The sequence below is a fragment of the Carassius auratus genome, chromosome 42, assembly GCF_003368295.1.
Source record: "Carassius auratus strain Wakin chromosome 42, ASM336829v1, whole genome shotgun sequence".
Classification (NCBI taxonomy): domain Eukaryota; kingdom Metazoa; phylum Chordata; class Actinopteri; order Cypriniformes; family Cyprinidae; genus Carassius; species Carassius auratus.
In genome coordinates, this window is record NC_039284.1 from 5,799,277 (window position 1) to 5,871,365 (window position 72,089).

At 37.1% G+C, this 72,089-nt stretch overlaps 1 pseudogene; it reads right to left on the reverse strand.

Moving 5' to 3' along the window:
* Window positions 1-23,019: 23,019 nt before the first annotated feature.
* LOC113060284 (pleckstrin homology domain-containing family H member 1-like) lies at window positions 23,020-52,771 on the reverse strand (annotated as a pseudogene).
* Between the last annotated feature and the right edge of the window lie 19,318 nt (window positions 52,772-72,089).

A 72,089-nucleotide genomic window follows, 5' to 3' on the forward strand; every position in this document is an offset into this window, starting at 1 on the left:
TCGTTCATCCGAACACACTCACTTCCTTCTTCTGACCTCCCCCATCCAGACCATAACCTACAACCTAACATCTATAAGCAGCTTTAAAGCTAGCAGAAATATGCCCCACAAACTTGATAAATGGATTATATCATAATGTGACTTTGAGTCATTAACCAGAGTATCTAGCAAGGTCATACATAAACTACTCAGGCTGAAAGCATTTGTGCTTGCTGAAAAAAAATGGTCATGGTTTGGTTATTATAACAATATTTGTTGTACAGTTCTGGAGAGTTTTGTAGAATTAGTATCAACACATGTTAGTAAGAGTAGTAGGACTAGCTTTCATGAAGATTGAATGAATCACAAAGATGGACATGAAACACAAGCAAGCACTCTATGAATGGTGTGAGAGCGCTAACATGGGGAAGGATAAAAGGACAAATGAAGGAGGTTGCTAACTGCAAGATAACTTTTATTTGTTTATTTTACAATTTACATTTATTCATGTAGCAGACACCTTTATCCAAAGCAACTTACAATTGAGGAATACAACAAGCGATTCATCACAGGAAGAGTTCATAATTCAAAGAACTAGACAAGTTTTCAGCTGTTGCTTTAAAATTTTCTGGGATTCAGTATCTCGGATATGGGTGGGAAGATCATTCCACCAGCCAGGAATGGTGAAATAAAATGTCCTGGAAAGTGATTTTGTGCCTCTCTGTGATGCTACCATGAGGCGTCGCTCACTGGTAGATATCAATCTGGAGGGGATGTAGATTCGTAAGAGTGAGTGGAATTATGAGGGTGCTGAGCCTGTGGCTGTTCTATATGCAAGCATCAATATCTTGAACTTGATGCAAGCCGCAACCAGTAGCAAGTGCAGGGAGATAAAGAGAGGAATGATGTGGGCCCTTTTGGGCTCGTTGAAGATCAGCTGTGCTTCAGCATTCCGAATCATTTGAAGAGGTGTGATTGCGCTGGATGGAAGTCCAGCCAGAAGAGCAATGTAGTAGTCCAGCCTAGAAATGACAAGGGCAAATGACAGGGATCTCTGTGATGCCCAGTGATGATAGGGTGGATAGGAGGATCTGATGATTCACAGTGTCAAAAGTAGCAGACAGATCCAGCAGAATGAGAACTGATGATTTGGAATCAGCGTTCGCAATCCATGAGGCGTCAGTGACTTATTTTAATGCAGTCTCAGTTGAATGGCCATTTCTGAAACCTGACTGGTTACTGTCCAGTTGGTTTTGGTACCTGGTTGAAAACAACTTGCTCAAGTGTTGGAATGGAAGGAGAGAGACAGGTCTGTAGCTATCTAGAAGTGAAGTGTTTGAGCAACTGAAAGTACTTAATGTACTTTTCGTTGTACTATTCCTCAGATTTAAATCTCAAATGACTTGTGTGGTGCAAAAAAACGGAGAGTGTCCTGAGTTTCCCTAAAAGAAACTGAATGTGTCCCTTGATTTCTTTTATGGAGCTTGGCAACCCTAGTACAATCAAACTGGCATTGCACACAAGGGAATATCAATGTGTAAGAGTGTATTTTTTTTTTTTTTTTTTTTAGATTTGAGAGACCTCACATATATCAAGAAGTTGTCTTACATTCTTAAACATAATCAGCCTACTGCAGCACTGTTGAAAGGACATTGTTTGTTTAGCTCATGAATAGAGACAATGCTAAACCATTCTGTGCTAGCTAGGGGCTATTTAAGTAATGGTCATCCAGAACAATTCAAGTGTACCTCTCTGAAGTCGAACCCAACAGCATGCTCTGCTCTCTGTCATAAGCCAAGTCATCCCCTCCTCCCTGTCATAATGCTGTTGTTTGCAGATGACATTGCCGTATGATGAATGTACGTGTTTGAGGTTAATAGCAAACACATGTGTTTCTACACAAACATTTGTGGGGGCACTGTAAACAATGCTTTCTCCGTCTTTCTCTGGGCGATCGGGCTTAGAAGGTCAAGGGTGTTGACTGGTGCCAGGTTCTGTCCATTTGCAACATAACTCAGAGCTGACGTGAGGCGGGGGGTGCTGAGTGTGGTCCTCACATGTCTTCGCTTAGCATAATGTTACAGTAAGGCAGAAGTGACCCTATACCACCCTTACACTGAGAGGTACGCCAGTCGGAATCAAGTTCATTAGCATGGCTGTCAGGAGGGCACGTGTGGATGGGGTGGGTGATTGGGGGAATTGGCCCACTGGGTCGTGGTCCACAGGTCTACAGATTTGAAAAAGTCATTTCCTCACCTTCCTGCTTCAGGAAAAAGGGCATACAAAGGAAAATAAATGCAGGGGGAAAGGGGAGAAAACAAATTAAGGTGAACATTGAGAAGGTGCCACTGGCAATGTATGGGTGGAATTAAGGAATAGTACATATGAAGGGATAGGTAGAAGAACAGAGAAAGTCGAAGTGGTACAGATGAAGTGATACAGTGTCTTACATTACATGCCAAAAAAGTGAGAAATTTAAGGCATCATAGAAACACTCCCATCACAAAAAGATATTGCCTTGTCTTCACCTAGTTTTCACCAAGTTCTATGGCAAACTTCAATGTATCCTTTCAAAGAGATTGCAGTCCTAAAAAGCTACGCGACAAGCTCAATGAAAAAGACAAAATGGTGGATGAACCAGAAGAAATAGCCATTAAGAAAAAATATACTTTCTGTATAATTCATTTAATACTAAAAAAAGTTAAAACAACTGAATTTAGATCATTTATCCATGTGGCATGTAGAGTTCGAAATAGCTTGCCTACTGTAGGTTCCATCTCTGTTAGGATGCTGCCATACAAGTAAGTTGGTTATGCAGGAAGCAGACTTGGTGTCCGTCAGTAAAAATCGAAAAGATAATGCTTCAAAACAAGTCCCTGTGGCATGCTTCATCACTGTCTCTCATGCCCAGCCAGTCTGTCCCCCGCCACCCCCCCCCCCGGCCCCCCCAGTCCTTAGTCCCTTGGACTCCGACTTCCTGTTCCTGCCTCTCGCTACAGTGATGAATGGCTGCAAGCTCCATTCAATTATGCCTTGACTGCGAAGAGACAGGAACAATGGGAGCTGGCCTGTGCAGTGTGGCGCAGGCCCGATGCATTCTTAGCAACAATTTAGCCTAATTAGCATCAACTCCTGCCCCATCCATCATGCTCCTCAAGAAACATAAACAAACTGTCAGTTCTAGCGTAACAAACAGATCGCCCAGCTACTTAACACAAATTATTCTTACATGAAACACAGCTTCTCAGGCAACCTTCCCCCCTCCAGGCCATATGGGGGAATGAAGAGCTATTAAAATTGAAGACACATGTTCCAGTCAAGTTCAACTCCCCAGACTGTTGCGGCTGATGCGGTGACAGTTTGCCCAGGGTTATGGGGGAGTTGGGTGAGGATGGAGCAGTTTGTTGCAGGAGGGAAGGTTTAGGATAACAATATGATCAGGTTAAGCACTGGTGTGATGGATGTCAATCATGCTTTATGGAGGCTTGAACTGCCATTTCAAATTGTACATTTCTCTGGTTGACATTTTTGAAAGTGCTGAGGAGGCTGAGAAATAAAGCACTGCTATTTTTTCTCGTAACATTTGGGAGTCATCATTAAATGGATATGGATGCCTACCAACCTATAAAAGTAAGGCATGAAATAAAGGGATCAGTATTTATTTTTTAACATTCTGTTTTATAGGACAGATCTTGTTAATTTTTCAGAAAGAAGCAAAGAACTTTGGATGGAGGCGTTCTAATACAGACAATAATACAATATGAATATACTAGTTCTCACCTAATTTAAAAAAGAGTGCAAATGAATAGACTAATTAACACTTAAATAATCAGAAACTGTTGTTTAGCCAGAACAACTGAATTTAACATTAAACAAACACAATCTGGTCTGATCTTGTGTAAAAAATAAATAAATAAATAAATGTGTCTTTCTGTGCAGACTTCATTCCATGGGTTCATTAAACTTCATTTTGACATTTCTATTATTTTTGTCTCAGCTTTCACAGTCAACAGGGGAAGAGCTCATAAACAAAATTAATACTAATTAAGGCTAATGAATTTGAAATAAATATTTTATTTGGAGAAAAAAATGATCTGAAATGTTCTGAGTATTATAACAAACAAACAAACAAACAAACAAACCGAGCAGTGTAGAACCTGTTAAAAAAACAGGTAACAGGACAGCTTGGGAAATGTCAAGCTCGGGCTGACTCTCAAACCCTGCCAAACTCTCCAAATTTGTTACTTTTCCATTTTCTTTTTTGATGTTATGCAGCATGTGAAATGCTTCGCTAATTAACTAGGAAGCTTGGCAGGAGTTCCTTGTTGTTTTTAGGAGAGCGAAAGCTCACTCGTCTGGGCCAAAACGACTGCGCTGACTCAAGAGTGACAAAAACACCATTGCTCCTCCCCTAAACATAAGAAAACTAAACAAAAATGCAAGAGAACCAAACAAAATGACAAGAGTGCTGTTCATTTTTCACACCCTTCTTAAAGTACCTCTACTCCACTTTAAACATACCACTCTAACTAGGAAAAAAAAAATATGCAAAAGTGAGATTCCTTGCCAAGGTGTCAGAGGAGGGTTATTCTAAACAAGTGAATTCTCTGACATCAGAATGATGTCATTTGCTCTTTTGTTCCTGGGTCGGAGCCAAAATTAATTTTCATTCATCTGTGAGGTCAATTATGAGCCTTGTTCTTCCTCTCATTCTTCTCGTCTTTTCAAACTATGCTCAGATTAGTGCAAAGTGAAATAGTGAAGTTAAGGAAAATAATATGGTCCTCTAGCGTGATTAATGAATGGACTGTGTCTTCCATTTAGGCAGCTCAGTGCCTCAGACAGAATGACGTTTGATTTACCCACATGCAAAATGCTCATTAGACTCTCATTTTTCCCACACCACTCTGCTTTTTCCATTTTCAAAGGCAGGTCTTTCAGCTCTGCCCCTTGTGATGATGGATATCACTTATGAGCTGCTCAGCTTCTGGTTTATAAAGCGTAGACATATACAGACTGCTAAAACTGGCCCGTTTTATATCAGGTGTGTGACCTAACAGGGGGTTGGGATACAACAAATTACATTTTTGCCTGCTTTCTGTCTGACCAGTGACATTTTCCAACTCTTGAGAGGGATTCCACCCCGATGAATTATACCTACGGTTTACTGCAAAAACACTCTTTTCATGAGATCTTCAGCATCGCTAATTTAATTCATTTATCACACTTTCCACTCTTACATTTACACAGTATCATCATTATAAAGCAATAAACACTTTAGGCTGTGGTTTACAGTGATTTTGCACAAAATTACAAAATTACTGCATTTTATGATCTCAGAAAATTATATAGTATCGCAATTACTAATAATTAATCAAATTAAATTAATTTATTTCACTATTGTGAGACTATGGGGGTTATGATGGTGGCCTCCCCTGGATGAAAATGTGCTTTTAAAACAAAGCAATTTTCTCAGTCCGCATCACATTCACACTGGTGTTTTTAGGAAGCCAAATTAATAAATTATAGTAATAATACTTTATATTATAATTTATACTATTGTCATCATCCCTAAGGAAGCTATTACTATTGTAATACAACTGCACTATAAAATAAATGTGAAAAATGTATATTTCATAAGTATATTCATTATTTAATGAATATACTTATTTAATATTGTCTTAATTTCTTCACTTGCAAAAGAAAACTGCAGTTTCTGTGAAAACAGAAATATTTTAGGTTTGTTGCTAAATATTCTTGTATATAAACATATAGTATTTTGAGAACATAGGAAGACTGACTCTTTTATGTCGTTTATATTTCTTTGTACAAATAAGGCAGGCACTAAAGAATTATTTTGTCCTAATCAGCTTGTTGCAATTTTCTGATTGGTGGAGATTTTTTTTGCAGAATCATATACAATATATATATATATATATATATATATATATATATATATATATATATATATATATATATATATATATATATATATACATATAGTAAGTTCAAATAACAATAAAACTTCAACAAAAGCATACACCAACAATTAGCAACCTCAGATCCCACAGTAGGTTTGTCCTTAAAGGTTTAAAAAAGTTATCTTTTAAAATCAATTCACCTCTAGAGAATATGAATAGTTTTTATTAACAGAACCCACCTGTTGCACCAAATGATGCCTTAAATGTGGCTTATTCAGATTTTAGAGCCAGAACTATGTTGTATAATGTTATTTTATTTTTACCATAGAATAATTTGGGGGATTCAGATTAAAATGATAGTTTTCCCATTATTTATTGTTTTGGTCACATGACGATGGAAGAGAAAAGAAGGAGAGAAGGGCTCTGAATTTCAGGTGCTGCTCATCTGGCAGAGTTCTCAGAGAAAGAAAACAAACCCTGATCCACTTCCCCAAAAACAGCTTCCCTGCAAGCTGGCCGAATTCTGCAGCTCAGCACCAGGATGTTTGGCTAAGAAAATTACTTTGCCGCTCCCGCAGCCATTCTACCTAATTGCCCCCAGGGCAATTATTGTAGCCCTCTGTCCAGTAATTTTGGAGAAAATATGTAAAGTCATAATGTTACTGTGCATTACGTTACATATTTTTCATTAGTTTTTACTCAGTATTGTCAGTACGTGCGTAATGAACAGGTTTCTTCAAGCACACTTAAAGTACATATCATAAATGTAATTAACTCTGGGTGTGGGTGGGAGTGGGTGGGTTGAAAAAAAAACAAAAAAACAAACAAAACATTTCCCTAAGCAATCAAAACACAAACAGACCCACAAAAACTGCAGCGACCTGCACATAATCATAGTGAGACATTTCCTCTACGCCAGGCATTGCTATTCACTCACTGCCATTTCTAAACATTGAGAGGGACAAACAGGGAAAGCGCAGGCAACGACAGGCCGTATCGGTCTGGATATGAGCTGATAAATTGGTGGCTGTGGAAAAAGTGCCCCTTGGGCTCCATCTATTCAGCCGACTGAGGCGGAAAGGGCCATTTTCAAAAGCACCCCAGAGCCTGGCTATGCATGACAGAGCCTGACACCAGAGCCATACTAGATTCCTTTCTACATGGGCGGCAATGGGCTCCTGGGAAGGAACAAGTGCTTACGGAGGAGATATATCTCCAATCTCATCAGCTCTGCTTCTACCCTCAGACCAACACACACCTGCTGAGCCATCAGATTGTGATTATTACATGGCACAAAACCACAATGAGAGCATAATACGCTGCTCATGCAATTAAGTCGACTGAAGAATAAAATTGCAACTGTACGTTCAAAACTTTGCATCTCATTATACATCAGCCCCATAATGTACTTGGGTACTGTAGTATTGCATGCTACACCTTTACTCAAACTTGTCAATTTTTTAACACCAATGACCAGACACTTATTTTTATCTTTCTATAATAATAATAATAATAATAATAATAATAATATTTTTGTGTGTGTGTGTGTGTTTGTGTGTATTTTTTGCTGTATTCAGTGTGGTATAATATTTTGTGAAATGAATGTCATATTTAAGTGTGATGTGTCCAGACACTTGGACACCACTGTATATACAAATAAATGACCATGAGCATACAGAATAGAACAACAAAAATATAAACAAAATATATTTTTCATAATTGTTTTTAATATGCATATATGATTCTAATCCGCAACCTTCCGAGTCTCATCTGCAGAGAAAACGAAGAAGATGTTGTGTCATTCCGGAAAATGTTATCTGGAGAAAGCATCTGTCATCTTTCATCAGAGGCTCCTGCCGCCCCAACGCTGCCACAGTCGGCAGACGGATAGCTTAACCTTTCCACCATACTGCACTTCAAAACGAGCAGAGAGCCCCTAGGATCCCTCAGAATGTGTGGTCTTCTCTCTGCACCACTGATTTCTGCATGCACATCTCATTCGGTACGAGACACCGCTTGAGGATAAAGATGCCTTTCCCCTTTGCTTCTGATCTCACTTATTCCTAAACCAAACATCTAGAGATCTAGACGTTGGTACGAACATGTTCTCAAGACTTCAGCGCCTGGAATAGAATGTGCTGGCCAACTATGTCGGACTGCGGTAAGGATGAGCAGTACCACCTGCCATAGTGTTGCCCGAGCGTTAGACAGTGATGGGAAAATGACAGATTGGAGTGTTTTTAGAAATGGTAGCAATCCACTGGCTAGTAGCCATTGCTCTTGTGGGAAAAGAAATCAGTGCTATTCGATCGTGTCATATTATGGCTAAAATCCTCAGCAGGAGAACAGGAAGTCGTGTTTCATTTTTGTGAGGTGACGGACAATTCATAAGAGTGCAAGGAATCAGTGCATTGGATTGGGAAGAAAAAAATAACCTATGTGGATTTTTCCTTCATCATATACAATGCAGACAGCTTCTAGATCAAAAGTTTTACCATCATCTGTTCCATACGATTCTCCTACATAATTATTACTGAATAAATCTTCTCTGTTACTATGCAAAGCTTTCAATTTTCAGCTTCAAACTCCACACTGAACGTCATCGCTTGGTGAAAGATTTATAAAGACTGGATGGAAAGAAAGCGAGTGAAACTTCAAAATAGCTCTCTGCTGCCACCCATCAAAGAGTGTGGCAACTGCAAGCGAAACAGCTGACTGAAACAAACCCATAAAGACAAAACAGGGGAAGTCAACTCAGAAGAGGGAAGTGATTATTATAAAATTATGACAGCTTTAGATTCAGAGGCTGACCGAAACATTTTTGTGGACATTTCATTCGGCTAGGATGCAGCCTTTTTCTCAAAAAAAATAAAAAATAATAATAATAATTTCCAAAGTCAAAGTTAGGATATAATCATGGATCAGATCAATCTGAAACAACTCACAGTTTTTATTTTTATTTTCATGATTCAGTCTTTAAAGGTTTCTCCGGCCAGATCCTCTGCTGAATTAAGAATCTGTCAATCATTAATTTATACACCATTCAGCATCAAATTGTGCATTAATCCCCTCCCACCTTCCTGCCAGCGCCCGTCCTGTGCCACTCGGTAACATCATCAAACCGGAATTCAAGACGTAAATCTAGAGCACTTTTCCATTATCCAACATCATTCTTTATATCTTTATTCCATTGTATAATTGCCCTTATTTCAAACATAATAATGGAAACTGCTTCATGTCTCCCCCAATCTCTTCTTATTGCCTCCTGATTGTGACATCTGTGTCTGTCTTGATTTTATTGGATGAGGTGCTCCTTTTGAAAGGATAATAAATGTGTAAACAAATTCAAAACAAGCCTTTCTCCTAAGCTCATTATAAAATTGGGCGGCTGCCCTTGCCAATGTCCCCCTTCTAGGCAATGTCATCCTTTTACAACTCAAGATCAACTATAATCAAAAGTGTCTATATATTTGAGCTTCTCTAATTAAGGTCTCCTCACAAAGCGCCCAAGTGGGCGACTGGGCAGGCTCAACAAATCACATTATGATTTCAGCTCTTGCTCATCTTGAGTAGTTTAACCCAGCTGAAGAAGCCGTCTCAGTGTGGCAGACCTGTGCTCTGTCTCTCTAGAAAAGCCTGCAGTTGTTGAGATCTCTAAACATGCCGAGGTAGAAGAAACACATATATGTAAAGTCAGTGTTGTCCACAAGCTTTCATGTTTATGATCGGGTCCTCAAAAAATATTTAGACATTTTTGGACACTTACACCACACTGTAATGTAATGTTCAATGCATCATGTTAAAAATATTAACCAAAATGGCATCTGCAAACAAACTTTCGAGACTTTTAGTCAGAATTAGCTTTACTTTGCTTAGTAATTTCTGCATTTTATTAATGTTTTTGAAAGAAGTGATTTGAGCTCAACAATGCTGCATTATTTGATCAAATATATGATAAACACAGTAATACTGTGAAATATATGTACAAGTCACACTTCGACAGTCTCAATCAAGAAATCTCTTCTTACAGCATTTTTGCCTGTTGTTTTGACAGTAGGCCTACTTATTTAACTTAATTTTATTTATTTATAATATACTGAAAAAAAAATGACTAGGTTTGTAATTCTCTACAATTAAGCATCTCAAATTAGATTCAGTTAAAAGATGTGTACATTACTTTTTGACTTCAATTCATCTGTGACGTTAGTATTTGACCAAAAGTCCTCGGAGATGTTTGCTGCTTCCTTCACATGAGAAACCAGGCTGACAGCCGCACCGTAACTCAGGACAGAGATTCACCCAAAGTTTCCAGACAATATAAAACCAAAACGGAGCAAAAAACACAAGTTTTCCACCACAGTTAAGTCATTGCAAATTACAGCATGGTGGATAGAGAATTTAAAGAGCTAAAAGATAGCTCCTTAGAAGGTTATTTTTAGTCAGAGCTTTATGGGAATACGTACGTGTCTTTATGGTCAATGCAATGTTGTGATAACGCCATCAATAGCTCTTCTCCAGCTAAAAGACATATCAGCATTCTGGGCTAATTACAAGGTCAGACAACAGCCAACTGGACAGCAGTCCAAGAAAAAGCAAATACATGCACACACAGTATATCATCTACCGTGCAGTTTCATTTTTCCTAGAGGGTCATTCAAACTATGGCCCTTGACTACTTAGACGAAGTGCTCAATTAAGCATAGCTTGTTAGCTGGTTTCCTTTCCAGATAGATTATTGCTGCCATGTGCTGTATTACAGTACTTAATGCAATACAGCGTTTTCGGCCAGTATGACTGCAGACCCCAGTCCTTTGGAATCTCTAGTGACTATTTTTTTCCTTCACCCAAATTTTGTGTTTTCATGTTATGTCAGAACACTTGCTTTATTCTTATTTACGGGACTGTGTAAAAGGTCTCAAGAATTTAGCAAAGAAAAAAAAAAATTGACATCCAATTGACACAGCAAATTCAATTAAAAGTGGGCATTACGTACCAAAACAGAACTGGACACACATTTGCACTGGATTGTAGAGAACCATTCCCTTCCTCAAACACAGGAATTTATTTGACCACAGACATGAAGGCTGAAGATCAAGTTCACACTTGAGACTAGATGTGTCCAAATGGAAACACTTATTTTCTTATCATTATTTTCAATTATTGCTGTAAACTTTCTAATACTTACAGACTTAATTGACTAATGGCAAGATTTTAAAAAGGCTGCATTATTTACAACATTAATCTTAAACGATGTCTGAATAGCTTTATTACGGATTAATAAAAGTTCCAACGTGACATCATCGGAAAGAAAGGTTGTTTCAGTCAAAAAGTTGCCTATTTAAATGAAAAACGACGGGCAAAAACCTTTTTCTTCACAAATCAAGTAAACTGGGTTGATTTTGATTTCATGACGACTTTAAAGCCAAAGTTTACTCTCACGCCAAGATTTCATCAGAGATTCACTTCAGAACATTTAAAGGCATGCCGAAATGAGCTAATTTGCTTGACACGCATTTTCAACAATGGTATAAACGTCATTCAAACACTGAGAGTATGTTTTATAAAAAATATATGTGGTTAACATTAGCATCGTTGATTAGATCACCATCGTGATCAGGCGATAGAGCATATTGTATTTATTGTTGCCAGTTTCTTTCAGTCCGCTCCAAAGGCCAAGATTTTTATAATTTCCCCTGAAAAATAAGCGTGAGCACTAGCCCAGACACAGCCTCCTATATCGAACAATCATAATCAAGCTACTCTTACCATAACACCACAATTATATTCATTGCTTACAGCAAAAACAGCATGCGTGATGGATGAGTGTGTGCATGTTTATGTGTGTGTTTGCGTCCCCATCTGTCGCAGCTCCTCCGCTCAGTTCAGCGTGCGACCTCCATAAATCATATCATTAAGATAACGTCAGCGGCCCCTGGCTGGCTCGTACATTACCCAGGCAGACTAAACTCCATCCGGCTCTCTGACAAACAGCTGACACAATGGCGACACTCCACATCCGGCTCAAGCAAACAGTAGTTCGACAGTAGTTCTTGTATGCATATGGGACTCAGGAGTGATGTTTTCCTGCCAGAAGAAAAGAATCCATTTGTGACATAAACAATATTGCATATTGCACCCATTTGAGGTGTTTGCTCTTTTAGGAGTTGCTCCCATCTGCTGCAGGTACCTGTGGGAGGTATATGATCTGTTTGGAGAGTCTAAGCTTCTTGCTGCCTATGTTACCATTTTACTTCATGCCTGGTTGCAGTCAACTGATTTCTTGTGGCATTATGATCCTGCACATTTCCTCCAGCGGTAATTAGTCGTAGCAGTCAATAAATCTCCTCTGTTTGTTTTTGTAGAGTTTATTATGGTTAAATTTAGATTTTGCCCCACTTTAAGAACGGTTTTCTACACATCGAGGAGGGCACGACAAACTCACTCAAGTTTCCTCATCTGATACTGAATGATAAATTACATAAATCTCATTAGAACTCCGAATACATCATTTGTTCATAGAATCACTATTTCGTCCAGGGACAAAAAGACAGAAGTCTGAAAATGACACAGAAGTGGGTAAGAGAAGAACCTCCAAAAGAACCCTCCAAAGTCAACATGACTTCAAACATGAGCTCATCTAAACATCTGTCCACAACATGTCCAATCATTGCTCTGCTGAGGCATGTACAATTGTTTCTGGAAATAAATATTAGGCCTAATTCGGCTCTGATTGTCATGGCCCGGAGAGGAAATGGTCTTTGAGGCAGAAGTCTTATGTACATATTTCTCCCAGGGTCCCTCTTTTAATCGTCTTTATTTATTTGATCTCGTTTCTTCTTCTCGGTTGAGGTTTTGTGAATTTATTTGTCTGATGCTCCCAAACTTCATTTCACACTTGTGCACCAGTTAAAACAGGAGAGGTCTGACTGTGTTTTAAGTGAGGGTCTGCTGTGGAGGGGAGGACTGAGTTCAATTATACTTAGGCTGTCTGTCTTTTCCCGTCACACTCCATTTGCGGTCAGCGGATACGTTTACACAGAAACTAATCATAACTAAAACATTTCTGTGTAAATCTTACCAAATTACTCTCTATAACAGGGGCAGGGAGAGGAAATCAATACCAAAAACACTTAAGGTAACATCTGACCGTTCTTCCGGACCTTCTGGATAAAACTAAGATAAATGAGGAAAAGAAAACAGGTTCCCATTAAGAACAATCTCATGAATGAAATTTTTTTTACATAATTGGGCAAATATGGAGTTCGCAATATCCGGCTGAACTAACACAGGCCTATTTTTCACAATTAATGCTGGATTGCACTGTGCACTGTATATCATCTTATGAATCACCTACAAGTTCCATATAGATGGAATATTTCCTAAATAAAAAGCATGTCAATAAATATTAGTGAGCTTATAAAGCAGTCATATACTCCCAGAAACTAGGCCTGAATTAGTACAGTACAGACCTGATTAAATAATTACTTAATTTACTCCTGAAAGAGGCCTTGATTGAAGGATAGAGTGAAAAAAATAAAATAAAAAAGTGTCACAGGATGATAGTCACATATGTTACATTTCCATAGGCAATGAAAAAGACAACAAATGATGCTCAAAAGTGTGAAAAAAAAATATGCTCTGTGACTACCACCACTGCGAAGTACGTGCTTCCCCCTTGTGGTAGTTTTAAAAACTCAACCTCTTTTGATTTACTGGGTTATTATTCAGTAGAGCTTAAACTTTCCCCAGTTTCAGGCTTTAACACATGCCACTTTTCTTTGTATATCCCTAAATGGAAATGCTGTGAAACGATTCATGGTAGGATATACAAAATGCACAGCAGTGACATTAACTCTTGTGTTCTTCAGAGAAAACAGTCCAAACCTGAGAGAAGCCAAGCACAGACCTAATCCAATCCCTGTGACCAGGTCACACACAAATGACCTTTTCACTTTACCCAGCCCAGTTAACAGGCTGCAGGAGGAATGACATGTGCAGGGGGTGCAAGCTAATAGCACTGGGTTATAGAAAGAAAGAAAGAAAGAAAGAAAGAAAGAAAGAGAAAGAAAGAAAGAAAGAAAGAAAGAAAGAAAGAAAGAAAGAACATAATCCTAAATTATTGCTAAATATGATGCAAAGGCCAAAAGTGGGATGTTAAAATTGAACACCATATGAAAAGGATGCTTTTTTATTTCTTAATGTGAAACCTGGTACCTAAAATCCCAAGTCCTTCAATGTCACTCTTAAAATAGCCTTTTATGAAAGGTAGACAGCCTAAGCATTAGAAACTCAAAAACAAAAGTGATTATGATCAACACAGACTGTCTGTAATGGCACAGCAAATAAAGTAAAGCACCACTACACTGGTTCCTTCCAGTTAATGAACTCTTCATGAGTTGATTTTCCGATTTCTGGGCCAATATATTTTGACGAGCTCAAAATGCATAATGCAACCTTTTGCAAAGCATTTGGCGTCATTGCTTATTAAAAATGTGCAGACATCCATTCCGTCTGCTGTATATATTACTTAAAACGCTTAATAAAACAATTGTTGGTCTATGCATATATGACGCATCACATGGGTTTCTGGGATGTTGGTTCGCATCTTGTCGGTGCATCCTGGGAAAATGGCAGACCAACACATTTGTGACCCTGGACCACAAAACCAGTAATAAGTATCACGGGTATATTTATAGCAAGAGCCAAACATACACTGTGTGGGTCAAAATGACCTATTTTTCTTTTATGCCAAAAATCATTAGGGTATTTAATCATCATTTAATCAATCAGGGTAAGTTAATCTTGTTCCATGAAGATATTTTGTAAATTTCCTGCCGTAAATATATCAAAAATGTATTATCATTAGTAATATGCATTAATAAGGACTTCATTTGGACAACTTTAAAGGTGACTTTCTCAACATTTAGACTTTTTCATTTTCTCCAGATTTTCAAATAGTTGTATCTCGGCCAAATATTGTCCTATCCAATCAAACCATAGGCTACATCAATGGAAAGGTTATTTATTCAGCTTTCAGATGAATCTCATTTTCAGAAAATTGGCCCTTTTGACTGGTTTTCTGGTCCAGGCTCACATTTAAAGTCTGTGTGAACCGGAAGTTGCAAACAACTTTTCTCCAGTGTTGTGACGTATTTTCAGAGAGAAACGGAATACTAAATGAAGAAAAATAGTGGGCGTGGCTAGAATAGAATACTGGGTATTTTCCAACTGATTGAATCTATAAAAGTAGGTGTTTAATGACAGATATCTCACAAACCACATTTCGTGTTCTGTCAAATTTTTGTAGCATTCGCGCGTCAAGTGTTTCGAGCAAATCCGTGACCTCTCTGTTATCCCTCCTTCCCTGAAATTAAAAAATTCTGCGATCTGCACCATAACGAGGGAATTTTAGGGAATGTGAAAAGTGTTTTGTGAGTACCATAACCAAAAATGCACCTCCTTGCCATCTCTCCTTACACGAGCTGCCAATGCTCACAAAACACACACAGCCTGTCTACTGTAAGGAGGAGAAGCTCGCAGACAATCTTTTACTGTTTATGAGGCAATCAGGGGAACGTGGAGACATTAAAAGTCAAGGGAGATAATTAATCAGAATACTTCCCAAAATTTGCTCCTGTTCACGCTCGCCTTCTCTGCAAGATTCGGTGGGTGATTCAGATTTCTCTTGGCACAGCAGTTGTTACAGGTTGCTCACGTAACATCTATGTCATCAAGCTCAGTTTGAGTCTGCGCAGTACGCCCAACCCCCAGGAATAGTGTGCTTCTAATTGAATTCACTTGTCTCCGTTGAATCCAATGGGGTCGCTGTGTCCATTTCTTTTACTGTCTATGGTAAGAGGTCGAATGCGAACTAATTAAGTGCTGTAGTAGAAATAATAAGCTAATAATACAGTGTTGCTTAGGAGGGAACGGAGACGCCACATCGGTGACCGACGAATATGGGATATCGCTTTGATAGACCAATCTACTTCGAGTGTAAACTAAACGAGCTAATGCACATTGGCATGCAATTATTGCATCCAGCAGCCGCTGATCACTGCGTGAGTATAAGAGTGCAGCAGGTGCAATGCATTCCAGTTTTTCGCTGTGGAGCCGAGCCGGGGACCCGGCAGCTCAGTGGCGGTACAGCAACCATGGCGACGGGACGTGTCGTCTCCGTTCCCTCCTTCAGGGAATGAGGGTTACCATACGTAACCGAGACATTCCCTTTCAGTCGGTCATTCTCGACGCCACGTCAGTGACCGATGAACAGTGTTGGGGCTAGTTACTCAAAAAAGTAATATATTACATATTACATATTACTCTCAAAAATAGTAATGCCTTACTTTACTTTATTACTACCTGGAGAAAGTAACTAGTTATATTACTAGTTATATTACTAGTTACATCTTTTTTTCTTAATTACTCTATGATTGCCTGAGATGCATCAGATGGAGGGAGAACATACAAAGGAGGAGTGTTCTTTAGGGTCTTTATCAGTGGCGGCTCCTGCCAATTCTCTCAGGGGGGGCAAATGTTTGCTCTATTAATGAGGATAGGTCACCCATTCAATTGATAAATTAACGGGTAGTTAAAGATGTAAAGGGAACCGAACTACTGTAGTATTAATTAAAAATAAACTGACATTAGGAATCAATCTCTTGCACTCCTTATTTTTCTATATCCGTGTTAACACTATTCAGCAGCATATGAAGACTAACACCAGGATGTGGTTTTTCCAAAAAATACTTTTTACTTTTCGATTTCAGTTTAATAAGAAATAATTGAAGTCACATAAATCACTGTTTACACAACTCACTTATATTACTGCTCGTCAGTACACCTGTTCTCTAATCAGCGGTTAATTCCATCAGGTGCGTGATTTCACATAGAGCAGCTGTTACTACACAGAGCCGTTATTAACTGAGAAGATGCGCAAATCCACGTTCATTTTCAGCGTTTATTGGCACGGTTGTATGAACATATGGTTCACGCACCTGATGGAATAAACCGCTGATTAGAGAACCGGCTTTACTGAGATGCGCATTAACGAGCGGCCGATCGTGATCGGAGCACTCCTACAAAATAATTACTGAATCTCCACCCGTCGAAACTAGCTTTCTGTTGCTGGGAACCTTCCTCTGAAAAAGAGCTTGCCGTTTTTGACGCTTCCATTTTTCCCCATCTGTCTGAGCGTGCCGCTCTGCTGCCGGCTGTCGACCAATCAGTGATGGTAAATGATACCTCGTGCCAAACCCAGACCAATCACTGTTCCATTCACGCCCTCCTTCCCTTCCCTTCTGTTCTCTGTGTTGTGTGCCTTGTGTGTGATGAAGGTGCTACTGGCAAATGTAACGCAAGTAACTAGCTTGGGAAAACTGTAATAATATTACCATTTTCAGACGAGTAATGCCTTACACTACTAGTTACTGAAAAAAGTAATATTATTACAGTAACGCGTTACTTTGTAACGCGTTACACCCAACACTGCCGATGAATAAGGGATCCCTATCAAAGCGCCATGGGTGCTGCCCCTTCCATTGCTCTGTGCGAGCCGCCTGCACCCCTATTAGGTGTAGGCCGGGGCTCAGAACAAGTAGCTCCACTCACCATTGTCAAAGCACTACCTCACTGGGTGAGATTGGATAACACTGGGAAAACATACCCGCTCCGCTTGGAGCCGGGACGCTGCGGAAGCCCCATCCTTCCCGAAGGAGGTCTCGGAGGCAAATACACATATAGCATCCGTCTAGGAGTATACAGAGAAATTTGAGGTGATTAAAAACCCTCTTGGGGAGGCATAAGTCTGCCGGGGAAACACAGGCTCTAACGCTGCCTTCACACTGGCAGTTGAAATCCGCTCCGTAATACGCAATACTCCCCCAGTGGACGTCGTACTACACCGCTGAAAAGCTTTGGAAGCAAGTAGAACAAAAATGGCGGAGAGATTAGAATGATTGATATTGTCTGTATCTGAATGTGCATGTCAGGTCAGCTAAATGTGATATAGTGGTATATAGGGCTGCGACAACCCTGCACTCGAGCGAGAGAGACCGAGTGTGTCCGAGAGCGGGGGCACGATATTTATTTATTCATTTTAATTGTATTAACTGCCCTTATAATGTTAGAAAATCATGAAAATAAAAAAATTATATGACAACTTGTCGTAATAAAATCATTATTTATTTTATTAAAAGTTATGAATTCAGGTTTGTTTATCAGTACCATAGCAACGCTAACTTCCGCTGGAATTGTCGGATAGGAACTGTCCGTAGCCTTTCGCAAGAGTTAAATTTTTTGAACGCATCCGGATGACCAACGGACACGATTTTTTTCGCACAGCACTCGTTCGGACCCGGTTCGTAGCCATTCACATGAATCTGCGAATCTCCATAGGAAATGAATGACTTCCGGTCGTTTCGTTGCCGTATAGGAGCTGATTTCAACTGCCAGTGTGAAGGTTGCATAAGGCTATACCGTGGACAATACACATATGAGTACCGCTTAGGTCTCAATATGGAACCCACCCATCCATGGTTCTCACGGATTCATCATGAAGGTCTGGCGCCAGACGTTTCCGCCGCATCCAGCTGCTTAGGGTGATGGAGGATCTCAACAGGGTCTACAGTAAGGACACACTGGAGCGTTTTAAGCAAGCCAACACTAACCGGGGCCTCTCAGTGCCACTACCCGTTTGAGGTGAGAACACAGGAGGATACCGGCTCTACACGAAGGCTATAGAACCTGGCGAACGTGTTAGGGGTCGCCCAGCCAGCAGCTCTACAAATATCTGTCAGTGAGGCGCCACGAGGCAGCACCCAGGAGGATGCAACACTTCTAGTTGAGTGAGCTCACAACCTGAACGGGCAGGGCACATCCTGAGCCTGATAAGCCAGGGTTATGTCATCCACAATCCAGTGGGCCATCCTCTGCTTAGAGACGACACTCCCCTTCTGCCGGCCTCGGTAACAAACAAAGAGCTGGTCTGAGGTCCTGAAGCTTTGTGTCCGGTCTACGTAGCACCTTAATGCTCGGATGGGACAAAGCAAATCCAGGGCTGGGTCTGCCTCCTATGCTGAGATCGACATCTGGTCGGGGGGAGTCCCACTGGATACTACTGGTGCGCTCCTTGCAGAGGGCCCAGTGCGTTCCGTGGGTTGCTCCACTGGATCGGAGGTGCAAGAGGAGTGGTGGTGCCCAGAGGGTTGGTCCCCTGCGGGGTTTGCCACCACTGTGACCCTGAAACCACCCGCGCTACTGCCGGAAGTGGTTCTCGTCTGTCGGCCGCCAGAACGAGCCCAAGGTAGCGGAGGTGGCGGAGCTTGGTTCGCAGCTCCGAGATGGTCATATTCCCGCAGTGAGAACATGACTCATCCACGAAAGCCACCTCAGCGTGCTCGACGCCCAGACACGTGAGGCAGCGATCGTGACCATCACCCGTTGCCAGGTAATGACCGCACCCAGAAACGCACGGGTGAAACGGCATCCTTATAAGGACGATCCGTCATCTTTACAAAGACGCACCCGTGAAGCTCTTTTAGAGAGACTTGCTCTTTAGGAAATGCTCTTTTAGTGCTGAAGCACACAAGGGAATTGGCCGCTTGCAACACGACAGGGGTAGTGCAGCCTGAAGTGTCTATCCACTCGACACAACCGCCGCTGAAGCGCCGTCTCGCCAACACACGAAGCTTCCAAGAGCGTGCTGAACTCGTAGTTCACAGCAGACACAGTTGAGCAGAGCGATACTAACGCTCGGCTCCAAAGCAAAAAGCTGGTATGCATTGCACCTGCTGCACTCTTATACTCACGCAGTGATCAGCGGCAGCTGGATGCAATAATTGCATGCCAATGTGCATTGGCTCATTTAGTTTACACTCGAAGTAGATTGGTCTATCGAAGCGATATCCCATATATCACCGACGTGGCGTCGAGAGTGACCGACTGAAAGGTATATTTTTATACATATTTTTATGTAATGCTATTCATGCATTTTAATTTTTTAACTGCGACTTGTGTCTTTTACTTAAATAATTATTTAAAATAATTTAAAAATACTTAAGTCATTATACATAGTTTTAGGTTGATCTTAGTCTTCAAGCTAAATGTACCATAATTTCACAAATTAAAGGCAAAATAACTTATAAATGAAAGTATTAATGTAGCTACAGTGACTTGTTGATGTCCAAGTAACTAGATTGGCCTTCTCTTCAATGTTGAATGTTTAAATCCAACATTAAATTCCAGTCCTGTACAGAGAACATTTCAGAGAGCTTTTCAGAGATAGCAAATATTTGGAAGTTTCTCCGTGATGACTCCCTCTGATTGGTCTTTAAAAATGGCCGACATTAATTTAGTGATAAAATTGTAGTTTTGGAAATGTGATAATATTTTGTAATTATCAATTCAATCTGATTAATTTTAAAACTGTTTGTCATAAACTAACATCTCAGGAAAATGTTATGGGGTTTCAAACCAAAATATGACTTCCTGTTATGAAACAGGATATTGATTTCACTGTAGAGGACATCATGAGTAAAACATTGTTTATACATTTTGGGAGATACAACAAATGAATAGGAAAATAAATTATATATCAATATTTTTATGAAATATATATTATTATGAAAATCTGGCCAATTATTACTTCCATTATTTCACTTCTTTTTTCAACATGCTGTCCCAACAGCACATTAATATGCAAATGTATTAATATGCAATACAGTGTTTAACATTGTGTTTAATGGAAAACCAGTTTATAGCATAAAGTAGAATGCAACTAATAACATTCAAGTGAAAGATATAACACCAATATGTCAGAAGAAAAAGAAAAAGAAAAAAACACAATCACTGAGTTGAAATGACTTATAAATTCAATCAGGTGTAGCGAATCACCTTCTCAATGGCACACAATTCCAACTGACTTTCAACTGTGATCTTTATATGTATATATATATATATATATATATATAGAGAGAGAGAGAGAGAGAGAGAGAGAGAGAGAGAGAGAATATCGAAAATGTTCAAGAATTGACTGTTAGTTCCTAGAAGTAAAGAAAATAAAATGAATGACAAATCTGTATTAACAATTAAATATGTAATTGAGTTTTAAAACAGAACTTGGAGGTTAAAATAATTTACCTAACGTCTCAAACTAAAAGCTGTCATTGAAAATGTGTCTTGGAATCCTTTAAATCCTGTAGTGACCCACAGCGTTTTTTTTTGTTTTTTTTTTTTTGTTTTTTTTTCTGTGCAGAAGGCAACAATAAAAAGCAAAGTTTTGCCTAATTCAGTGTTACAACTTGCTGACGATTCTTGGCCGAGTAATAAGCATATTACTGTAAAGCTTAGAACATGCACATTTTTTCCCTGCTTAATTTTCAAATTGTGAATTTATAGCTGGCTATTGGCAGGGAAATGCCATTAGCACTTTGACCTGCCTGGAGTGAGAGAGCAGACAAAACCCCACCCAGTCTATAAACCTACACGGTGGCCAGCAAATCTGTGAACTTATTCATCTTTTTTTCTGCAATATAAGAACATATCTAAACAAACTGTTCTGTAAATTTATCAAAGACTTTACTATGATTGCTAAGGGCACACAGAAAGCCTAAATGAAAAAGATTTCATGATAATATAATTGAATATTGACAAGTATTTTAATTTAACAATAGTCATACTGTGCATAAAGGTAATATAGCATTGTCAACAAACTGAGCTTATCCTTAAAATGCAAGATTTAAAAATCAAAAAGGAAACACTAGAACAATTCATCTTTTATTTGCAAAAACCTCTCCACGCACATAAAATGTGAACACTTCAAGGTTTCTAGAAAAGAACTAAGTCTGACAATAGAAAACAAGTTGGTAAGACAAAAAAAACAATGTTTAAAAAACCATTTTGACAAAATAAATATTCAACATACAGAGAGAGTGGTGTGATTCAATAATTCAAGTCATTATAACAGCTCTTTATCAAAACTCTTACTTTTCAAAATCTGCCATATTAAGGGTACATTGTGTTTTTACCTACTTTGTCAATTATCAGTTTCTGAAACACTCATGATAACTATTACAGTTTATATTGTAACAGTTAACACACACACAAAAAAAATAATAATAATCTGTCGTTGAAAACATGTACTTTATGGTAAATATGTCAAGCCAATTTCTTTTGTAAAATCTAATAAAAAAGTATGATAATATCAATATAACTATGACCATTCTCAAGTTACAAACTTCAAGAAAACATATGGTCCTGCACATATTAATGTGATGTTGAGAAATGTATGTGTTCTTTTCTCTTTATACAAGAGGCAACGCTATGGCTAGCGAGCAAATATGAAGTTAATGTGTTACATCTACTGTATAACCTAAAATTTTAAATGAAAAATGAACAGTTTGGCTCAGATTAAGCATAATGTTTGCCAGTTGAACTTCACATGGTGCTGATGACATTTTCATGTCCTTTCCTGCTTGGACAGATGAGAAGAATTCATCAACTGTTACACTACCACTAGACACATAAGACTGTCCTGTGTATACTGATTAGCTGGTTTCTGCTGAATATGTTGATGTATTAGAGACGATCTGTGTAATGTTTCTACACATCCTGATATTCACCGTCCAAACTTCAAATGACTGATGGTACCATTAATTAATGTACCGTTAAACAGTGGAAATGTCCTGAACCAATATAAACAAAAACTTGAACAAAGAAAGAAATAAAATAAAATCATGTTATGCACAGATGAAAAAGTCAAACTGCGCCTTTAACTGGACCTCCAGTTTAAAAGCTTGAATTCCTTAAAAACGAGCGCCAAACTTTTGCATTCAAGAATAAAATAGTCTTGGATCTGCTCTGACTTTGTGGGTGATCTTCACCAGTAAAAAAACACTTTGTGATGTGTTTATTTCTTGTATTTGGACTACGAACAGTTGCAAGTAGTGACCGTTTCACACAATAAATAATTTTTGCAGTTTATGGTTTGAGACTTTAAACATTAAATTGTTTGATTGTAATTTATCCCAAAATAAATGATCTAAATATTTAGCAGAATGTGTTTTTATTTGTTTGCAGACCATGTGATAGGTTGCCGACCCAGACACTTGGAGACTGAGGTTTAAAGGAGAGTGGGGACTTTGGTAGTTTATGTCATTAAGGGGAAGTGGTGGCTGTTGATGTCCCAGAGCTTCCTGTCTCCATGAGGCTCACTGCTGAGACTTGATTCTGGTTTCTAGCCCCTGGCAAGCTGGAGGTCCAGTAGTTGATATAACAAGCCATGAGGAGCGTCAGTTCCAGGATCTACAGCAGTGAGAGGGAGAGGCACAGTGAACCAGGAAGTCTTTAGTAGACAAGTATTTCAACATTTAACTTGCTTTTACTGTATCAGGCCAAAAAGACACAACAAACCACAGATTTGTGAGTAAATCTCATGCTCAGACAAACACGGTAGAGCTCATCAGCACTTCCTACAGCATGCAATACTGTATGAGTGAAACTCTCATTGAAAAACCTGTTTTTATCATCTTTCAGATAGTGGTTTCAGAGGGGGGTGTAGAAGTTTAACTGAGCCGTTTTAAAGTTCTGATTTTCCCTCACACACTTCAGATCAGATTTTTAAGATAGGTAATAAAACTGAATGTTAAAAGCACAACATATATCAGAATTTAGTTTTTACTGACCGCATTGGGAAATGTGTTGTAATGTACTGTACCTTTCGTGAATTAGCATGTCTTACCTTTGGTTTAGTCATTGCATATAAAAGATTATCCCCAGTCTTGTTTAATTTTTTATCTAATTTAAAATAACTGCTGACCAAGCTGACCCTCAGTTAGCACGAGAGGAATAAGATTTTAATTGCTTGGGAAATAAAATATAATTTTGACCTGTTTTCAACAATTCAAAAGTATAAGATAATGGATGCCTCTTATCATTCACAATGATGTAAGTCTTATTCAACAGTCTTTCTTTATATATACTCTGTATTCACTGTAACTTTATCCCTACTAATTTACTTGCTGTTGTTACTACCTTCCCCAGTGACCTCCTCTGAGCCTCAGAAGCATCCCCATACCGATAAATCACACAAAATGTCAAAATGCTTTCAATAAAAGCCCTATAAAACATCAAAAGCAGTCTGCTATTGATATTAAAAGAAAGTAGTTTCTTTAAGAAATACATTCTCTGTTGAAGCTTCTTGCTTACAAAATCAGTCCATGCATCCCAAGTTTATTGTCCAGCATTATACCAAGGTATACACTAATTGTTACTAATTGTATTTGCTCACCCATTAATTAATGTAGGATGGGTACATTTTGCTCTCTCTCTATAATATCATCCAGCACATACGTTTTCAGTCTCTTACAACTCTACAAAAACAAATATAAACACAACCGTTTTAAAGTTTGTCATTAGATTTTTTACTTTTTTTATGTGATGCATCCTTGCTTTTATTTAGATTGAATTGATCCAGTAAAAGTGACAGTAAATACTATATATATATATATATATATATATTTCAATAAACTACTGGAGAAAAAAAGTTATCATGGTTTCCACAAAAATGTTGTTGGAATCAGCTATGAACCTTACAGTTACATCACATCTTGTTACTGTTGCATTATCAAAACTGTGTTATAGTTTTATATTTGTGGTTCTGCACACTTGACTTGTAGGCTTTTATTAAAAGGCTTTAGTGTAAGCATGTTTTTCATTTGTTTTTACAACCTCAGGGAGTCTAAATTCTTTTCTGTGGCAATCAACAGCACTCTTAAGAGCTTAAGTCATAAATGACCCGTAATATTCCTTTAATGCAGTCTTACTTTCTGAAAGTATAACTAGCATCCGCATTCACTCACCATTGTATAGTCCAGAACATTCAGCCCATCCTCATTAACAGCCAGCCACTCTCCAGTTTGCTCCAGTGAAGAGGGAGGCAATGGCTGCGCACCAACAGAGTGGGAGTAAAAGGAGATATTCTGCCATGTTTTAACAGCCCTCTTGTGAAAAGGTACATCTGGAAATCTTTTTAAGTGGTCAAGGTTGTGTAGAAAATAGCATTCAATTTTGCCCATGGCTAAGGATACTGATGCCTTATCTACTGTATATCTGAAGTAACCTTGGCACTGAACAGCTTGGCCCCAAACAGAGGCCAATTGCGGGCCACAGTCAGGTAGACTCTTACACACTCGGAGGCTGTGCATCCATGAAGGACAGACCACTTTGTGGCCAAACGCTCAGAGAGTTCCCTGTGGGACAAAGTTGTGATTAAATGAAATAATTGTTTGTGCAAAAATCAACATGGTAAACATTTTAGCTTTCATTTACTTAAAAAAAAAAAAGAAGAAGAAGAAGAAGAAAATTATTGTATAACTTGGTAAAATTGGGCATTGGTAAATAGTAAATCAGGCATTCTATGAGAAAACATTATTACAAATTAAAGCTAAATAACAGTATATTTTATATATATATATATATATATATATATATATATATATATATATATATATATATATATATATATATATATATATATATATATAAATTATAATTATACTAAGTCTATACAGTAATTAAATGTTAAAAGTTAATTATAAAATAACTGTTAAAATTATTATTATTTTGATATGCCAGCAGGAGGCGCTCTCGCTCAGTCTCCCCCTTAGCCTGAGCTCTGAAACACAGCCTACAAGGAAGATTGACTGCTTTTAAAAACCTGACACATGAAAAACATTGATACTGTGCATATGAGACAGTTTTTCAAACATACCTGCTTTTAAAAGTGAGGCAGACAATCCGTGTTCCTTCATATTTTCCAGGATGAAGTTCTTTCAGTGCCTGTTCCCACTTTGAGATCACATCACAAATCTGCACCAGAAGATTAAAAAACATTCCTTTAATTTTCTTGCATCAAAAAACATACGGACTAAACTGATATTTCATGTTCATATTATACTTTATTGCTGGGCTGCAGGCAGTGCTCCAGATCCTTTCCAGAGGGGTCATCAGTGAAGAGTGCGAAGCCTGAAATCTGTGGTTTCCTCATGCCTGCCCTCTGGTTGACTGTGTTGAGGAACTCCTCCACTGTGGTGGCACCATCAGAACCTACGACCTGTAGAGATGGAGAAAGTTAAGAGGCAGCAGCGTTCTGAAAGCCTGTCCTGCTTAGCATTCCATGTCATACATCAAAGACCCAGTTTACACCTAGCATCCATTTTTTCTGAGACTGGATCATGAGTGGTCAATGCCCAATACATGTGTAAATTGGGTCTAAAAGAAGCTGTGATCAAATCACTGAAAACACATATGGACACATTGAAAAATGATTGTGACAACACTGTATGTGTAGTGTAAACATCCACCCATATCCTGCATGCATCTTAATACCAAGTGTAAACAGGGCAAAAGTAATTATTGAAATGGAGCAGTGAATTGAACCTTAATGTTATTAAAAATGCTATTGCATTTTTGTTGACTATCATATTTGATACATCAGGCTTTTATGGTTCATACTGTATAGTATGATATATGAGAATATAAATTTCATAATCAAGTAGGTCGAAAAAAAAAAAAAAAACACGTCGGTCGGTATTATTCAAATTCATTCAGGTTTTTTTTTTTTTTTTTTGGCCAAACAGTTCTTGGTAGCTTGTAATGGGAATCAATGTGGTTTTTACAACAATAAAAATACTGCTTCAATAAAATGCATTTAAATATGACTCTATCTCCTAATACAAGGTGATTATAAATGCTTAGATTTATTATCAAATATCTGTAGTTTTAATTGTGGGGGACAAAACATACAATGCAATGCAATACAAAAATGCAAAAATAATAATAATAATAAAAATGAAAAGATTTATGGATAGTCAAGTAAACCTAAGACGCTTCATTCCAGTAAATGTTCATCTTGAAATATTACTAACAATAAAGTTATGCTTACTTTATAACAAACAGTAAAGATGTGTACCACGACCTGAAGAAGGACTTTTACAATTGCATTAACAGAACCTTTACTTGCTAAAAAGTTTTACCTATTAATCAGAGGCAGAAGGCATGCAGGAGATAGCTTTCTCAGCTGATGTATTGAATGTAAGAGCCAGATCGATGGGAACAGAAAGTGTGTGTGTGTGTACCTCATAAGTGTTGTTCATGAAGTGAACAGGTATGCTGCAAGGTAGCGAGTGATGGTAAGGGTTTCTCAGCAGAATAGAAAGAATTTCCATTCGTGAAGGCTTCGCCTCTCTCTCTCCATTCTGTGAGGTTCTCTCTACTGAGCGCTGGCAGTACACAAGCATACTTCCCCACTTCAGTCCTGTGGGCGTACACACATAAACACAGGCTTTCACATTCAATTACATGAGGCGTCTAGGCAAAAACTCTTATTCATATCTGTATCTAAGCCTAAATGCAGTAAACGTATCAAAACCCTTAATTAATTTTTTTTCTTAGTTTTGTAGAAGTCTTTTTTTGACTGTGTTTTTAATATAATTCATTAAGTAAGACTGTACATGATATAATTAAATTATAGAATGGCAAACATGAAATATTTATGTAAAATCTGAATGTATATTTGTAAATCCAAATGTATTCAGTGCTGTCAAACGAATAATCATATCCAAAATAAAAGTGTTTGCATACATAATATGTGTGTGTGTGTGTATGGTGTAAATGTATTGTTTATATATAAATACACAAACATACATGTGTGTATATATACACACACACACACACACACACACACAAACACACTTGTATAATAAATGCTATTCGTTCAATAAATTATGCTATTCAAAAAATGCTTTTTAAATTAGAATGATCTGATGTTTATTAGAATGATTCTGAAGAAGGAAGTGTAGTAGGAAAATAAATACCACCAACTGTTTGATTACCAGCAATCTTCAAAATATCTTCTTTTATGTTCAACATAAGAAAGCAACTTTTTTGCAGGTTTAGAGCGACATGAGGGTGAGTAAATGATGACAGAATTTTCATTTTGGGGTGAACTATCCCTTTAACATGTACAACACACTGTACTTCATGGAGTGAGCGTGTGGTCAGTAACCTGGGATCTGCGTTCTGCTGCAGGTACTGTCTCAGGTACCACAGGAAATGGTGCTGAGGCAGGAAGAGAGCTACACACAATGACAACAGCTGCCAGCACTAAGAAAGAAAGAGAAGAGCAGAGAGATATAGAGATATAACATACTTCATATGATGATACAGTGTAGTTTGGGTGTGTGTGTATGAACAAATATGACACTGACCTGCGTGAGGGCATAGTTGTGAGGAGTGCGGCAGTTGGTCTGTTTGGTCAGCTGACAGTACATCTCATTCTGCAGCTCTGGATGTGTTAGGCACACCTGCAGTGCATTCTGGGCCAGCGAGGTGTGGTAGTCGATGGAGGGAGACTCCACCAGCACATTGATGAACAACTGGCATGAATCTTATGTACAGTATGTGTGTGGTTCAATGACACAACACTCAGTTGTTTGTCCTTTTAATTAATTTATACAAAAATACATTTAAAAAAATGCAATTCATAAAAATACTCCATAACTAAATGAGTTTAGGTTGTGAAATATAATGTGGTGTAATTTAAATAAGTAAACTTTAGATTTCTAATAAATGTAATAACAATTTTTAATTTTTTTTTTTTTTTAATTTTATTCTATTTTACTTTACATACTTTGATTTATTTAAATTTAGATGTGTTCTCTCACATGTATCCACATTTTTACTTGGTAGTTACACCACAGGACAATTTACTAACCATTAAAATTTTTCTTTGAAATTGCTTCTTTATACCATATTAGCAGACAGAAAAGTGTTGGGAGAGAAAGACCAAATGAGATTGAGATATATTGCACTTCTGTCTGTGATGAGAATAGACCAACCAGCAGATGGCGAACCGCTCACAAACATTAACGCACACAGCTGGTTCTGTGGCTGTACAGACAGCATGCAACAACATGCTTTACTGTCTTATTAACATACCGTTTCTGTTCTTACAGGAATTATAATGCAAATTAAATCAAGTCAGGATGTAGCTGTCAACCCCCCATTCATTACTTCAGAGTGGGAGGCCTTTTCATTCAGTATCAAATGACTACCTAAAAAGCCCCTCTGATCTTGAAAGTGCACTGAGGGCTGTGCATGATGCTAGCTCTCGTGGACACGCCATTGAACAGTCAATAGGGCGTAATATCTGTAAACCTCTGGAGAACAGGTTTCTTAGTTCAAAACAGGAGCCTGAGGAGAAACTACGAGCGACTGGAATGAGACCATCACAGCCTTTGATCCTGCTGTGAAGGAGACAAAGTAGCTCTCTCACACACAGGGACAGGACGGCACCATAAGATGGGGAGAGGAAGAGGAAGATGAGGACATCTTAGAAGGGTTTTGAGAGATGGAGTTGAAAGAAGACAGACGAGAGCGTTCACCTTAAAGAGTTTGAAAGCCTCTGTTTGAAGCGCCACAGAGGGCAGCGTGTTGAGAGGGTACCGCAGTCCCGCTTTACTGAAACACAACACTTCACGTTTCCACAGAGCAGAGTCTGCACACATGAACACACAACAGATTGAAAAACAAACAGACAGCTGCCATCAGCCCATAAGAGCTGGTCGTAAACACTGTCTGGGGTCTAGATAGAGTCATTAAATCTGTCTGTCTCAGTTTAAAACCATCCATCGAGTTATTTGAGTAGAAGTGTGCAATTGGTAGATATTTCAAGAGGGTCTGGTTGCAGACTTGCACTCTCAGACTTGAATTCTCAGAATTGCACTCTTAGACACTTGTGCTTCCGCTAGTGACATCACTTGCAGTCTTTATTTTTTATTTTGTTGAATTTTTTGATTACTTTTTTTTTGAATTTCCCAACATTTTATAACAGTAGCCAGGTGGCGAAGACAAGAAAAAAGAAACTAAATGTCAATGTCACTTGCAATCGCTACTTGCACTCTCTGCTACCTATGACACTTGCATTCGACACAAATCGTGCATGTTGCCAATGGAGACAAGACGCTGTGGTGGTGATTAAACGATTAAACCTAATTTAGTACTATAACGTACAGGGTCCTGCAAGAAAAAGACAAGACCGGCAAATCCGTGGCCAGAACACCAGAATATGAACGCTTAAGCAAAGTCTCTAGCTAAGCATTTTCCTCCCCTAGAAAATATATATTTGAATATATATTTTTATTTAAACATTTAAAATACACGTGAACTTAAATGGAAATTTTGCAGAGCTACTGAATCACTCCGAATTGAAAGAATCTGAAGATATCCACCTTGTCGTCCTGGTTCCGTTAGTAGAAGACTTTCCCAATCAAAGCACACCACAAAAGCTTTGAATGACCATGTTTCACCTGTAGTAGAATTAAAGACATCGTCAGAAATATTGAGAGAGAAAGAAAAAGCAAAACAGGTGAAAACAGACTCAATATATTAAAGGGGTGGCCGATCAGCTTTTTTCCAAAGCTTGATTGTGTTTATGGGGTGCAGTGTAATAAGAGTTCATGCTTCATTTCGCAAAACGCATTAGTTCCTGGTTTTGTGAAACCCCTCCATCAGAAATAAACAGTGGGCTCTGATTGATTAGCAGGCTCAGTGTGTTTGTGATCCATTAACAGACTAGTGCACATTGTCCAGAAACCTAACACTCCCTTACCATTATGTGTAGTTGTGTGTTTCAGGGGGGCGGGGTTGATGTAAACATCAGGGTTAGTGATGTCACAAACCCAGGAAGAAGCTCGTAGTCCCTACCAGACGTTTTTTTGTTTTTGTTTGTTTTTTTGTAATCCTTAATCAGCAGAGTGTCATAACTTTGCAGATGTTGTTTATGCTCTAACAGCAACAATACACAGTAGCTAAAGTTCAAAAGGTGAAATCATAATCAACCATCCCTTCAAATATGTGGTTCATATTGATCCCAGTTTATGCGTCAAATTGGAAATGGACAGTCAAATCAAATTAATTCAAATAGGAAAATCATGCCAGTATGAACACACCCACTTGACTAGACACTAGACATATTGGAGGGAAACAATACACAAGCACAGCCACATACAGAAAAAAAAACATTAATTATATCCTGACCTGTCAATCAAAACCCGTCTGATGTGGTGAAGTCACCCCCCCCCCCCCCCTCCAAACACACACATACAAAGCCTGTGATCAAGGACTCCCTATTAGATACATTCCAGGCCTGATGACCTCAGCTCTGTCCCAGCGTGAACCAACCATCCAGCAATCTAACCATGCAATCCTTTAGTGTCACCTGCTCATTCCTTCTTTAATCCTCATCATCACTTCATTGTTTTATACGTCAAAACTCTTGCTGTTTTGATATGAAAATCGATGAATTGCCATGCTAGACTAGATGTAAATCCACTGTTCGAGGCCTGCACTGTACTGTAGATTTGACTAGATAAATTATAAAACTTTTTTGTGTTCGTTTGCGGCTAACGTCAGAAGCCAATACCCATTTACTGTAAGAGTAAAACTAAAAACCAAACTGAATATCCCTCGGGCTAAGTGAGGCTGGATCTTTCCTGTGAGCTCTTACTTTAGTTAGCCAGCCTTGCACCGTGGGCTTAGCTTCTTTATCCATGGAAACTGGCCCACTGGCCTGGACCTGGAGAACATTCTGGAGAACTTTGATCCAGTCCTCCAGGATATCTGGGGAGTCTGCAGCCAAGTATAAGGTCTTCTTCTCTGTTATTAACTAGAAACAAAACACAAATGAGAAAAACATGGACAGATATTTAACCAAAAAAACTGGTTAATCATACTATGACTTGGATGGCAGTTATATAAAAATACACAGATAAATATTTTCATGTTATGGCCGATGGTAAACAATAAATTGTAGATATTAATATCTAAACATTGAGTTTTTTTTTTTTTTTTTGTCTAAATAAATATATACATATATACATACATGAATGAATAAAGAGGCTCATAACTGCTCATATGCTCTTAAATCTTAATACACCAAAAAAAAAAAAAAAAAAGAATAATAAATAATTTCTACCATAATAGAATGCCAAGTAGAATATATTCCAAGCCAATTAAAAAAAAAAAGTAAAACAGATGGCCCATAATAAATTCAACAACACTTTTTATGATCATTATATTAAATAAAATAAATAAATAAATAAATAGGTCTGTCTGTCTGTCTATATCTATGTATTCTAAATATTTGACTACTAAGTGAACAGAAATTTTCACATAATGTATAAAAAATTATAAATCAATTTGGCTATGATGGAACGTATTGCAAAATTTCTTCCAAGTTGTGGACACAGTAAAACACATCCAGTTCTGCAAGACATTTTATGATTATGATATTCAATTCCTCCCGAACTGTGATTGCACTGATTCAAGAATGATCAAATTATACATAATTCCCCATTATTATTATTATTATGCCTTTGAAAACCCAATAATGACAGCACTTAAAAGCTGAACATCCCTTCAATTTGTTAAAGGCTGTTAAGGTGTATCAGTGTGTGTCTCTCACCTGGAATGTCTGAGCTCCTTCTCTGCGGGCTATATGACACAAATAACACTCCATTTGGCCCTGAGGTCTCTGGATCACGTCACACTGAGAACAGAACAAAGGTAGATATCATCAGTGCTGTAACTTTAAACTTCCTAACCTCACACCGTCTCTCAGATACCACCACAGAGTTGTGGATACGTCTACCCACCGGCGATTTATAGTACAAGATCTCCCCGTTCCTCAGAATGAACCAGCGCCTCTTCCAAGCTTTCACATGACTGCCCATTTTCAGCAAGTAACCCGTTTTCTTAGTTTTCTTATTTCTAATATGCTGGTTTCTTGTTAATATTAATTATCAAACATTTACAGAAATCTTGCTAAATTTTTAAATGCCTTCACTGTTTATTTTAATTAATTTAATGCATCCTTGTTATAATTAATTTCATTAATTAAAAAAAACTAAAGAATCTTACTGACCCTTACTGAATTGCAATCCAAATTCATTTTCAGATATTGTCTTGTTGATAACAATTACTTAAGAATCTTTTAATAAAAATTGCACTAACTAAAGCAATTTTTAGTGCTGAGCATAACTAGAAAAATGTAAAGAATTTTTTTCCAGACCTGAAAATGGCCATTTTAAAATTCCCTGACATTTCCAGTTTTCCCACGACTATAGGAACCCTTATAGCTCTAAATAAGTTAAGAACCAACAAATCTGAACATTTAAATATTCCAGAGTGCAATTCCATATGGCAATATGTACAAATGTGTGTCACTTTTATTCAGAGCACTAAATCAAGTTTTTTATTAGTATACTGGCAAATTGTGACAGTGGTCAGTCTCTGTTCACCATAGTTCCACCTATCAGCCCTTCTGTTTAGGCAAAACCCATGCATTATGGCCCAGAGAGGACATGCAGTTTTAAAAGCAGCAGTTAAGAAAAAATAGTGCCTGTCAATGGTGGTTAGTTAAACATTTCTGGTCTCTAATATTATTTTGTTCAAAAACACCATATGTGGTCAAAGTGACCCAGTTTTTACTTTAACACAGGTTCTGCAACCCAACCTTTCAGCCTGTCCAACCACTCAATTTTTACTGGCATGAAAGGGTTAAATGTGGCTGCCACTTCCAAACCTCTGCAGCGGGTATGTATCAAATTAAATGCATGATCAGACTTGCATGAAAGGGTTAAATGTGGCTGCCACTTCCAAATCTCTGCAGCGAGTATGTATCAAATTAAATGCATGATCAGACTTGCATGAAAGGGTTAAATGTGGCTGCCACTTCCAAATCTCTGCAGCGAGTATGTATCAAATTAAATGCATGATCAGACTTGCATGAAAGGGTTAAATGTGGCTGCCACTTCCAAACCTCTGCAGTGAGTATGTATCAAATTAAATGCATGATCAGACTTGCATGAAAGGGTTAAATGTGGCTGCTACTTCCAAACCTCTGCAGTGAGTTTGTATCAAATTAAATGTATGATCAGACTTGTGTTTCACTGCACCATAGAGCACAGTTTTTTGAGAGAAAGCCTCTTAGGAGCTTGAATGAATGGAGATCACACCTGCACTGACTTCTAATTGACAGATCCAAGAGCATCTGTCTGTATAGCATTATAACAGTAAGTTGCAAGAACCCCCAGCAATACTTAGTGATCCGTGATTGTTACTGATTGGTTGACTGACCTCTTCCAATAGTCTTAGCTCCAAGACAGGCCTCTTAGACTCACATTCCTGACTTAGCTACTGCATGAAGCCGGCTCTCCTGAAAAACACACACAGAAACAGGATAACAGTGATGTTGATTTATCATACAAAATTTGCCGGTATAGTGCTAGGGTGTTGTGGGTGGTTGCCAGGGTGTTGCATCGTGGTTGCTAAATAAATATTTTGAATGGTTTTCTAAGAGCTATTTTATGTGTTGCTACGCTATCAGGTGGTTGCTTGCTGACCCAAATCAAAAGAGCCTCATAAGCTCACCTAAAACATTCTGGGAAGGGCTGCACTACTGCTGAGTGATTACTTAAAAGGGGGGGTTAAATGCTATTTCATTCATACTGAGTTTTTTACACTGTTAAAGAGTTGGATTCCCATGCTAAACATGGACAAAGTTTAAAAAATTAAGTTGTACGTTTGAAGGAGTATTTCTGTTCCCAAAATACTCCTTCCGGTTTGTCACAAGTTTCAGAAAGTTTTTTTCGAGTATGGCTCTGTGTGACGTTAGATGGAGTGGAATTTCCTTATATGGGTCCTAAGGGCACGTCTGCCGGAAGAGCGCGCGCTCCCGTATAGCAGAGCACTGTGAGGCTGAGCACAGACAATCACTGATCAAAGCGAGAGCGTCGCGAAATGTCACAAAAGAAGTGTGTTTTTGGTTGCCAGGGCAAGACAACCCTGCACTGATTACCAAAAAAAACAACAGCATTAAGGGACCAGTGGATGGAGTTTATTTTTACAGAGCATCAACGGAATTGTGCAAGTGTTTGTTCCCTGCATTTTGAAGATGCTTGTTTTACAAACAAGGCCCAGTTTGACGACGGATTTGCACATTGTTTATTTCTGAAGGATGATGCAATCCCAACATAAAAGGGTCACGATCGTGTGTTGGAACTGCAGGCGGTGAGTAAAACTGCTTCAAATATCTCTGCCTCCTTGTTAGTGCGTCCGCCTCACATGCCGGAGACCTGGGTTCGAGCCCCGCTCGGAGCGATTTGTTGCTGCTGCTGCTCTCGTTCATTTTCAGCCTCTGGATCTGATTCTGGATCATAAATAAATGGCTGAATCTGACTGTTAGCCATGATTTGTTTTGGATGTGTTTTTCTCCTCACAGTAATGTCACAGCTTCCAGACGCTCTCAACGCAAAAGCCTACTGGCGCTCGTGATTCTTTAGCTCCGCCCACACGTCACGCCTCCAGCCGGTCGTTTTTCCCGGAAAATTGGTACAGACTATCTTTCTCTTATGAATATAATAAAACTAAAGACTTTTTGGAGTTATGAAGGATGCAGTACTACTCTATAGGTACTCAAGATTAACAGGATATTGAGTGAAAACGAGCATTTCACCCCCAACCCTTAATGGTATTTGATTTGATCGCATCATTAGTTCATCACTTATAAAGTAATAGTGTATATAAGTAATAAGTTGACACTTATTTAATCAAGATACAAGTAATATTGAGTAATACTATATAAGTAATAACTAATTCTGTGAAATATAATTAAATTACTGTTTTCCATTTAAAGGGGTTATATGATGCGATTAAAATTTGTCCTTTCTCTTTGGAGTGTTACAAGCTCTTGGTACAAAATGAAGATCTGTAAAGTTGTATAGACTAAAGTCTCAAGTCCAAAGAGATATTTTTTTAACAAAAGTTAAGACTCTGCCACACCCTCCTAAAAAGGCTTGTTTAAACACGCCCCCACATGTCTACATCACTATGTGTAAATATTTGCGTAATGCTGCCAAATGTTCACACAACAGAACAGCAACGCATTTTATGGACGACCGTTTCATGAATCTAGGAGAGGAGGTAATTCTGACTTTGCTACAACAATCTGGTGCTTCTGAATCAGTTACAGTAAGTATGTTGTTAAAGTATTTGCTATTAAATGTTCAAATGCAGAGTTTTGCGCATCGTGTGAGTGTGTGGGCGTGTGTGTGAGAGAGAGAGGGAGATGGTCACTCAGTGGAGTCAGCTGTCTTAACCATCCGTGGCTTGTGTACTGCAAACACAAACAAGCTTCATCACCGTGTCTGTCACATGAATCTGTTCCCCTTTCAGGCTTGAACTGATGGTAAAACTAAGGACATTATTAACTGTCTTTACATTTATTTTAAAAGATGAAGCTCAAGATTATGGAGAGAGGTATTACATTTCTGACGAGTGCTTGTGGTGTTCGGCCAATAACAATGCACTGGGTCAGTTGACCAAGAGCAGACTGTGCTTGTCGGAAGGAGAGACTTTGTAATAAACGACGCATTTGAGAGAGACAGGGCATAGAGGACCTACAATAATGTGTTTTGGGAACATTAAAGCATGTCAACATATCCCGTTAAACTAAATACACAAAATAATGATCTTTAAAAAAAACATCATATAATCCCAGGGATCGTTAAGGGGAATACTGATAAATCAGTGTAATACCTCTTAAAGTCACAAGGGGGCACTAATGGCCCTTTACTTAGCTGGCCTTTTCCACACACACACAATGATTTAATTGTACAGCTATAAGTTTTCACAAAAATGTAAGGAAGATCCCCTGTAGAGGCAATAATAGGTACTGAAGTCACAATCATTGACAGAGAGAGAGAGAGAGAGAGAGAGAGACAGCGCTGGTGTATTTTGGATGGATGGGGTAGCGAAGTGATGCCTTTAGTAGACACACAGATGGAACAAGCTCCAAGAGAGGAGACAAAAAAATAAATAAACACACACACACACACAAAAACACAAATTTTTAGGCGCAGAGGGGCAAAAAAAATAAGCCTGGCCTTTGTGCGTGTGTAACAGTTCAGCTGACCTCATAAATGTCTAAACGTGGCAGAAACACTTTGCTTGTTCAGAGACTTTAGCATGAGAAACACGGCCTTAAACTTTTTCTCATAGTGGATACTTCTGACTGCTGATTTTTTTTTTTTTTTTTTTTATAATTATTATTATTTCATTATTATACTCTCACCTTTGTGCAGCTTTTTGTGCTTTAGAAAACATAATTTGAAAAAAGCCATACAGAGAGGAAAAAAGGAAAGAATTGTGTAAAGAAGTGTGATATGAAACAACATTATGAGGGCATGCTGTGTGTGTGGCTTTTTGTGACTAATGCTTGACCTGGCTGATGTAACTTTACATCAAGGATAAGACCAAACATACTGTGAAACTACCAAAGAAAGCAGGATTTTCATTTAGAGCGCTTTTGTGTTGTGTATCACTAGAGGTTCACCAAGAGGTTCAGTCACTGTAAAGGAAATTTTTCAAGATATGCTGCCCTCTGCTGTTCAATGTAAAAATCCAGTTAATCTAAATCCTAATCAAGTGTGTTTCCAAAAACATCCACAACGTGGAGCTAAAGCTGTCTAGGATCTGTCTGCTATTGTGTTGTGCAGGATTTTTGTCAAATTATGCAAAAAAAGTGTGTTATTGTCACCACACAAGATTATCAAACATAATACATAATTTAACATAGTGTGGAAATGACACTTATAATCCATTTGTGCAGCCATCATAGAGTGGGGGAAATATTATGGCAAGTCACAGAGCTGGTCATAATTTACATTTATTGGTGATTTAAGCATGTTTTCATCCAACGTCACTCCAGATAGACTTCCCAACTAATGTAAATCTCAGTAGTAAATACCACATCATTCCCACATGTCCCAAATTGTCCTGCAAAATCTGTTCTGCATCAGAGCAATAACAAAGTGGTCACCCTAAATTACAGAGGTGTATTTAATTTGACATGAAGCAGAAGTTGTGATCATGCTGTTTCTCGATTGTGACATGTATCAGTGTGAAATAGCTTCTCGAACAAGACAAAATGTAGGGTGAAACTTGATTTTGTCCACTGGGAATTGATTGGCTCATTGGATCATCGCTGTTTTTGACAGGTTGTCCTGCTCTTGTGCCAGTATACACATCACCAGAGAATAGAAGAAATTTTGTTGCCAAGACATCAAGACTACATTACTAAAAATTGAATAATGCTTATTATTATTATTATTAAAAAATTGTAAGATTACATATATATATATATATATATATATATATATATATATATATATATATATATATATATATATATATATATATATATATATATATATACATATATGTATACACACACACACACACACACACATTTCTGTATTAAAAAAAAAAAAATATATATATATATATATATATATATACAGACACACACATTTCTGTATTTTTAATTTAAAGACAAAATTTGCATATATTCCATTCAAAAAAATCTAAATTGTCTATTTGGATTTCATGGTAACTTTAAGCCCTTGTGTTTTCTGTTGTCTGTTTTCTTTCTTTCTTTCTTTTTTCTTTCCCCACCCCCGAGTTTAGTTCTCCCATCGCCTGATGTAATATGATGCAGATTAAATAAACATATACATATATAGAGAATAGATCTTTTAAATATTTATTTTGTCAGTATATTAGAAATGTATATTACATATTCATAAATCATTTAACCATTTGTCACTCATTCATTTATCTTATAATAATAATTTATTATTTTGACTATATTGTTATATGTTTGCATCCTTATGTTCATTTGTTCTACAGTTAACCTAGTTGTCCACGGTCTGAGCCTGTTACAGTAAGTGTGAGACTTTGTCCTTCAGTAGGTTCACTCTTCGTTTTACTATATTACATGTTCTTGTAAGACTTAAGAGGAAGCCAAGCACAGATTCTTGAGGTCCGCTTCAGCAGAGATCATAAGACGTGTCAAAACCACATGTCAGGGCAGGGCAGGTTATCACAAATGGTTCAAAGTATTTTATATAATTTATTAATTAAAATTAAATTCATATTAAAGTTATTTGTGTGTTTAGTACCACCATCAATGGAAAAAAAATAAAATAAGCATAATTACATATTTGTGCCAGATTCTACCAACTTCAATTTAAATTGATTTGTTTTCTGAAAAGTTTCTATATTGTTATAGAAACCTGATCATATTTTCATTACCAAATAAATCTGTGTTTAAATATCTTCCTTCCCTCTGCCGTGTATCTTCTATGAATGACTTAGGCCAAACCAGCTGTGCTTCATCCTTTCATTCATCACAAAGTCTGTTATTTACCATATTTACTGTATGGAAAAACATGATAGTTGTATCTATATTTGTGGCTCTGCTTTTTCCCATTTTATGCTCTCAATGTACCATCAAAACTTCTGTTGTTCTCATTTAAATGCGTGTGCTGTTGGTACAGAAATCATTTGTATTTTTTTCCTTCGAAAGGATAACAAAGTTATATTAAATGTATTTACTGAGCACAAACTCAAGTATGTGCCCTGTAGTCTATTTATATAAAGGAGAATGTTTGACATGGAAAGGAAAAGAAGTATGAACAGACTGACATGTTTACCGAGAATCAAAAACAGTCTCTCTGTCCTGTCTCTTGTGTCCTTTCTTTTGTCAGCTGTGGTCAGCCTTAAAAAAAAAGCACTCGCCCTTTTTTATTCTTCCTCTTTTGTAGTGCACAGTATTCACTCTTGAATGCTACTTCCTACTATGACTCAAATTAAATAAAAAGACCCTCCTCATCCCACAGCCCTCCTCCACCCAGCTCTAAACAAGAAAAGAAACAAATTCACTAGTCTTTCTTCCAGGAAAAACAGTTCCAGAGAATGGATTCAAACGGCCATTGTTTTATTGATAAAGGAGCTACATGTTGCACAGCGGGGCCGGGGCCATGACCCTAGCATCAACTGGCCCTGTTCAACTGTGTCAAAGAATGGGAAGAGAAAAAGAGCACTCTAGCTTTCTTCAGACATGCTACCCCCTTTCCAGTGTCGCTTCATATTGGGTAACGGACACTTTGATCAAAGACTAATTATGGTTTCCTGCTTCACGCTCTATTGTTCATTGATTTGTAGTGTAGAGGACACATATGCATGTTCTTGTCTTTATAACGATGGAGAAACGTACATGTCCGATGCTTGTTTTGGTCTGTTCGTAGTGTTCCTGTGGCTCACTGGTAGTGCTTTGTGTTAGCAGTGCAAAAGGTTGTGGGTTCAATTCCCAGGGAACACACATACTGGTAAAACAAAATGTATAGCCTGAATGGACTGTAAGTAGCTTTGGATAAAAGTTACTGTATAAGTCATTGTCTGTGCTTTCTAAAACAGGCATTGCTATTATTACTACTCATACTTACAGTACTAGTAAAATATTAATAACATTTTAACTAGCCTTTCCTTGTGAAAACAAATGTGTTTAACTGTACTGAATGTGTACTTCAAGTGTACTTAAAATATTGTTTATGAAAAAAAACATAATTGCAGGAAAAATAATAGTATTAAAATAAAAGGCAACTTAAAGCTGCAGTAGGGAACTTTTGACACTAATAAACAGAACTGCTTGCGTCTTGCGGAAGAACATCGTAGCCGGAACTACTTCTCTCTGTTTATGTCTATGAAGAATCACAAAGGTACTGGGTTACTCCGCCGCGGTACCCCCGAAGCAATCTAAAATAGTCCGAATATAAACACTTATTATAGGTGCACCCTAGTGATTCAGGACAAGCTAAAAACATGGTTTGGAAAATGGATTCATGGTGTACTCGCTTATTATATAAATTTTTCTACATTTTGAACACAAACAAAGTTACGGACCGCAGCTCTGATTGGTTATTTTTTACCGGGAGCGATGGAGTTTCTGCAAATGGGCAATAGGAGCACTGGGAGGAGCCAGAGGAGCTTTGATTTTTTCACAGATTATCTTTCTCATATTCTACTGTCAGGACATAATGACAGGTTAAACAAATATGTAAAAAATATTTTTTTACAAAAGTTCCCTACAGCACCTTTAAGTGTAATTTAAGAGAGTATGCTTTACTGACTGTGTTTCTTAATGCACTTTTAAAAGTGCACTTTCTAAAAACTTAAAATAAAATATTTTACTGTATGGATGCAATGATTTAAAGAAAATAAAATTGATTGTTTTAAAAATCGCTAGTGCATAGTAAATCGCTTGATTTTAATTTTAACTAGTATGTATAACCATATCATTACAAATGTGTAATTAAAAATATATTTAAATAATGACACAAGTTTCAACATAAATTACATGTTTTTTAGTACTTTTGGCAGTAAACATCCATATTTCAAAGACAATAGATGTAAGCATGAAATTACTTAAGTCCTAATTAAGTTGGTCAAAAAGCACTCTAAAGTGGAAGTTGGTGGAAACAGATGATGAAATGTGTAAAAATCACACATTTCAGTAGAATCTGAGTCATATCTGGGAACTAGCATATCATAGAAGTTAGCGGTGGGCTCTTTTGCCTAAGTAAGAAACCCACAGCAATGTTTTTGGACACACAACCCTAGCAGTGACTTTTGTGTGGGCATGCATTTCTTACTTTTCTTTATCAAATGTGAAAGTCTAATGTGAAACCTGCCCACGAATGCAGCATGCTCAAACTGCATTCACATGCATTAGCGGTTACCCCAGCAGGCGTAAGTAAAGTAGAAGCCTACAGTAGATGGCAGATTCTGGGACCTCATTTCTGCTTCTCATGGAAATCTAACTCTCCAAAATGCACCATTTATAAACATACATGATGTTGATCACCCCGGCCAAGCCAAAACAACACATAGACTGCTGTCAGCTTCCTTTAGTCCAAGAATCGTCCGCAAGTAAAACGAAAACCAGCATGATTGGGGAAACTGAAGGTTTCTGGGTTGATGAAGCACTGCACTGTGGTTTTGGTGGGGGGAATAGATGCCAAACCTGTTCTCATATGCAACCATTTTCACATCTGCCCCACAGCTGTTGCAATGGCCCGGGGTGCGAGAGAGACAAAGAAGAACAGGGAGAAGAAATAGAGTGGAAAATGGGCTGAGCGGGTAACATGGAATATAAATGAGCTCTATACTTCTGAACTACTTAATATGAACATAAAGGTCAACCGTATGTGTGCAGAACATTACTTTTCTTTGTAACAAGTAAGAGCCAACAACTGTGAACATCACCGGCGGCGCCAGGGGGGGTCTTGGGGGGTCTCAAGACCCTGCCAAAAAATGCCTTGACCCCCCATTTGACCCCCCAGCCTCTTCCTGATTAAAAAAAAAATATATATATTCGGGATAAAGATCCAAAAATGTTTCTCTTCAAACTACGCAGAACAATAATAAATAATAATTATTCCGACATTTATTCATACACTGAACCGAGAACCGTTTCTGTCGGACGTGTCCGATTCGAGAACCGATGAGCTGATGATAACTGCGCATGCGTGATTCAGTTTGAAGCAGACTGACACAGAGCGCATCTGAACCGAACTGATTCTTTTGGTGATTGATTCTGAACTGATTCTGTGCTAATGTTATAAGCGTGGGTAAACCAAAATCTTGAATGAAGGGCAATCATCGCCAATGACGGCATTACATCGAGCGCAAAAGAACCGGTGAACCATTTTTTTTCTCAACTGGTTTATTTGATCGAATTGTCCAAAAGAACCGGTTCACTTGAGCACCTGCTCCTTTGCCCCTTAAGTGCCCTTTTGTCAAAGCAAAATTTCCTCGAATTATTTTTGTAATTACATAAACTTTTGTGAATGCCTGCCCACGCCCAATCATAATATTAGTACAATTTATTAATAATAATTTAGCCGTAAATAAAATGACCAACATGATGACCGTTCACCTGACTACGACCTCATCCAACCGGGAAGATTCCTCATGCTGCACGCGCATTTTTTAATTGCTAGAGTAGAGGATATTTTCAACATCGTGGCAGCTGGTAAGTGGTATTTCATTCTCAGCGAAGTGATTTTGATGTTTATTTACTTATTATTATTTTACAAGAACGATGTGATGTGAGAACATGCAGATACGTTGTTTATATTGCTGTGTGTAGCCTGTAGTGTAGAAGTAACACTAGCGTGCTGTTTGAGGGAGAAAAGTTTCACAGGCATGGAGGGGTCTGGTCTTTTTTATGTTATTTGAATAAACTTTTATTATATTACAGTACTTATTTATTTTTAACATGTAAAAATAATTATCACAACACTGGTAAGGCTTATTCAGATTTTTTCATTCTCTGAATTATCATTATAAAAATAAAAACAATTCAGAAATGAATTAAAATATAATTATAATTTAAATGTGATGCAAATATTTTTTCTACAATAGCAACAGTGTTTACAACAGCAAGACCACTTTAGCCTGTAAACTCAATAATATCTATCTGGAAATAAATGTTAAAATATCAATGTCAATAAAAATCTATAATATACCTGACATGAAAGTGAAGTGTGAAGGATATGAATAACAAATGTAGCCTGTCATTTGTTTACATTGCAAATGTGTTTTTGTTGTTGAGTAGCAGTAATAAGCAGTTATTAGCCATGTCCACTGTATTTTTTGTTGGTTTTCATGAGACCCCCCTTGAAAAGACCAGGACCCCCCATTGCCCCCCCAATCAAAATTGTCTGGAGCCGCCACTGGTGAACATAAACATTAAAAATACATTACTAATGTATTTGCACAGCTTTATAAAACAAAGACCTTTAAATAACAACAGTGACCTGACCCATATACTCAGGTTTCAATGCCAGATCCAATTCAGGGAACATTTAATGGCAAAACATATTATGAACAATGAACAATGCAGTAACTGCAGCTTAGCACTTTGATTCATGTACAGTAGGTGACTTTGTAGATAAGTGTGTGCTGCCTTTTCCTCCCTGTTTCATGTGTCCTCTTTAACCCCATCAATAAAATGGTGAAAAAAAGGAGAACGTCATTGTAGAATTTAAGCACGCAGTTGATGTTGTGTCCAGCAGGTGACACCTGAGCTCCATGATTGTTGATTATCCCGCCAACAACCAGCTTGTAATGAGTTTAACTTTCAACACTCTTGTAAATCTAACCACAACTCAAGAACAGACACAGTGAATTGACAGTGATACACAGCCTTCCTATCTAACCAGGGATCTTGTGAATTAAACCCAGGCCCAAGGGAATCCATTTAGAAAGCAAATAACCATTTGCACTCACTACTCCAGTATTAACTGTTCCATTAGCAAAGGGCAAAATTAGCATCTGTAGAGTTTCATGGTTGGTTCAGAGTGAAATATGGACTCAAGTTTACTCCGCACCATACTCACAATGTGGCAGGGTGGTGTGTTTTAGTCTTTGTGATCTATATTAGGCCACACGTCTCACTTGCAGGCCATGTGTTCATGTTCAAGCAGCATTGTGCTGAAAATATGACATTTTTGCCAACAGGGATTTTCAATAACTGTGGAGCACTCTGATACATGATTATTATTATTTTTTTTTTAAGCCCACAAGTAAGGGCTGATATGCTCAAACTCTCTAGGTCTGGTAAGAACAATGCTGCATTTTCAACCGCTTTGTTTAGGATTACATTGGGGAACCCAGCAAACAATTATAATCATTATAATCTTAAAGCTATAAACACATGATTAAGTTATTCACGTCATGTATGCAAAGTGTGTTCTTGTCTTAGTATGCCATGTTTCCTAATGATGTCAACTACAGGGAGCATGCTAAAAGGAAACAGCAAAGGTCTTAAAATGGAGCCTTGTGGCTCTCCATAATTTTACCTCCTTCAGACCATACAGATTTACAAAATGTAAATCAGGCAAGTCCCAGCCATCAAAGGCCAACAAGGTCCTCAGGCCAAAGTACTTTAAGATGTATAGTGAAATCTTAAATGAATGTAAGTGTAGTAAAACATAAATAAATAAATTACTATTACAACTGCTATTGTAATGATGATGGGGCTTAAATCCTGACTGAAACATGCAGGTTACACAATTTTTTTCCAGGAAGTCCAACTGGAGAACATTGTTTTATTCAGAAATTTAAATGAAGGGTTTTATATTTTCATTATTATCAATACAGTAGATATAACATTAATAATTATAGATTAAAAATGATAAATATTAATATTAATTATAAATATTAAATTAAAGAGAGAGAGAGAAAAATAAATTCAGTAATAAATGTGACTGATGTGCCTGAAGTGATAAAATTACTGACACTGGGAGACTCTGAAGGTACAACTGAAGCATTTAAGAAGACTGAAAGCACATTAGCTTGAGTATTTACAGTCTATTGCAACACCCATTATCACAGAAACATCTACTGTATAGTGTTGTTTTAAACATTTTCAATCGGACTTTGTCTTAAAATGACTTTACCCTTGGGAACCTGGTATTCATTTATTCATCTATTAGAGCTTGATAAAACTGTGTACTGAGCTTTGTTGAAGCCCATGACATGACACAGCAAGACAGAAAAACAAACAGCAAGAAAGGGGGACATGGAGACACAGACTTCATACATAAGGCTTGCTCCCTGACACTAACCACATCGCTCACAGTGATGAAAGAAATTTGCTTTCAAGAAAGACAGAAAAATTAAAAATTAGATTCTGCTGCTCTCCACTGTGTGAGGTGTGTATTTGTGTGTATTATGGTACATGTGTATATCTGAGACTGCTGTCATGTATGTCAACAAGCTAATTCTTGTCCATAAATCTGCATGCCTGTGCATGTGTGTATGCCGTGTGTGTATTTGTGAATGTGTGTCATGAATATGTGTGTGCTCCATTCTGCTAGAGACAAGCAACCCCACCTTCCTCTTTCACTGTTTGAATGAGAGAGTCAAAAGGCTTTTGGTTGTAATTATTGTAATTAATGTTTTTTTTTTCTTTCTTTCCACCAATGAAAAGTCCCCTGACCTCATCCACCTTTCCCAGCTCTGCTGGATGCGGTCTGTTCTGTAAGGAGATCCCCATGTTTATGTTCAAATGGGTGTTACACTACATTTTTCTTGTCAACCACTGGCCCTTTTATGCGCTTCACTTCTCCTGGGTGCATAGGTGTGCTTGAGTGTGTCTGTGTGCAGAATAACGTCAGTGTGTTGTAATTTGAAGTGTGTTTGACTTTTTGTGCTGTACATGAGCATGGCTATATACTGTACATAAGAATTCATAGCGAGCCTCAAGACTGACAATTGACATGTTCGTATCCAAATTTGCATATTGTACTTCACACATAAAACATTTACTTCAAAGGTGAATGTATGCACTTTTCACATATAGTAAGTTGCAGTAAACATTTTGACACAACTAACACCTCGGGTATTTTTTTGTATTAGCATGTTAGCATTTAGCAAAGCCATTACTTTCAAATGCTTTATTATTTTATTTAGGTTAATTCCGTTTAGAATAACACATTTAAAATATTCAGCTTTTCTGTTCAAAAAGTTAAAAAGATAACACAAACTCTTCTGTTGTGCAAGGTGATAAAAAGCATGCGTGGATTTTCACACTCGAGGAAAAACCACTGGAAATAGGCTAGTGAATGTCTGGGCAAATTTGTAAACAATTTTCTTCAAAATAAGGTTTAAAATGCATTAACTCCAATCTTGCACAATGTTTTAAAAAATAACATTATATGCAATATTAGCAAAAAAAAAAAAAAAAAAAAGCCAATGCTAAAATACTTGCATACTATACTTAGGATGAATAGTATGCCAACTAAAAATGATTGATGCTTATGGTATAATCAGTGAAGATTTCAGTTGCAAAATGTACAACTATTCACTGATATATGCAAGTAATCTAGTTTTGTTTAGATTTTTTATGATACTTGCTTGCACTGTAGGCACCCCATTAAAAGTTATTATCTCTCTCTCTCTCTCTCTCTCTCTCTCTCTCTCTCTCTCTCTCTCTCTCTCTCTCTCGCACACACACACACACACACACACACACTTGCACATGTCCATTTCTATCCAATCACACCACAGGCCTGCATGGGGGTTGAGGGTCTTTCAATATCATTCAACACCTATAACCCAGAGATAAACACAAGACCTACACACCCTCTGAAACGTGTTCACTCATTACCCCCAACCTAGGCCAGTGACCTCTTTCCTTATGAATACAATACAATGATGAATGATAGCAGAAGATACACATTTACTACTCTGGGGGAACCCAGGTCTGTTTGCAGAGGTGATTAGTACTGATTGCTCAGCAGAGAGAGTGTGAGAGGATGAATTAGGGCCACAGGTAGAGCGAAGTGTCTTTGTGTTGAAGCCATAAACAAAAGACCCCCCCCCCCCAAAAAAAAATCCCCATCATCCCTTTTTCCCTCTACCTACCTCCCACGAGACTTTGCAGCTTCGCCCTCAAATCACACATACAGAGAAGGAGTCGTGTAAATCTGGCTCCCAGTGGGAAAGAGAAAGTCTGGAGAAAATAAATCTGGCACAGTTCACAGTGAGTTCATCCAAGTCATGGCTCCAAGTTCTCTCATTCATTCTCTCTTTCCAGTCTTTGTTATCTTTCTGTCATCAGTTTACCCCCATACTGGTCAATCTGCTTTCATTAAGTGTTTATCTTAGTTTGACAAACAGCCTTCCCTATCTGTTATATTTAACTTACCTGCAACTTCACAGTACAGTTAAGCCAATTAGATTTAACATTGTCTGAAGAAAATGTGAGTGCTTCCCCATGCTAAACACACTGCCATGGTTCTAGCTCTTACAAAAAAGACATTTATTCAACTATGTAACATCTTCTTTCAAACTAAAACAAGAGTATATACTTTAGTCTACTTTTTATGTACTGTACTTATATCACGTACACTGGGGATATTCTCATACATTATACATTAGTGATTAGTGTACTGATAAGTGTATTAAAGTGTAAAATTATATTACTGTTACACACTAAGCATTCTTTTATAAACTAAAAAGTGGCCAATTTCCCAAGAGCTAATGAAATAGTACATTTACAAGTATACTAGTACATTGATTTTAATATATTACTTAATAAAGTATAGCTACTTGGAAAATATACCTGAAGTTCTTTTTGGCAATGGAGTAACGTGGGTGGATTAGAGATATCATTCATTTCTGTATCACAAACAGTGCTGGACAATTTACTGGCCAAAGTCTGTAGTCTATATAAGTATAAGCTTTAGCAACCATAACTAGATGTTTTTTGTGAGTTGATGCAAAGGTATGTAGACCCTCTTTCCCTAACACACTATTTGCTATCTATATTGACTCATAAAAACTAAATAGTGCAGATATGATGGCTTGCAGCTTACAGTAGCCAGGCAGAGAGTGTATGCTGTTTGTTGGGTGCGAGAGAGATGGACGTTTTAGGAGATTGAGGAGTTCCAGACGGTTAATGAAGACGGATGTGAATACATGGATTGCTAGCATAGAGATATCCCACTCTGACCTCTGACTTCTGATAGAGGGAGAAAGAAAGACATAAAACAACAGCTTGAAAAACTCTAAACATCTACAGTTTGAATTTGAGAAGCTTTTACCCTTTGTTGAGTCCTTACAGGTTTCTGTTTAGATAAGTGCAATATCTTTTACGTTCTTACCACGTGTATAGGTCTTCATATAATGTAGGCGTTCTCATTCAAAAACATGATCTAGTGCAGTAATCGCAGTATTCTGTTTTGGCAGAATGCATGTATGCTCTATTTCAGGTGTATATGATTGGTTTAGTTGGAGCTCAGTGCAGATCTATGGCCTATTGTTGTTATGACCCTCCTTCCTATTAAAACATGAGCCAAACACTTAAGGGAGTGGCCACGGTGTTAAAGTACCAGAAGTCTGTAATTACACACACACACACGACTTCAAACACACATGCACACACTAATTATGTATAGTAGAGGTAAAAAAAAAAAGTAAAAGGAGGGGATCAAATATATTTTCACATCGGCCATAATGTCTTGGAGAGAATTCACACTAAAGCATATGAGCGGCCCAATCCAGCACATGGGCCACTTGGCCAGTCACCTGACCAGGAAGATCTGTTAATTAGCTCACTAAGAGCACATCAGTGGCCCTGATGACAGAAGACTAAACCTGAAAACTTATTTAAAAAGGGACCAGGAACAAAACAGCTTCCTTTAATCGCAACGTCCCAGCAAATAACCCCGGGGTGAGGGGATGGAGGTGATGACCCCATTGGAGAGGATCTGGGGGGTTAAGGGTTGAGTCTCTGCAGTGCTCAGGGCTGAACCAGCTGTAATAATAGATGACAAGCCAGTTTGCTGAAACAAGGACGGAGTAAAGATCCAGATCTCGGTGAGGGAGAGAGCTTTCTTCTCTCACATGGATACATATGTCCTCATGGCCTTAGGTCAGGGGAGTGCGCACACTCCTATCTCGTTCCTTTACTGAAACCAGTACGTTCTCTCGAGGTAAAAATGACACAGAAATGACACAGAAACATATCTTTTTCTGTTTTTATACTTAGAAAAAGTGGATATAAGTGTTACCATAGGTTAGCATTTAGCAATTTAGCAAGAACATCTCCCTCAAATCATGAGGCTGTTACCCATGAACATGCTCACAAAACTGCATAAACATACAAATGTCAAAATAACAGTTCAAATGTGTATTTTTTTATTATTATTCTTCTTTAAACAGGAGGCAAAATGGTAACAAAATGACCTGCAAGATCTGCTCTAATTTGTTTTTGTTTTGTTTTTTTGCATCGATAGTTACCACTCACATACCTTCAGAAAATTTCAACATTTTGGAAACACTTTAAAATAACTTTCATTTATAAATCATTAGCAAACATTATATAATGATTATTAGTTAATATATATTCACATAGCTAGAAATATGAGATAATGTTGTCAATGGACTAACAAAAAATAATCTATTAATTATTTGTTCATGTTTTTGCAGTACATAATCTAAATGGGAAACTATTCATCATTTGCAAATGTTTAGAAATGTTTACTAATCATTAATACCTTTATGAGCAGTCATCTCAATGTCAAAAAGTGTCCCGAAAGACCTGAATTCACCCCATTCACACATCTTTACTAACGAATTATTAATCATTTGTTCATGATTTTATAGTCTCAAGCATTTACTTTAATACAGCTAAGGATTCTTTTTTGTAATGATTGTGAGGTCCACGTTTTTGTTGAAGAAATTATAGAGGCTAGCATTTCTATCGCAAAAAAGGTATAGTCAAAAATTTAAGATTTATTTAACTGTGTGTGTGTGTGTGTGTGTGTGTGTGTGTGTGTATATATATATATATATATATATATATATATATATATATATATATATATATATATATATATATATTACATGCACTTATTTGTATAGTTGTATAGTTATTTGTATAGTTGTGTTTTATATTTAATCTGTATCTCTCTGTATCTTTATGCTCTACTGTTAGTGTTATCTGTATGCACCAAGAGTCTAAGATTAACCCAGTTTCAATTCTCTGTATGTATGTGCTGGACATGTGGAAGAATTGACAATAAAGCAGTCTTGTCTTGACTTGACTTGATACCTGAGATGGAATGAAAGAGATGGCAGACAGTGATATCTGATCTAGCAGTAAACAGAAAGAAAACTCAAGCAACCATTTGGTCATCAAATAGAAATGTGCTGTTCCCTCTATCACACTGAGAACTGCTGATCACACATTTCTGCTCCATGCTCTGGTTTAGTGAGTTCCTCTCAACCTTGTGGCCTGATGTTGACTGATTGTTGGCAATCAGCTGACAGGAAACACACACCAGGCCCGTCGAGCACAGCTAATGGAGAACATACACCAAGAGGCCAGCAAGACAGTCGTCACCTATGACCCCTTCACCTGCATACTTGCAGATTTCTTGGAAAAAAAGTTGAATTTGATCATATTCATATTATTGAACACAAGTTTCATAAATCAAGACAGTGACTCACACCTTTTAAAAACAAATTATTCCACAGTTTCATCTGTCATATGTTCATCTATCTGACTGTAATGCTCTAACATCTATTTGACCACCGGCATGGAAAGGATGAGAGAGACAACAACACAATTTCCTGCTCAAGGATGGTGAACAGTCAGACGAGAAAAGAGACAGACTCTGTGAGAGGAGCCGTTGTGCTGCTCTTTGTCATCTGTGTCAAATTGAAGTAGTGTAATACTTTGCCATGGACACTATATTCTTACAATGTACATCACATAGGAAAGAAAAAAAATCAGTGAGATTTTAAATGCTTCTCTGAAGCTGATATGCGATAAAATGCAATAAAGTTTTTATAGACCCCTAAATATGCTGAAATATAAATATATATTTATATTCTAAAATATAAATGGCAGCTGTATATGTTAATAAAAAGTATTATATCGAAAGCTATAGCTTTATGTTTCTCTTCAGGTTTATACATCATATATTAAGCATATTTATACATTTTAGCATTAATGCATTTAGCAGACGCTTTTATCCAAAGCAACTTACAGTGCATTCAGGCTAACATTTTTTACCTAACGTGTTCCCTGGGATTCGAACCCACAATCTTTTGCAATGCAATGCTCTAAAATTGTTTTACATTAATTGATTAATAATAATGTGTTTATCATTATTATCGTTACTGCTACTTTTAATTACAGTTCCTATTAGAATTAAGAAAAGTTTATGAACTAAATTTAAGTTTGTTCCTTTTAAATATGTTTATCCGATACAAAATGTGAATGTTCTGACGTTGTGCGAAATAGCATAAATATCAAATGTATTATGAAATATATCATATAAATCAAATTTATTTATAAAATAAATATTAGTGTTATCAACAACAACATAATAAATCATATTAAATCAAAACAATCAAAAATAGAATCAATAATTATTATTTTTATAAATTATTTATTTTAACAACAACAACAACAATTTATTAATTTATTAACTCACTGTTTTTTAAACACCATTAATTGTTTATTATATATATATATATATATATATATATATATATATATATATATATATATATATATACAGATAAGTTATCTATTAAGTAATATTCACCTGATGTTAATTTGAGTGCTGTGATACAATGCATATATTTCAGTGACTCAGTTCTTAGTTCTGTGGTCATTAGTTTCAGAACTGTTACACCTATGTGAGCAATCATTTGCATTACTTGTATGACTCAAGAGTTCTCAGGAACACTGCCAATAATAACCAAAATCTGATTTACTGGCATTTCAAACTAAATTTATCACTTTGCATCTCCTTTTATCACTTACAAAAAATGTAAGGAAGAGCACTTGACACAAACTCTATTCTAAGAATTAAACAAGAAAGAAAACTTGAGTTTTATTGAGCAACTTTGTTTTAATCTATAGTGTTGTGTAAGGGTTTTTTGTATCTACTTCTTTTTGTCTTTTTTACCTAATATATCTTGTCTGTGACACCTGATAACACCCCTGTTTTTTCCTCAGATGTGAAGTTAGCTGTGGGGGTTTAGGATGGAACGGTTAACCATTTTCAATCCTTTGGAAGACGGCGGTTTGACAGATTTTTCTTTAAGAAGGCCTGGGGTGGCGGGTTGAGCTATTGTACCCCTGAGTGATGAACAAGGATGTGAAGTGGGGGTCGGGGGGAAAAATCCACTTGTTCGCAGTTCATTCAGTAGAATTGCCCTGAGGAGAAATGACCTGGGTGAACATATTTCATCATGCTTATAAAGGACAGAACAGAGAGGGGAGGGAAAAAAAAGACTAAGAGAGGTTCTTAATAGAGAATCGACTTGAATGAGACAAGCATAGACTAGCAGGCCGAATCTGTAGCTCACTGTGTTTTCTCCATTCTTATAGGGAAGCGTATTGTTCATTCAGAATTCTCCCACAGTCGCCCACATCCCTCCTCTCCTGTACTCGATCCATTCATCCATTCACAATACCTGCAGCATCAATAAATATTCACCAGCTCCACACTGCGGGGAAGAAAGGAGAAAGGAGCCAGGCTGAAAAGAAGGGGACAAAATAAGGATGAAAAAAAGAAAGGAGCAAGGCCAAAAAGGGGAGAAGAAGAAAGAGAAGAAAAGGTTGGGAGTTGGAACAAGACAAGCTTACCAAAAGCTGGGCAAGGTTTTGGCAAAGAGCCAGGTGGGCGAAACAATGCCCCACTCAACCGGCTCACTGTGCACTCTATAGACGCTCACTGAAGCATTGGGAGACTGGAAGAGAGAGGGGCAGCTGCAGCTCCGAAATCCCGCCAAAGGAAGGGAGGGAGAACAAGAAACACGAGTGAAAGAAGGTACACTTTGGCTGAAGACTCAGAGCTGGCACTCAGTAAGCATCTTGTGTTCAGCATCACTTCGTATGGTCCCTCAGAGATTAACAACCTTCCCATCCACTGCTAATGTAAGATTTATAGGAATTTCCCTGCGCGGGACAAGGAAAAAGAGGGATTTCGTGTAGATTTCAAGTCATTACATCAATTTATTCCAGTACTATCAGATTAAATGAGGAGATTGACACAAATGGCTTTCTCAACACATTGCTGAATGGCTGCTGTTCTAAATCTTCTTGAACAAAGAACTTCATTCTAGTTGATTCAATGTCAGCCCCTTATTTCCTACTGTAAAACACACTAAAATTATGGGATTTTAGTTGTATATTTTACAATAATTACAGTAAATAAAAAAATAAAATAAAAAATAAATTCATGGTTATGGAATTTCAAGAGATTTAAACTTTATTTTCTTTTAAATCCAAAACCCATACATTTTACAGTGAAATATAATACAGTGTAAAGGCATGTAAAAGCACACAAATGTGTGATTACTGTAGACATACAGTAACAAAATACAGCTATAAATTAAAGCGTCAACCTGGTCATTTGCTCTTGGAAAGATTTCATGAGAAATTCAATCTGTGATTTTGATCACACTTTTATATTTTGGCAAATCTGAGCATGGTCTTAAAAAGTTAAATACATGTGAGATTTCTAGGGGCCTTTTCTCAGGAGAAAACAGCAGGAGACCTCCACTTGATTTCCCTGATACCCCAGGGAGAAGCGTCTGAGATAAAGAGATCTCATGTGTGATTTTTCCATTCCTACAGGAATGAGGCAACAGGAAATTTCACAGGTGCATTCTTGCATTCAATGACATCACTACTAACTAAAGTGGCTCTCTTTCCCACTTTTCAGTTTCTTTTTCATTCCTTAACTGCGCTGTTCTTTTGTCCTTCTCATTTATATAGTGTTCTGTGGCTCATTGTGATGGGTGAAGTTCAAGGCGAAAAGAAAGAGAGCTTTTGGGGGGAGGAAGGGTTGATTGTGCGCTTGGCCCCCTTAGGATCAAAGCTCTGCTCCCATTGTACATCAAATCCAATAGGGTCTATTGGACAGAGCAGTGAAAAGAATCGGTCTTGACCCCTGCTGGCTAACTGACAGCTCCGTCTATGTTCACATGTGCAAGGAAACTGCGGGGACCTACATTAAATTAGATTAGTCTTTGCATTACACTATTTGTGTCTTTTCGAAGAAACTTTATGCTTCACAGCGCTGGTATTGAGCCGTCACATAAGAGGTGCATTTGTTTTAGGATCCTCAGAGGAATGAAGAAACGCTATTCTCGTATCTCCTCTATCTTCCTCTCACACCCCCCTCTTTCCTCAGGTGTGTTAAAAAACATCACATATGAGTCAGAGTTCTGAGAACAACATTCAATAGCTTCCTTCGTACGCAGGCCTGCGGCTGTAAATACACTCTCACCTGAGCTCCACTGACAGACAGCTGCATAGAGTTTACTCAGAAGAGCAACTCAGTACCAGGGGAAGTGGGTGTGCTATGACATTTACCATTCTTGCGTGTAAAGCATGAGCTGTACATGTGTGTGCTCATGAAAGGGAAAAATAAATGGTAAATGGGTATTGGTTTCTGGTTATTAGCCATGTTTCCTATAGTTAATCATTTTTGCAATTGTTCATACTCAACATTTGAATCCTGTTTTGTTAGATTTCACAGATGTAGCATAATTCATAATTATATGCATGCATAATTGCATCTGTATAATCTGTATAAAAGGCTTTGTATATATATATATATATATATATATATATATATATATATATATATATATATATATATATATATATATATATATATATATATATATATGGTAACACTTTATTTTGATAGTCCACTTTAGACAGTCTACTAGCAGTAAGTAACATTGTGACTACATGTCAACTAGCAGTTAGTAGAGTATTAGTAGACTGTCTGCTTAATATCTTCTAACACTTTCTTTGTCAACTTATTGTCAACTTATACTAAGCCTAAACCTACCCCTAACACTAACCCTAAACCTACCCTAAAAGTGTACTCTGAGAGTTAGTAGACATGTAGTTGCAAATTTCTGAGATTTAGTTGATATGTAGTTGACATGTAGTTACAAAGTTACTTATAGTCAGTAGAATGTCTAAAGTGGACTATCGAAATAAAGTGTAACCATATATATATATATATATATATATATATATATATATATATATATATATATATATATATATATATATACAGTCAGGTCCATAAATATTGGGACATCGACACAATTCTAATCTTTTTGGCTCTATACACCACCACAATGGATTTGAAATGAAACGAACAAGATGTGCTTTAACTGCAGACTTTCAACTTTAATTTGAGGGTATTTACATCCAAACCAGGTGAACGGTGTAGGAATTAAAACACTTTTTAAGGGACCAAAAGTAATGGGACAGATTAACAATCATAAATCAAACTTTCATTTTTTAATACTTGGTTGCAAATCCTTTGCAGTCAATTACAGCCTGAAGTTTGGAGATCAATTAGACATCAGCGTACACTGGGTTTCATCCCCGGTGATGCTCTGCCAGGCCTCTACTGCAACTGTCTTCAGTTCCTGCTTGTTCTTGGGGCATTTTCCCTTCAGTTTTGTCTTCAGCAAGTGAAATGCATGCTCAATCGGATTTAGGTCAGGTGATTGACTTGGCCATTGCATAACATTCCACTTCTTTCCCTTAAAAATCTCTTTGGTTGCTTTCCAAACACCAAACTACCCGGAAGACCATGGAAAACAACTGTGGTGGATGATCGAAGAATTTTTTCCCTGGTGAAGAAACCCTTCACAACAGTTGGCCAGATCAAGAACACTCTCCAAGAGGTAGGTGTATGTGTGTGTCAAAGTCAACAATCAAGAGAAGACTTCACCATGTGAATACAGAGGGTTCACCACAAGATGTAAACCACTGGTGAGTCTCTAAAACAGGAAGGCCAGATTAGAGTTTGCCAAACAACATCTAAATAAGCCTTCACAGTTCTGGAACAACATCCTATGGACAGATGAGACAAAGATCAACTTGTACCAGAGTGATGGAAAGAGAAGAGCATGGAGAAGGAAAGTAACTGCTCATGATCCAAAGCATACCACCTCATCAGTGAAGCATGGTGGTGGTAGTGTCATGGCGTGGGCATGTATGGCTGCCAATGGAACTGGTTCTCTTGTATTTATTGATGATGTGGCTACTGACAAAAGCATTAGGATGAATTCTGAAGTGTTTCGGGCAATATTATCTGCTCATATTCAGCCAAATGCTTCAGAAATCATTGGTCAGCGCTTCACAGTGCAGATGGACAATGACCCGAAGCATACTGCGAAAGCAACCAAAGAGATTTTTAAGAGAAAGAAGTGGAATGTTATGCAATGGCCAAGTCAATCACCTGACCTAAATCCGATTGAGCATGCATTTCACTTGCTGAAGACAAAACTGAAGGGAAAATGCCCCAAGAACAAGCAGGAACTGAAGACAGTTGCAGTAGAGGCCTGGCAGAGCATCACCGGGGATGAAACCCAGCGTACGCTGATGTCTAATTGATCTCCAGACTTCAGGCTGTAATTGACTGCAAAGGATTTGCAACCAAGTATTAAAAAATGAAAGTTTGATTTATGATTGTTAATCTGTCCCATTACTTTTGGTCCCTTAAAAAGTGAAATTCCTACACCGTTCACCTGATTTAGATGTAAATACCCTCAAATTAAAGCTGAATGTCTGCAGTTAAAGCACATCTTGTTTGTTTCATTTTAAATCCATTGTGGTGGTGTATAGAGCCAAAAAGATTAGAATTGTGTCGATGTCCCAATATTTATGGACCTGACTGTATATATATATATATTTGCTTTTGCCATTTTATTCAATCTGACTGCAGAGAAATGGCATGAAACAAAAGCAGTTCTCATTTCAACCTCTTTCATATCCCTTCCTTCTCTTTTCTGTCCTCTTTCTTTATCTCTTCCTTTTTCTCTATTTTCTTACTCAATCTCTTTTTCTCTCTCATAAACTAAGTTTCATGGCTGGTGAGGAAACCATTAGCCACTCTCTCTCTCTCTCTCTCTCTCTCTATCTATCTCTCTCTCTCTCTCTCTCTTTTTTTGCGTTAATCTGCTGTGACAGCTTCACTGTTTACAAAATCCACACTCAGTGAATCACAGGATGGGAGGCCTAGCACCGCTCGGCTCCATTAACCCCTGACCCTGAGCCCTGTGGCAGCAGAACCAGGCCTGAGGGAGGAAACGACACCTGTCCTGTCCTCATGGGGTCACTCCATTTAAATCAGCAAATTTATGAGCTCTTGAAGTTACTCAGGCTGTCATTTTATCACTATCTTTATCTTTAACAGAAATCATCTTCCTTGACAGGAAGTTGACCCCAACTCTAAAACTACTGCATGAATTATGGTGGAGATCCGAAGGATCAATTAAAACATTAAAAATAGTAAACTAATAAAAATAATGTTATTTTTAGTTCGATAAAGTGGCTTTCACAAATGTTTCACACTCACGAAACCTCGTTTCATTCTGTCAAAATGTATTAAAACACTTAAAAAAAACACACCAAAAGTTAAGGTCCCAGAATTTTCTTCATCCACCATGACCTCTCCAGCTAAATGATCCCGCAGTTCACAGAGAGGCCCTATCTGAACGTCACGCTGTCCGAATCACAGTCAACTCTTTAAACTGTTATCACACATGCTCCATCACCAATCTACACTTGTCTTCAGCTGTCAGCACACACCCTGGAGCACCATCCTGCTCAGTCCTGCCTCAGCGTCTGTTTCTCCCTCCCACGCATACCAAAACACACTTTTTGCGCTGTCATATTGATCTGTGCTGGAATTATGCTAATATGCTAATGCTAGGCTAAAATGTCTGGGGGCAGAGTTCAAGTGTGAGACTGTGTGCGTTTAAATTACTTGTAATTTGCCTTACTTGCTGTTCATTTATGGATTTGCTAGGAAATTTGCAACTTTAACTCCAGCAGTATAATGGTGTAATGCAGGATACTGACAGTAGTTGGCACTGTTAAAGCTTCCTTGCAGGGAAAACAACATACATGCCTAATGCAACTGAATTATTAGTGTACAACAAGTGAGGGAAACAGGTTACATCAAATGAGATGCAAAACAGCATACTGAGAAAAAAAACATACTTAAGAATAAACACACACACACACACACAAAATAGACAAAAAAAAACCTGCCAAGGTTCAGGTTGTTTTTCAAAATCACCTCTGTTACACATGTATTTTATTTAGCATTTCTGCACCTCTTTTGTAAGTTATGCCTATTTCTATGCAAATATAATGATTTATTATTATTATTGTTTTATGTTTCTATGCCCATATGTCATCAGCTGTTGAGAAGTTGCTCCATCTATGTTTCTTCCATGATTGTTTGTTCATGTGTGGATTGCAGTGATCCCAAACTTCTACGCTGACATTGTTCCATCTGGGACTAGTAAAGTTTATGTGGCCTGATCCTGAGTTGGGACTGTTACCGATTCTCAAATGTGTCTTACAATTAATTTTCATGTGATTTGTTCAAATATGTAGCATCAGAAGTCAGATATTTTAATATAAACTAAAACATTTCATCAAATACATACAAAATCTAATTATTAAAAATAAAATAAAATTATGAAAATACTTACTTACTGTAATAATATAAAGAAAATGTCCACGTTTATTTTTTTATAGTTTTACCTGTGCTTTTAAAGTTGCAGTTCATTGCCTTGTGTTTTCAACTTAACAGAATTATTATTATTTTATTTTTTTACAGTGTATAGATCTATGTGCATGTGATCTACAGTTTACACTGCATGTCAACAAAAGTTTACCTTTCTATTATTATTATTATTTTTAATCCTATAGTATTTTAGGAGAAACTTCTGCATTTCTATGAAGCATAAATGAAAACTCTGAGAAATTAATAATCTTTAGGGCTTTTGAATTAATTATTATGTTAACTAAATCATAAATATAGACATAACAATAATATTACATTAGCAAAATATCAAATGTGAAGTATTCAGGCTAGTATGGTTACAAGGCATCTGTATCTTCAGACTGTTGTGTAAAAAAAGAGAGACACAATCAATGAGACTAAACCAATGGACACACACACACACACACAAATATAAACAATGGCTGAAAGGCAGCGAGCCAGGTCACAGTGAAGTATGACAGATGAGCTTGTGGCGTCTCTATCAGCACCCTTCCCTCTGAGCAACCACTCCTCAGCATAACCTTCGACCTCTCTGAGCACACACTGTCATCACCACCTCTACTGCGATGTCTAAACACAGAGGTCAGGAACCAAGTTTCAACACACTCAAGACAGCCACCAAACTCAGCGTGCATCATGCGTGTGTCGGGGGAGTGACAAGTTGCACATGACAACAGCATCAACAGCCTGTCATATGTGGTCACTTCTGCTTTTCATCAGTATTTCACTTCTCTTGGCTGACACAAACAAGGCCTTATGTATACAGTTACATGCACAAATACACACTTCTGCTAAATCTGAGCATATTACAAAACACAATAATAATTGCTCTGCAAGCTGGATGTATTTGTGAAGTGCTGAAAACTTCCCAGTCCACTTCCCTGAAGTGATATTTTAATATACACTTCCTTAAACTATTTCGTAGGCCTTTTGCGGTGCCCTTTGACCTTGAGTTTCTTCAACTTTGGGTACTTGGAAAACTAACTGAATAACTTTTTGTTGAATGAATTCCCTTGTGCTAAATCCAGACTATTTTCCAACTATTTTAAGGTAATTAAGGCTTTATCAAGCCAACAAAAAAAAAAACTTTCTATCTAATCTAATCTAATACAACACAATACAATGCAATATAATATAATATTATAAAAGTCAGATATTTTCATGTAAACACAAAACTTTGGCCACGTTTATGCCCAACTGGCTGATTTGTTTCTTTTTGTGAATAAGACTTTCCTAAATGATTAAAGTCCATCATGTGCAATATAAATTATTACACATTTTATAACTATTATAATCAAACAAATATAACGCCTTTAAACATACACATTTTAATATGTGTTGTGTTAATTTTATTCAAAGGAAATTAAAACATTCACACAGTTGTGGCATCATTTCCATCATTTCCATGTGATGTGTGAAGAAAACTAAGAAAATTGTAGGTAAATATGAATTGTGAGCAGATTTCTTTTTTTTCAGCCAAGCTGTAATTATGCAAAAGGAGTGAAAATGTTATAATTGAGAGTATTTAGGACATATTAAATGCTAGCTATGAAATTAGCCTTAATGAAAAAAGGAGTTTGCCTTTTTATTTCAAAAACATCATTGCCACCAAAGAACAATGTTTATGTGGAAGTGAAACAATGTATGTCAACCAAATTGTCCTGCCCTTTATGTATATCTGCATTGTTAATGAACAAATTAAACTAGTGAAAGTGTGAAACATGCTGTGCAAGTGTGTTTTATAATGCCAAAAGTCTAAAAAAAAGCCATAACTAAAGAAACACCCATTTACGCCCCATGACAACTGTAACGCACCCAGTGTAATTACTTTTCAGTATGCGAACACAGACATGAATCATGCGATGATTAATGTGATTTAGTAACTGTCATCATAACTCATTTGAAGCTACAGGTAAATAAGAGATGACTGAATAAAGTGTGCTGTCACATAAAAATGAAAATGGGATTTGACCTAGATTTGTAACAAAGCCAAATAAAACTGTCACACCCTCAACAGCTGAAGCCTCTTCATCTGTCATTATGAACCTCGTGGTACCTTCTTGGGCCTTGAACATCCCCATAGATACTTCCATAAATACATTATATCCTCATAGTCCTGAGCGCACATGCACAGACTCACAATGACAGCCCCTTTCTCTCTCTCTCCCCCTGCGCTCTGTCCCCTCTTAAGTCCCTTTCCACAAATCATACACAAATGTTTATGGTTTTTCCAAAAATTACACACATAAAAGGAGCCAGAGAGGAGAAGGGAGGAGGGTGCTGAAGAGAGACATTTGGACCTGGTACAAATAAGGGCAGCGGCCCAAGAAGCTTAGCTAAAAGTTTGAATTCAACACTCCCTTGAGTAAAGCAGCTCAGGCAGATGGACGCATTGACTCGAACACTCAGTGAGAAGAGACGAGAACAGGTTTTGCTAACTTTGAACGCTGTTCAGAAACTATGATCAGAGAAGGGTTTGTTTTACCCAAAAATAAAAGTTCTGCCATCATTTACGCGCCCTTATATCATTTCAAACTTCCACGACTTTCCTTCTTATGTAGTAAAACACATATTTTAAAAAATGTCTTTGTTTTTGTCCATATAGTGAAAGCTATTCATACAGCGGGGGTTATTTTGTTTTGGACCCCATTGATTCATTATTATGGACAAAAACAGTTCAAACATTCAAAATATCTTTTAAATGCTTATCACCAGACTCAAACAATACATAATGACCACAGATAACATTTACTGCCTATTTCAGCTGGTTTTGAAAGTCTTATGCTAATGATTCATCAGAGCCTCCCCTTCTAAATGACAAGCCACACGTTCAAGCAACTTTCCGCAGCTTCAGCACAAACATCCTTTATAAAACATGGAAGTTGTTCCTTCGGGAGATTCCAACACTTTCTTAATCAGAGGAGGTTTCACAACAGTGTACACATACTCCTCAGCCAAAAATAGGAGGTTAACTTGATAGTCACACATCTGATCTTTTCTGAATCTTCAACGCTTCACGTTTACACTACGTTTCTCAAAGACTGAGAACAGCTTGAGCTCAGGATGAAAGTTTAAACTCTAGTGAAACTCAAACTTAATCCTGAATTTTTCCCAAATCTTTGTCTGATAAATTAGCGCTCATACATATATGGATGATTAGGAACAGTTTGAACAACGAACATGGACTTGATTTACAGATTGCACACACAAAAGAGGAAAATCGTCTGTCTTTTTTCAAACAGACAAATTATGCATGTGAACGTAACCCTATAGGTAATTTTAAACCAGGGGAAGGATGTTAAGCAGGAGCGAGGAGCCTGGTGAATAATGAAGTGGTGTAAAGTTTACCAATGTGAGGAAAGCTGCTTATTGTTAAGGGAAAGGTGCTGAAATCTGTAATCATGGTATTGTGGTGCTTCAGTTCCTGAATGTGACAGGGAAAGTACGGAACAATTATAAACTATGAAAAAGAAAAAACAGTTTAATTCCACATCATTAAACAGAGTACCAGTGAAAAACATCTTATCATTTGAGCTCCGTTGTTTGATTCACAAGCGAATAAAAACTGGTCATTAAAAGTCCATTGGAACTGAAAAACATTACTGAGCAGATCAAAAGTTTTCACGCTCAGTTCAATTCCACTCAACTCATTCATGATTCCACTCCCTTTTAAAACTTTTTTAAGAGTGCTTGGCTTGGCTCAACCCAAGATACAGTATGCGTGCATTTGGTATCCAGGACCATGACACAAAATCAATAAAATATATAGTATTCATATGGCATCAAACCAGTGTTAATTTTGACAGCAAATTCGGATTTAGTCTTAGTCTTAGTCTTTTGAATAACACACCATTTAGTTTTAGTCACATTTTAGTCACATCTGAAATGTTTTAGTCTTAGTCTAGTTTTAGTCGACTAAATATCATAAGAGTTTTAGTCTTATTCTAGTCTTAAGTCTTTTAGTCTTAGTCTAGTTTTTTTTTTTAGTAGAACAAAGTCAACTTAGTTGACTTGACTAAATGTTTCCATCAGTCTGTTATGGAATGGTATTTATAAAATAAACATAAGGCCTGCTCTCCATGAAAAATATACATGCACTCTGAAAAAGATATGCATTCGTCCTGAATGATATGCAATGCATATGACGTTCTTTCAAGATGAAGTACAGTATTATTGAAATAGACAACCACCTATATTATATTTGTATTGTATGTTCATTCTATTTCTTTATTTGTGCTATTTACACAAAGTTTACATTTTTTAAGTTTGTTTTTGTTCATTTAAAATAGCACTGCATAATCTTCACTGTAAAATAAAATACACAAACCAAAATGTATTCAGACACCTTCAACGTTTCTTACAATATCACAGTTTATTTGCTGTAGTTTAGAAATTGGTAATAAAATATGACAATAACTCAGGGTTAAACTGTGTCAGAACAACAAATTCATCTTGATAATGTCGGATGCAATGCTTAATTTGGTTCAGTCTGTGGTGTGAAAAGGTTGCATTAGCAATTAAAGAAAGAAACACTTAAGCAAAACATGCTCAGGTCACTAATATATATATATATATATATATATATATATATATATATATATATATATATATATATATATATATATATATATATATATTTTAGTCACTAGTAAAACAATATAATCTATTCTATCAGATTTTTGGATTGACTTTGGATAAATTCTTGTTAAAACTACAAAGTAATTCAATCAAGAGCAGTGATTGATTTACTTTCATTTTCATAGATTAAAGACACTGACAGCAGAGCTAGTAAATTAGGTGCGATGGCATTTCAAAAGGTCGCAGTGTAGTTCCCTGTGTAAACAACTTAACTGTTATGAAAACGTCCTCGAAACTGTGCGAATTTTTTGCAAACTCATCTTTGTTCTCTTTTCTGTGTAACTGCTGCTGCGTTTGTTTAGCTGTCGCGCTTGCATTTGCCGCATCTTTTTAAAATGGCTCGGCTGCTTCTGCATAGATCAACCTACCCTCAAAGATTCGCTCTAAATGGATCTCTTCTCCATTCGTCCCTCCCATATATTTTCGTCTCATTTTTATTCGGTGACTAAAGTGTCAGTTATATTTCGTCACGTTTTTCGTCATCATATCTGACTTTTTATTTAGTTTTTATTTAGTTTTCGTCCGTGAAAAAGGTTAGTTGACAAATATTTTTCGTCATAGTCTTCGTCAACGAAATTAACACTGCATCAAACATGCTATCTCTACTAAATTATTCATCTTCAGGAAGATCACTGATGCATGCACCATGGCTTGATGTGGAACATCCACAATAAGTGCAATGATATAAACTTGATTTCATGAGATGGAACAGAAGATGACTTCTGCCCTAAAGCATCACCTTTTCATACAGGAGGACTTATGCAGCTATATTGAGAAGATCATGCACAAGGCTCAAACTCATAGAGGAACCCAGTATTGAACCCTGAAGTCAAAGTTTATAATCAGGCTGATCTGTTCTCCTCTTGCTTATGAATTTTGCTTATGGGCAGAGAGCCTGCTTTCACCTGCTCCCAAAGACTTCACGCAGCTGCTTTTCTAGCTGGGATTGAACACTTGAACTTGTTTTAAGCTCACAAATATAGCAATGCAACACCGTTCTACCTCAATACTAATAGTGAATGTCTGTATTTATTGATAGCAGCTACTATGCACTGGTGTCAAGAGATAGTGTAGGTCACCAAAAATTTGAATTTTTGAATTGAATTTTTCCATTATTTACTCACCCTTATGTGAATTCATCCAGACTCATTAGATTTACATTCATTTTCAAAATACAAATGAAGGTATTTCTAATGAAACCTGAGAAGTTTCTGTCCCTCTATTGAAAGTACATTAGGTAAAAAAACAAAAAAACAAAACTTGAGGCTTCAAAATGTTTATAAAGACTTTATAAAAGCAATCAATATGAATCAAGCAGTTACAATCACTTCATTTAATGATATTTGTATCAATGATATTTGTATTTGCTCATCTGCATTATATCTTTAGGACGTTTCCTATCCTTAAGAGACATTTAGAAGATGTCTTTAAGATGTTTGGGATTTAGAATGTATGTATATCTGACATATTAGAGATGTCTATCAGATGTTTGTACCCAGCCGATGCTTTCCAGATTAAGCAATCTTTCACAGACATCTTGCAGATATGTCGTTTGCATAATGTTAGCATGTTGCTAAGCTAATAACATGATACTGTGATATACATGCTACTCTAAGTGTAAAAATACACAACACAACACAAAACTAGATAAAACAGTTCAGTTGTAGTTACATTTTACAGTTTTTAGATCTTTTTCATCATATTTATGCATTTAGAATCATTATTGCTCTTGACTTTTTTCGACTAAGCTAATTACAAAGCAATTTATGATGAATAAATGTGATGCTGCCTTAAATAACTGCCAAATTTTAGAACATCTTAGAATATTTTAGAACAGGCTTCACATTAGGAATATTAGAAAACTCACTAGATTTTGAAACAGAGCTATTTGTTTTGTTATATAACAATGGACCAACTTTTATACTATATACTCTTGTTAAATACTATTGTGATATACTATTGTTAAATAACAATGGACCAACTACTATAATTTATTTATTTATTAATAAAATATGCTCTCTATTAGAGAGAAGAGTTGAACTTACATAGTTTAAAGAACTGAAATTTTGATATAAATGAATTCACATTATCAGTAGTGCATTTTTCACATGACACAATTTTGACACATTCATAAAATGTCTTTTAGCTTATCTGTACTCCCATTTGAATAGTACAAACTTGGAATAAATACAGTTTATCTCCAAGTAAACTATGCATAAATTGTTCCCATCCTGTTTTAGTTGTTGGAGGACAAAGTGCGTAACAAATTACACATGTCGACAAGTTTTGGAAAAGCTGTGTTTTCAGTCAAATAAATGTGCTGGATGAGAGAGAGACAGCTATGCAGACAGACAGCTACTGACAAGCAAATGAATGAGCGAGAGAAAACGCTGCCACCAGTTGTTACTGGAGAGACTCTGGAGGCTGCTTTTCCTTACTTGGTAGTGCAGACTTTGTAAGAGAACACTCTACAGGCCCTCAAAGAGCAAAAGTTTTTTTTTTTTTTTTTTTTGTGAAAAGTGGGGACATCCCATAGGCATCCCATAGGCTGTACAAACTGTATATTCTATCACCCTACACCTAACCCTAACCCTCACAGGAAACTTTGTGCATTTTTACTTTCTCAAAAAAAAAAAAAAACTCATTCTATAAGGTTTATAAGCGGTTTGAAAAATGGGGACATGGTTTATGTCCTCATAAGTCACCCTCTCCTTGTAATACCTGTGTCATACCCATGTCATTATACAGAGTTGTGTACTGATATGTCACAAAAATATGCACACACACACACACACAAAGCCTTTATGCATTTGTGCTCTACTGTTGATGTAGACAGGAAGAGTGGACCTTTTTCCATAATTCCCTCTACAGCAATGCTGTGCTCATTAGCTCACGTGGCTTTGTAGCCAGAGCATACTCGTTGCTACAAGTCTGTCACAGATTACACAGAGAGAGAGAGAGAGTCCAGAAAAGGGGAATAGCAGCAGTCTACCCACTTGGGGGGAGGTAAGGGGCAAAGAAGTGGAGAGACCATGACGCAGGGCATTACGAAAGCCAGATGGCTTTTTTAATGGCAAAAGTTTGTTCTGTATTTATTTGTTTGTGCTCTAGAGCTTACACATTTTGCTATGGTAAATATTATAACTATCAAATACTTACAGATGTGTATATACGACTATGGAAAATATTTCCTCATCAAAGTAGAAAAAAAAAACAGATAATTGAGACATCAAGTTGAAAATCAGAAACTAAATCACACTGTAAGATACAAAGTCACACTCCAAAACTTACATTTCTAAGTGTGAGATATTAAGTAACAGAAATATAAGAAAACTGTGTCTAAACGTGGAGTGATGTTGTGACATGTTACGCAAGTTGCAGTTGGGACATAAAACCGCAATTGTGAAATTTGGGGGCAGATTGTGGCATATTATGTCACAATGAGAGATATAATTACAAAAAATACAAGAAAACCAATAGAAAAATCAAAATTAACATTGTGACATATAATGTCAGATGGAGAGTTATAAAATTGCAATTTTGAGAAACCAACTCACAATTGTGAAATACAAAGTCATATATAGCATATTAAGAAATTTTATTGCAATTGCAAGATCTATAGTCACAATTACAAGTAATGCAAGAAATACATGTGAAGACATAAAGTAATACTATTACAACACAGTGAGATTAGAAGTTGCAGCTGGGGGGATATAAAATGGCAATTACTAGATTTATAGTCATATTGTGGCATATATATATGCAACACTGACAGCTTTAAAGTCACAATTTTGGAAATATAAAGTCATAATTACAAGAAATGCAAGAAAACGAATGAAAATATGACAATATGTTTTGATATATAATGTCAAATTAAGAAACCAATTCACGATTGTAAAATGAAAAGTCATATTGTAGCATATTGAGATAAAATCACAATTGCAACATATGAAGTACATGAAATGTAAGAAAACCCATACAAAATGTAAAGTAATATTTTAAGTCAGACTGAAAGTTATAAAATCACTATTTTGACAGAACAAAATCACTTTGGGATATAAAGTCATAATTGCCACAGTCTTTTTATGGGGTATATGTCGAAAGTCATCTGACCAAACCAGAAACCAGGTCTCATTCAGAAGTAACGCAACCTGTTTTAAAGAATACAGAATTTCTTTCCACATAAACCATATAACTATTCAAGGCGGAAACAGACTTCCACATGCAGCAGATAAAGCACAGATAAAAACTGACCAGACTCTGAGCAAAACTTTTTACAAAAAGTTCTTATTAGAGACGGCTTGCAGGATCTTGGTGGTGTCAAGTTCATCAAAATATACTTGACTTAATTTTATAGTTAATTCAAATGAAGATGATGCCCAGAAACTGTCACAAGCTTTTTCCTGTACAGCTGTCTAGATGTGACAATTAATAAAGATTTTATCAAGGGCCACTATCATGGTCTAAGTCCTGAAAGGCCGCACGTATTTAGGAAACAGCTCCAGTTAGAGGAATAGGATCCATCTATGGGGAATAGCCCAAAATAAAATCTGTTCTCTCATATCAATCCAGTCTTGTAAACATTAGCCAATGACTTCTGGCAAGCTCACACTCTCTCTAGAGGCATGCGAGCAAAGAGGGGAGGAGGACAGTCCAGGGCTGGAATTCATAAATAAATCACTCTTTTGACGAGGATTATGTGTCCACAGACCCTTTCTAATGCTGCCCCCCATCCCCCACCAAAATAAACAAGGCCAGGCAGAAATAGCTGCTTCCAAGCACCACTACAGGAAATTATTTTAGCTTGTTGGTAATTTGGGCACTTACTTTTCTAGTGTATGAATTACAGTTAACCCTGAAACATTTAACCCCCCCATCCCCACCAGCTCTCTATATACACACACCTGGCCCAAAGAACAAGACTTCTGGTGTGGAAAACATGAAAAGGTTAGCCTACAGAGCCAGAACAAAAACAAACCTAAAGCATGAGACATTATTCCACATTTGACATTGTTACCTAATTTAAAGCATTATGATGATGAAAACAAATCAGAGGAGTTGAGTTCCCACTTGTTTTTTGGGTCCTTTAAATCATTAACGAATCCCCAAAGGAAGCACTCCGGCTCTATTTTATCCCACTTATCCAGGCGCTTCCCGTAATCACCCTGTTGAACAAACACAGGGAGCAAGAGATTTTTAGTCTGCCCAACCTTGGCCAGAGAAGGTAATACTTGTGAGGAAGGATGTAAACAAATATTCAATATACTGTAAGGGGTGAATGTAAAGGTTTGAGAATCTGTCATTTAAAAACACACTGACTAGAAAATCTGATTTAAATCCAATTTAGCTTTCAATTTCCATCTCTGTCCACACTAAGGGGGCGTTTACTAGACACAGAATCTAGCAACACACATATTAATTATTGAAAATGGTCCTGGTCCATCTCAGGAAACTTTTACTTTATTTTTTACACAGTTTTTACGTGGAATATGGATGCATTTTTCTCAGTCATGTTATATATATATATAGTGTGTGTGTGTGTGTGTGTGAATGATTTTAAACATTATATTTCATGTTAAAATGTAGAATTAGAGACTGGACTTTTTAGTCATGGCTATCAGACTAAACACAGTTCTTTGGAATGGAAATAGCAGGCTTATATTTATACAGTATGTCACAATGTTTCAACTCTTATTGGAACATTAAGAACTCTGCAGCATTGTGCTGGAACCATATTCCAGTAAACAAGCCATTAGCTATAATTTAGTAGGAGTTACTTTTGAAGTGAAGTGTAAAGGATTTTCCTGTGTGGGCATGGAAAGGGTTAAATGTGTGCATTACTGTGGGTTGTGTGCATCTGTGCCTATGTATATGCAACAAGACATGAAACACTTATAACTCCTCTTCATGTTCCACAGTCGATAAAATGTGTGTGAGAGCAATGCCGTTTAAAGAGTAACCTCAGAACATCCTGCCCCATTTGTAAGCACACACACAAACTCTTAAATTCATAAATGCACTGATATTTCTAATATATTTGAAATACTCAAACCTTTACTGACTTTCTTGCTTTCAGTCATTTACGTTTGGTACTAAAATGAACTCTGTAGACAACGTTAATTATCCTCAGTCATTTAGAAACTATTCAAATAAGTAACTCATTTATAGAAAAGTGTTTTGACCTACATAACTTTGGAATATTCAGACAGGTTTTTGGATGTTTTTACTTAATACATTTCATTTTTCAGCTGTGAGGAAATAATAAACAGATCAGAAATGCTCCTCAGGGTTTGGGAGGATAACATGCATGCGGTGTAAATCACGACAGATAAAACCCCACTGGATCTGACATTCAAAACTACATTTCAAGAAGAAATTAAATTGTGACTTGCTTTTATTAGAGTGACCAAATGGAAATCCAAGAACTGTCAGTTGCATGTTATGTGTTTAGTTTACCTGAAATGAATATGTGTTCTGGAAGATATAAGAAAATGTGTGTCTAGACTAACTGTGACTTAATGAGTCACTGAGTTTATCTAAAGTTAATACATTTATAAATAAGTCATTATATTTATCTCTCTATATGTTACATAATAATTGAAACTGATTTAAAAAGATATGTTACAGCAAAAAAAGTAGTGTTTAATTATATTTAAATGATTGACATACACGTTTCAAAAGTAATAATATGTATGTTTTAGTTTATCATAAATGCTTTTCAGTAAATTCAGCAGTGCACTTTAACCATATATCAAAGACAACAGAATTATGAAATTACATATAAAGATATACTTAAGTCCTGCTTAAGTGGGCCAAAAAAGCAAAAGTTCAACTACAATTCACTTTCATTTTATTGCAAAAAGGATGCAGTTGGAGTTCTTATTGGTGTACTAAAGTGTACTTATTGTATGTTTAAACCAACACTATATTTGGTGACTTTTCTTTTTCAGTAAGAGGGAAATTTGTCACCTTAAGTGAGTTTAACCATAATCATGATAAAATAATGTGAAGGAAATTTGGGGGCTTCTTTTCAGGTCACTTTCCGCTTAGTATAGTAGGGCAGGATGTGACCTCACTTCCTCACTTCACAAGTCCCACATCGAACAAAGAACAAAACAAGATCCACCACATAACCTTTCTTGACTTTAGGTAGCACACCACAAATTTATTTATTCAAAATACAAAAAGTCTTCACATAATAAAGAGACCCCATACACTTTCTAAGAAACAGCCTTTTGCATTTACATTCTGCGCAGCAAAAGCTACATGCTAATGCTGCCGTTCTCTTTAGATGCTAGCATGAATGTGCTGATTACTTTCTGCTACTTTCGACTTTCGTCTATAACTATTTTATCATTGAGACAGCAAGATCAATGACTGTCATGAGTAAATGCATGATATTTTGGAAGTTGGATGTGGGGTAGTGAAACCTCTAAAGGGTGAGAGGGCAGTCTACAGTATGAAACTTAAAGCCGGGTTTACAAAATGACTCACTCCAGCAACTCTCATCTTTAAGAGTTAAGTAAACACAGGGTGTTAATTACCGCACATGCAAGAGTGAAAGTGCCCTGGAAAGTACCAAGAAAGCTCCCTTATTCGAATAGGGAAGTCTTAGAGATGATAAGCCCCATGTGATCAAACCATAATAACCACGGATGAATATCCTGATAGCGTTTTGGAATTAAAGTAGATGAGGCTTTAGCGCTTTAGAGATGAGGTCGATTCTGCACAGGAGTGTTTAATTTGGCTGAGGATACATAATAAAAGTCACTTGAGGAGAGATTTAGCAATGCAGAGATATGTGGGTAAATAATCCCAGAGGGATTAGGTTATTGGATTTGAACTTTGACCTCTGGGGGACAGTGAGATGAGTCGGAGAATGTGACACACACACATATACACACACACCGTGATTCACTCCTCCACCTATAATCCCAGTACTTAGACCAGAACCTGTGACAAATTACAAGTCTGACTCTCTAACCATAAGGCCACGACTGCCCCTGTAGCTGAAAATTCCAGTAGTAACAGTAAGTAATATTAGGGCCAACTATTTAAAAGCTGGTTCCAAAGTTACAACTTACCCCATGTACTGTGACAGCATTTCTAAATTAGTCCCGATGTCCCTTATGTACATATAACAAAGTCTATCTAGTTAAGTACATACTAAGTAGGCCTACTTGTTGTTCAACTTAATATTTACTCATGTGCTTACACAATAACATGAATGCAGTCAAATAAAGAGTGACCAAACTTCCATAAATAACATTCGTTGTTTCCCTCAACTCACATGCATGATAATCAAATATTGTTCTAGCTATCAGTACTCACAGTCATTTTTTATTCCTTATCTTAAGTGACCGAATCAAGATTTATGCTTTAAATTAACCTTAACTGAATTTAAACTTAAACTTAAACTTGAATTTAATTTAAACATCAG